The sequence below is a fragment of the Leiobunum rupestre genome, chromosome 2 (assembly GCF_980474605.1).
Source record: "Leiobunum rupestre chromosome 2, qqLeiRupe1.1.hap1, whole genome shotgun sequence".
NCBI lineage: Eukaryota > Metazoa > Arthropoda > Arachnida > Opiliones > Sclerosomatidae > Leiobunum > Leiobunum rupestre.
The window spans coordinates 23,244,450-23,316,538 of record NC_143385.1 but is presented as its reverse complement, the minus strand read 5'-3'; the positions used below and the strand labels follow the sequence as shown (position 1 = coordinate 23,316,538).

At 36.3% G+C, this 72,089-nt stretch overlaps 1 protein-coding gene across 2 annotated transcripts; it reads right to left on the bottom strand.

The window, feature by feature from the left end:
* Window positions 1–21,423: 21,423 nt before the first annotated feature.
* Window positions 21,424–43,935, bottom strand: LOC149956346 (glucose dehydrogenase [FAD, quinone]-like). Of its 2 annotated transcripts, XM_090165476.1 has the most exons (11): window positions 43,875–43,935; window positions 38,367–38,483; window positions 36,556–36,761; window positions 35,934–36,126; window positions 32,053–32,184; window positions 31,739–31,860; window positions 24,178–24,348; window positions 23,257–23,553; window positions 22,805–22,979; window positions 21,964–22,186; window positions 21,424–21,640 (listed from the first exon to the last, which is right to left on the bottom strand). In XM_090165476.1, exons 2-11 carry the CDS (start codon window positions 38,464–38,466, stop codon window positions 21,478–21,480), a joined length of 1,782 nt encoding a protein of 593 aa, XP_090021602.1. In that variant the 5' UTR covers window positions 38,467–38,483; window positions 43,875–43,935; the 3' UTR covers window positions 21,424–21,477. The 2 variants fall into 2 exon arrangements, with proteins under 2 accessions (XP_090021602.1, XP_090021603.1); XM_090165477.1 differs by lacking the exon at window positions 24,178–24,348.
* Between the last annotated feature and the right edge of the window lie 28,154 nt (window positions 43,936–72,089).

Genomic DNA, 72,089 nt, shown 5'->3' with positions numbered 1-72,089 from the left:
TCTTTTTAAACTTACGCAATAATTCGTGTTTTTATTTACAAATTTTATAAAAATTTATTTAATTTGATATTCTTACACTTTTCATTATTTTGGTAATCTATTATATTATCTTCCATTCGGTTAAAAATGGCAAGGTCCTTTATACAAAAACGTCACGTCCTATTTTACTCTAGGCCATAAAAGTCGTGAAATCAAATAACGGGCAAGATCTGTAACTATATTAACATAAACGTCATAAACTGGACTTATTTGTCGACAAGTAATGTGTTCTGAAGTAATATGCTGGACCTTGCGCGTCCTAAGTGTTTTACTGAAAATTGTGAGTTCAAATCCTTAGTACAACCATAAAACATTTCAAAGAGAATGGTTAATATTAGAATCGCATTGTATGAAATACACCGTTTAATAAATTGGTTTGAAAATTTTCAATGGTTCTTGGGATGTTTGCAAAGCATTCTGGGAAAGAAAGAAACACTATTGTCTGAAAATGCTATCTCTCGCTCATGCGCTAGAACGTATTTTCGAATCGATGGCTTAGCTGTAACGATTCTAATGATAAGTAAAATAATTTTTCAAGTTAATTAAAGAAAAAGGTCAATATAAGATAAAACGTTTTCTTAAGAATATATAAAGAGTGAACAAATCATAAAATTTACCACGTAGCGGACGAAAGGCAAACGTAAATATAAAGAATTAGTTCCAAAAAACGATGTAGATGGCAGCATAACCCAATCACGGGACCATTTCAACCTCCCTAATTTAAAGTAGAGATACGAATCGGTAATTTACCCTGGTAATTACCAGGCCCATGGTAACTTACCATCGTTCTCGCGTTTCACTTTCTCAATTTTCTTTGATCTTCGGGCTAAAATGTACCTAAAATACGTCGCACAAGATTACATACTCAAAACCTAACGTTATTCGCGTTTTATTGTATTTTTGCATCGTTTAATAATGTAATTTAACTCCAGCAAACACTAGGTCATAGGCGTAACGCACTAACTTGAAGAGCTAGGCACCGCTGCACCACCTTGGTTGCGTATTTCCAAGGAGTCGAAGGCCGTGTTAGAATAGTTTGATAAGTTTAATAGGAAGAATACTTATGTCTAGCCCTGTTTAAGAAAAATCACATTCATAATTCATCTGTGGTCTGCTAAAATGTTAGTTTTATTTTCACTTGGTTATTCCGAGCATCTGCGTTGGTTTAGCGTTACTTCGAAGTAGTTTAGCGAAAAAATATAGTTTTATTTCTATAATTTCCTATCATTTAAATAAGTAAATAAAGTTTTATTTGGTAAAAATGGGTAAAAAAAAAAGAAAGTAGACCTAGTTATTCAGAAACATTTTGAGCAACAAACGGTTTCTTCTTTTTATTCCTTGTTTTAATTGTAAAAAAAACTTTAAAAAAACAAAATAACGGTAATTTACCGCAACACGGTAAATTACCGCGTAATTTACTGATTTCCTAAATTACCGTAATTTAAGAACTTTATTTTAAAGTTGTCTTTCGTTCTCACAAAACCTGGCCCGGCTTGTTTATTTTATTTATAGGTGTATATATTGTTTAGATCGAAATATATTATCTACTCTGTTTAAATTTACTCTTTTACCTTAAAAACATAATTAAATAAAGCAGACAAGATGTTGACTGCAGTGACGTAATAACTGCAGTCAACCACTTGTCTGCTTTATTTAATTATGTTTTTAAGGTAAAAGAGTAAATTTAAACAAGGTAGATTAAATAAATGAAGTTTTTGTTTAAAGGACCTTGCCATTTTTAACCGAATGGTTTTTGGGTGGATATAACGCCTTTTTGTTTATAGAATTGAAACACACTGCCCACCCTGATACTGGCGAAACACTTCGAACTCACTGCACCTGTTTCACTTAATCTATTTCCCTAGTATCGGCCATTTTGACCTTGACCGCCCTATGACGGACAACCCCACTCTGACACTCGCAATACTTTTGTTTTCTAACTCAGCAATCTACCTATAAATATGTTGCATACATAGTTTCCAAGTATATCCGTCATAGCGGGCATTTTGAACTTTAACGCCCTCTGGCAGCTAACTCTCCAATCTGCGACTTACAAGACTATTATTCAAACCCAGCGCCACGTGTTTACCTTGAATCAACCCTCAAACGGAACGGTGGGGTGGCGGAGTGGTTAGCACTTTCGCCTCGCAGAAATAGGAGCCAGGTTCGAGCCCAGCTAGTGGCACTGGGTGGAAACTCGGAACAACTCCTTCTGCGTTGAGTTTGCAAGTTCTCTCCCCTTTGGTTTAAGGGGTTTCCCGCGAGTTATTCGGTTTCCCCTTCCATAAAAAAAACTTGTCAAGGTTAACGGTAATAGTTAGTGTAGGGAGCTGTTGGCTCGATCTCGTGGCATGCAGGGCTGGCCACCACCCTCCTACGCATTGTAACCCGGCCACCTGGATTAATAGCTTCAAAAGTCGCTTGATGACTTAGGCCTAAGGTGGGGCCTTGGGTATTAGCCTAGCTGATTATTGACCTTTTGCATTAATTTTTTAAAATCGCTGGTTGCTCCGGTTTAGTACTTCTTATGTGTTTATTACTCCATGGTTTCGTTACCGACTTGCTGAACGGTACATTTGTCGCCGTAGCTCAAGATCTATACAAGATAGAAAAGTCTTCTTTGTAAGGACGCAATGGGAGCTTAATCTGAAACTGTATACCAAATTGTATTTCAATCGGTTCAGTATTTTGTGCTGTAGAGCGGTCTGCGAGGAGAAGATGGAATAAAAAGAAAAATTAAGCCTTACTTTGCCCCATTACTACGAAACGTCGCCTCAACCCTGTTCGATGGAATTCGTATATGTTTGTCGCGTGCCTGTAATCTTTCCAACGATTTATCACTTGTTTTGATACGACCTATAGTTTTAGAGAAAATCGGCTTTATTCTGACTCGAGCAAGTGCTCGGGTAGGTGCTCTATACCCGGACCTTGCATAGGGATTACTGTCCCTTTTGGTAATATATTATATTATTTTTTATTGTTATATATTTAATTGGAACGATGAACCGCGGTTAAAATCTATTATATTTCATATTAATATATTATATGTTAAAATATATTATATTTCATATTAATATATTATATGTTAAAATCTATTATATTTCATATTAATATATTATATGTTAAAATCTATTATATTTCATATTAATATATTATATGTTAAAATCTATTATATTCGATATTAATATATTATATGTTAAAATATATTATATTTCATATTAATATATTATATGTTAAAATCTATTATATTTCATATTAATATATTATATGTTAAAATCTATTATATTTCATATTAATATATTATATGTTAAAATCTATTATATTCAATATTAATATATTATATGTTAAAATCTATTATATTCAATATTAATATATTATATGTTAAAATCGATTATATTTCATATTAATATATTATATGTTAAAATCTATTATATATCGTATTAATATATTTTATAAACTATTATATTTCATAATACTGTATTTCATAATATTATATTTCATAATACTGTATTTCATAATATTATATTTCATAATACTGTATTTCATAATATTATATTTCATAATACTGTATTTCATAATATTATATTTCATAATACTGTATTTCATAATATTATATTTCATAATACTATATTTCATAATATTATATTTCATAATACTGTATTTCATAATACTGTATTTCATAATATTATATTTCATAATACTGTATTTCATAATATTATATTTCATAATACTGTATTTCATAATATTATACTTCATTGTATTATAACTTGGTAAAATTAAAATTTTGAATAATATGTTACTTATGTTAAAATATAATATAACTAAATTTCGTTTAGTATTTAGATGCAAATTGAAGGTTTATATTTATTGTTACGATATTTTATTATAATTTTTTATTATTTATTGGAGCGTAGCTCTCTCACCAGCATTATGTGTGTAACTCGGATTTTCAGAAACTACTCCACCTATTGAAATGAAACTTCGCACACACAAAGATCTCAACAGCCTCTGTGTTTTAACGAAGCCCGAATTTAGAATTTATTAGTTTTTTTAGATTTATTCGTTTTTTTAGATTAGAACTGTGTAAAAAATACACTATCAATCACTTTCTCGAATTGACACCGTCCAAGACCACCTTGAAAACAGTTATCACACTCAAGTTTAAGGAACGGTGTACCATCCTAGTCTGTGTTATTTCAATATTGAAAGCAGTTAGAAGACAAAACGAAAAAGGAGTATTTTCTTTTTTTCGTATCTTTTAAAGTTGTAGTGAATTTATTTATGTGAAATACTATTTTTTTTTCAAGTGGCACTTGCAAAATAAAAAAATACATGTGCACCCAAAATATAAAAGAATTTATTTTAGGAAATTTTGTTTTTTTTGAAAAATTAAATTGTTAACTTTCTTATGACAAATAGAACAAATAGTGATAGATAAGATTTTGAATAATTGTATATCTTTAATAATTCTATAATTGACAGCATTTTTGAAAATAACTGTGACATTGTCCTCGATTACTTGGCAACGCGTCTACTCATGCTTGAAACCAGCTTAACAGATAAATTTAAATTTTAATTACATTCCAACATTCCAGGACGCCCCTTGAAATATCATCTTCACCGGGCAGAGGTTGGTTGATGACTCCTAGACTTCTCTTCACATATCCCCAAATATTTTCTATACGATTTTAATCTGTATCCTTTGGAACCCAAGGCATAAGACGAATTCCCATATCTTCGAAATTTTGCATAGATATAAATAAATGAAAGAGACTCTCAATACGTTAATTGTGTCTTACGTATGCACTGGAGGTAGATCTTGTTGGAACAAAACACGCCGTCTGGGTAAGCTTCGTCCAAGCAATGTGGTAGTAATTGGTGATTTATTATGTCTTTATACTAGTATTAGTTTCAACGTTCATCTATTCAAACTACGGTACCAAGTCCATATGCACTGACGCACCGCCAAACAGCAATACCACTCCTTCCGCATTTTCGATTCATTTGAAAGTTGACTTCGTCCTATCTAATGGATCAGTTTATTTGTTAAACGAAGTTTTAGACATTTTATTATTTTCCAAAAATTTCATATATTTGAAAACTTGAGTTACGCATTTGATATCTCCTTCTTTAACTAAATCAGTCGTTGATAATAAAAATTCAATTGTTAAATTTAAATTTAACTAGGACGATCTTATCTCCACACTCGTCTTCTTTGATCGTAACATGTTGAGAAGTATGAATCTTCGGAAAAAATTACCGTTAACCAATCTTCGAAGAATCACGCTGCGAATTCGTTTGCAAGTTTTAAACGCAATTCGGTAGTGTTGCGCAGTTATAAAAGGTTTTCGTGAAGCCACACGAGAATGATACCCGCCAAGATGAAGACGTCCTCAAATTGTTTTTAAAGAAAATTTCAAGTATAGGTCGCTTCAAAGCATTGAAAAGGGTTATCTTTAACCGCAGCCAAAGTTGCATAATCTTCGGCGTCTATTGTTGCTCTTAGAGTAGGGCTCAGTCTCTCTGGCTCTGTAAGTCGTCCTTGATCATTGAAAATATCAACCATGCATGTTACATTCGAAACTTAACATCCTAATCGATTTGAAATTTAATTAAGTGAAAAACCTTGTTGCCTTAAGTTAATTATATAACATCTATTTTCAATACTTGTTCTAGCCACCATTATTCACCTTTTGGTATAACGAGCCAAATTTCTTCATATTTATAACTAATTTTTTTTATCAGAGCGAACTAATACAAGTATAAAGACATAATAAATCATTACTGTGACGAAACTTACCCAGACGGCGTGTTTTTGTTCGAACAAAATCTATCTCCGGTGCATACGTTAGTTAGACCCACTTAGTTGCTATTGAGAGTCTCTTTAAAATATTTATTTAATCTCAACACAATATTTTCAGACCACGAGTGTCTTTGCCAAATTTTGAAGGTATGGGAATTCGTCTAATGCCTTGGGTTCCAAAGGGTGCAGATTAAAATCGTACTGAAAATATTTGGGGATATATAAAGAAAAGTCTGGGAGCCATCAACCAACCACTGCGCGGTTAAAATGATATTTGAAGGGGCGTCCTGGAATTTAGGAATGAAATTATTATCGATCCTCATTTATATTTATGTGTTCAGCTTGTTTCAAGCATGAGAAGATGCGTTGTCAAAGTAATCGAGGCTAATGGTTGACCAATTAAATATTAGTGTCACCTAGGAGCCACAAACACAAGGATAACGCAGCTAGCCTTTTAAACACGCTAACCAAGGGTTGTGTACGAATTTCATTGGACGAGCGTCACGAGCCTTTACGCTGAACGTTTTACGGGCGGCGGGAAGACAATTTCCGAATTTTCCCCTTCCGACGGCCGCAGGCGCTAAAGCGTCTAGCCAATGAAAAATGTACACAAGAAAATCCACGACTTTTGACGGGTTGCGTTATCGTTGTGTGGGGTGTTGTGTTTGTAGCTCCTAGGTGTCACAGTTATTTTCAAAAATGAAGTCAATTATAGAATTACAAAAGATATACAATTATTTAAAATCCTATCTATCACTTTTTGGTCTTATTGTCAAAAGAAATTTAACAATTTAATTTTTCAATAAAACAAATATTTCCGTAAAATAACGTTTTTATATTTTGAACGCGCATGCATTTTTGTTATTTTGTAACTACGATTTGGAAAAAAAATTAAATTTCACGTAAATAAATGAACTTTTATCTTGAAAAGCTATTTGTTAACCAAAGAGCATAGATGGCGTAGCCACTTCGTAGTTTTTGAAGTCTGCTTGGATGACTGTCCTTAATAACAGACTTTTTCAAATAGTCTAACTAAATAAGTTGTTAAGTGTGTCACTTAATGAGCTTAACATGGAAATTTTTTCAATGATTTAATTCGACATACCGATACTCTATACACGTTTCCAAAATTTATAAGCTTCTTTTCACTATCACATATAGAGTCAAGGTTGGTAAAATACTGCGTATAATAAGGTTAGCTCTTTCGACGGGGTCTGTAGAGAAGCGCTTCAGCGGGTATGTTGGGGGGCTTGGCAACTACCGGCCCCCCTTCAGTGACGTCACTGGTTGACAGGAAACCAGAAACAATCCGCGGGGAGGGTAGTAGAGCGCGAAGAGAGAGAGAGACTAGAGAAATCAGTCGAATTCCTAATAAAAGAAACCAGAAAAAATGAAGTATAGAAAATAAATACGTGCGGTCGTTTTCGCTTCAATTTTAAGTAAGTATTATATTCTCTAAATTATTTCAGTATTAGCTGACATTAAACCCAGAACTTTTATAAGCTTATTTAATAAGATCGATTCCATAAGCCTTAGCATAGGACCTAGGCCTAATATTATTATAAATTAATAGTTAAATTGTAAAAGTGTAAAAGTGATAGTTTTAAGGTAAAGTTGGAAAGGAAATTAAGATTTAAATTTTTATCTAATATAACCTAACTAATGAACTTATGCCATTATTTTCAAAATATCCAAGATATATTGTTTTTTTGTTATTTAAAAATGAGAACTAGAATTAAATATTGAAATTCAAAAACTGAGGCCCAAGACAAGAAAAAAGATAAGAAAACTAAAAAATTAAGTAGTTAGTTTTAAGAATAAGCTGCCTTTTTGTTCAGTTGACAGATTTAAACGGAACAAAATGTTCCTTTTTAATAAATATCAAAATGTGCCTTTTCAATATTAAAATGTTCCAATTTTTTATTTTAATAAAAGTTTTATTAAAAAATATAGTTCTTTCTTCTGACCACGTCCGACCTTAATTATTGAAAATCTCAAAAATAATTTCAACGTATTTATATTCTTTCACATTCTCCCAAGATTATGCAATTTCACCACATTTTTGCCAAGATTTTTTTACCCATGACAGACAAACTACACGGTACTTATAAGACACCCTACTCTCCCGTGTCTAGGGGAAAACCGTCAACCAGCTACGTCACTCGCGCGGTAGAAAGAGAGCTAGCGAGTTTTCTCAAAAGGAACGCCGGGCAAATACGCGAATGCGCTCCCCTTGATATAGAGTTGCCTTCGACAATAGCTAACTAGGGGGTGAATTTTGATTTACAATAGCGTCACCCCGAGGCTACTTCTCAGTGAAATATTTGAGAACAAGGAACACGTATGAAACATATTTGTAGATTTATGGTTTTACGTATTTCGTCGTCATTTGAAAGCAAGAGATTGTTGTATGTTTTTTTTTCAGTTTTACTTGTCAAACCGTTTTTTTACTACTAAAATTTTGTTATTGAAAGTCCCTTCCAATTTTACATTTTTAAAGTTATCTTATATCAAGAATTGACAAAATTGAAACGTTTGTTATTTTAGAATAAACAGAAAATCTTAAGTTTTTCCTCCTAAAAGAAGTATGAAATAATTGTCAAAAACTGTTCGGATTCTTGGGACCCCGACTGTACGTAACGAATGATTTGACTCATCTGTTCTTTGTGAGGGACGACTGGAGAACAATCGAACATCTTTGTTAAATATTTGGCATGTTTTATTTATTTTATAATATTGCTTCTTACTTGATTTCCCAATAAATCTATAGTTCATTTAAAATTTTAGGATATACGTAAAACATGCATTTGGTATCTATTTAATCCTTCAGTAATGGCTTATTAATTCCCGCACATTAAGAAATATCCCAATTTTAGGGTTTCCTATCGCATAACTTGATCTTCTTAAATTTTAATTAATCTATGCACCAAATAAAAAAATCAAGAATAATTTTAAATACCGATCGTCACTTTTCTAATTCAGATAAATATTGTGAATGAAGCTGGTCATAAATTGTCGATCCGCTTTGTAGACGAATTTTAAAGTTGCAAGCTATTCGAAGCAATCTTAATTTTATTAAAAAAAAGTTGCAGAAACGTTTAAAGTACCTGAATTTAAAGTATCATTGCTTTTACTATCGTAGTTAATTTGGAATAATTGAAATAAATAAATTTTGGGCTTGAATTTTGGCGGCTTTGGTGACGTCACTAAAACGAGCTCTCTCATTGCCCGTTATTTATCTCATTTAAAAAAATTGAAGCTTTCTCTTTTGGTTATTGCCTGAATATTCATAAATTGTAGCTTTCAGAGCTTTAAAATGGCTTTTTGTGAAGGTCAAAGATAAAGATTCCCTCAGTCTAAATAGTTTAAGCTTCAGAAATAATTTATATATTAACATGTTGGCAAGTCCAAATATACCTCTCCTCGGAAGAGTTTGCCCTTGGGCGTAATAACTACTGGACACGGCACTCAACGATATACCGCCATATCCAGAGCGTCCTCCTTCAATCATAATCCCGCTCTTATCCCGACCGATTATTTTTTATTAAAAATAAAATAAATATTAAAAATGTTCAATAATGATTTGTATTTTCATTTCTTCGACTTATCGGTTAAATATCTGGCAGAGAATTAAGCCCCACTACAGGATATCTCCGTTTTCCAACCCATTTATAATTAAAAAATTAATGAAAAGAAAATAATTTTTTAAAATTCGATTTTTTTGGACTCATGGGATTTTTGTTAAGGGGTCAATTTACGCGATTTATTTCGGTTCCCAAACACTCGCGTCAACGTTTTAAATATATGACATTTTTTATTTACCATTTCTTTGACCATTTCTTGATGTACGGACTTAACTATTTCTTTCCCAGAACCAATTTGTAAAATATAAGCTTTACCAAAATGTGATATGGGAAATAATGATTTGATTTAAAAATGTTATTCATTTATTGTCGATAGAACATCAAATATGGGAGTTGAGTAAATCATACAGAGAAAAGATTATATTTTGTAGAGTGCAAGTTAAATTCCGTCGTTCGATTTAATTATTAAATTCTTGGATAACATGGAATGGATTACCATAATTACCGAATTTGCGAAGTATATCTTCAATGACTTCGGTGTTATCAATCCCGAAATTTAATTCTTCGAAATCGTCATTTTCGGAATTAACATTCATTCTCTTGGAATGTTGTTTAAGAATTTCGGACCTGGCCTCGATACACGGTTTCTGTTTTTCAAATTCGATAAAAAGGTTATTAGCGGCGTGAATACAGGCCTTTAAAGAGACAATTTCTTGTTCACCCAGTTGGAATTCATCTTTATTACCGTATGGTTTAAAGGCTAGAACGTACGTTTTTCAAAAGACTTGCATATTTTTCCTTAACTTATTTTTTCGTGTGTGATTCGACGGGATTCCAGTTGTCGTGCAAACGTTTCCACGCTGCGGGTCGCATACCGAATGTGGAATGAAACGTAACGTCAATGTAGAAACAAATTTCGATGTCTTCCCCTTTGAGGCCGAAACCCAAACTAGAATTCACACCGAGTTTCCACTTGTAGTAAATTTTTCTATGGAAAGCGGTGGCTCCATCGATTTTTCGTTTACCTACGCCGTCAGACATGTTGCTGGTTGAAAATCTCAAATGGCAATGACGGAGAAGCGACTCTCTCATGTGGCGTTTAATTCGAACTGGCGAAAGGGGGAGAATATTCTTGACTGGACAAGTAAGAACAGGGGGCTCTAGCTTCATAGTACATCCTGGGGGGTTTATTGAAATGTGGATGGTACATTGCATCATAAAATAAAAGAGTTTAAATTACGCGTCAACAGTTACATGTGGCATCATCTACATAGTTAATGCGGGGTTACAAAAATAGGGGATAGAGTGTTTGATTTGGCTTTAGACCTGAAACGATAAGTTAGTTGGTAGAAATGTTATATACTTGCCTTCCCCGGGAATCCAACCATGGTCCGTTGGATCTGGAGTACGACACTTTTGACGCTCAGCCACCTGTTTGTAGGGAACTACTTCCGAGTCCGCATATAACGACAAAAAGTTTAGCCCAAACGGTTCAAAATTATAATGGTTTTTACTTTGATCTCCGGAACACGCTTGTTGCGAAACCAAACCGATAATAACACGTTGAGGAAGAGTTCCGAGCCACACGTTGTCCAAGCTCGTATTTGATACCCCGTTCAATAAAATGCGCGTTTTAACCTCTTTTCTAGTGAAATGTTACTTGGCGGTGGCTTTTTGTAGAGCCAGTTCGTGGGCAATTATTATTTTCGGGCTTATTTTGCATTTTCGAACTTCTAAAGCGGCGTCTGTTATGGCGATTCTGAAATTGTCGACATATTCAGTGGTGATTCCCCGATTTGTGCAAAAGATGGTTTAGTTCGGGAGAATCTCACTTTAATTTCAACGCCGCTTAAAAGATAATTGGGTAAATTGAAAAGGTCGGCGTAAATTGTTCCTGTTAACCTCATTTCCTTCGATTCTTTCATAAACGCTTGTCTTTCTCTATTTTCCTTTTTACTTTGTACTTCGTTAAACTTGCCAGCGGTGTCTTAAACGTATATACAACTAGTAAGATGCGATTCCTTCGCTATGTTTGAGTAGTTCGAAAGCAATTCCAGAGATGTTCTGTAACAATACCGACTGGCGGAAGGGGTGATCAGGTGAACGTTCAGAAAAATTTCGATTTGGTCGAATACGCTATGCATAAAGTTGTTACACATCGTTATTCGGGCATTGGGGTCTATATTCGCATCATTTTCTCTCTTTACATTACATTTGATATGCAACTGAGTCAATGCCAAATCGGTACACTCCTCCGATTTTGGAATAAAAAATTCGATTTTTGAATCATTTTTAAGAGTCGAGATTGGTCTATAAAACGTCGTAGTCGCGCTTTCGATCCCAGTTTGAATCGGTTTTGTCGCAAATAGATCCAATTCTGATTTTAGAGCTTCTACTTGATACATTTTTATATTTTATGTTACGAAAAAAATATCAGTTTAAGAGTCTTTTGAGCTAATGAGCCACGCTTCCGTTTAGAAATGCCTTTTCTAGTTTTTCGTCGAGTGGTTGTAGATTTTTTTCGTCTTGAAGTAGTAGTTTTCTTTTTTATTTTAATTCTTCTTTTACCCGAACTACTCTGACCGGTAATGCTTTGTATAGCCTTGCCGAAACGTCTTTTAGCGCAAATTGTGATGTTTTTCCCCGCGACGGCGTTGTTTAGAATTTTACTTCCTACGCCCAGCGCTTGTCTTCTGATATACTTAGCGCCTGAAACTAAGAGGGGTTATGCCCATCTAAACCACCCCGAAAACAAGCTACCAAGACCATGTCCTTATTGATATGGAGTTCCTTGAAAGAAATGAGATACGGCCCCTCCGGATTGAGCCTGATCCAGATAATAATTCTTGTAGGGACACGACACCCTTCCATCCAGAATATCGGGCTTAGGCATTTCTTCTTCTTCTAAAGTGTAGTTTAACAGTCAAAGAGCCGAAACCGAATGGCGCCGGTTTACCCCGCGACGTCATTATATGCACGCTAATTTTATCGAAATACCTCTCGTACATAATGCGGCATATCGAACATTTTACCAACATTGTTACCGAAAGAACCCTCTACGGGAACTATTCTGACGAGTGGGGCTAACGTATAACCAATTATGTGATCTTCAACCACGTCCGTGTACATGAACAACTGCTTGGGTTCATTTATCGTAATTCGGGAGGGCCTATTACCACGTTGCACAGGTCCCATATTTATGATCAAATTCCCCCTGTTTAAACCCAAGGATCGGTTCGAAACTCCTATGTATTTGAACCATGGTATTCGGAACTTTCGTGGGTTTCAGCGTGACGAATTTTGTAACCTCGTTGTATTGAAAAGACGTTTTCAATGCTTTTAACACGCTTTGGCATCTCCCATTAATCTTCTCCATTAAATGTCCCATGGAATTGTAGTGTCCGAAAGGTATCTTGAATATATGATACGACCCTGTCAATTTAGGGGTGCATTTATTAACTTCTGCTAATTTTATAGAATTGTCAATAGTAAGTTCTGTCTTCTCTGGTGGTTTCTTTTTACGTTGAATCAACCCCTGATTACCCTGTTTGTTTATAGTATCAGTATCAAAAGTCGGCTCGTCTTGGTATTCTACGAAATCAAGCTTTACACGTTTTTTTTCGATCTCGAGCGTTTCACTTGTTTGATCGTCTACGGACGCGTCACTGGTTGGTTCGTTCACGACTGATTTAGCGGGTGTGCCTGATTCCGCCCTATCAACCGCGAACGGTTTGTTATCTATTGCGGTGCTTATCGGAACAACAACAGACGCTGGTGCGTTGTCCTCTGGTTTATCGTTTACGAAAGGCTCGTTTGCTATCACATCGTCTATTAAAGGATCATCGACGAAAAAAATCATCTGCGATCGTTGAGTCGTCGTCATCTCGCGTATTGTCGCGGACTCGTTCATCGGATTGAGTTTCAATGTTTTTGTTATCTTATTACGTTTTAGAGGGGCATATTCTAAGCGCATCATCCAACGCAACCTCGTGTCTTAATCGATCGAGGGCTGAACAATCCGGAGGAAGTGTGACATCGTCCTGAATCAAAAACTCGATAGTGTTTTCGCCCCGGTGGAGGTTGAAGAAAGCGCTAGTTTAGTTTATTTCGGTCAACACACATTCCCAATCTCCGCCCAGTTCTATGGGTTTCGCTAACCTTAGATAAATAATTCTGACGAAGCCCTTTAGCCTTAACGATATCGTGGGTTTCACCAGTATCGAGGTTGAATACTTAACACGCGTAGATCTTAGGACCCAACTACAGTACTCGGTTATAAAGCAATTTGGGCCGTATTCTGGTAATTGATCGGCTCTTTGACCTAAGTAGGGTCCCTCCTCTATTAGATTATGACCCTCGGGGTGTGATACATTATTGAATCCGTATCCATATAAATGGCGTGCTCTCCGAGCGTATCAGGTGCTCGTACAGTTTCATCCTAGCGAAGGCTGTGATGAAAAAAGCCAAAACAACGTTGACGTGTTTGAGAGCCGGGTCATGTTCGTTCAAGTGTTCCCTTTTGGGTAAAATAGTGTCATCATCAATCGGCATGACACTTTTCCTCTCAATGTTGGGATCGTTGAAAAATTCTAAACAAGTTGTTACGTTGGCCCAGCTTACCCCAAAACGACGTAGCCATGAGTTTTCCTACGCTTCTCTTACCGGCATTGTATTCAATTTTGTCATAGTCTAGTTTGATACCTTCGACCTTTTCAAAATCTTCGACGTATTTACGCTCCTCTTCTTCGGGGGAAAACACTAGCTTCCGCTTTAATTTTATACATCGTTTTGATGTAGGCCGTGAATAGTCCCCCCTCGCCCGTCTTTACGTCGTAACAAGTCGTATTCTCAAAGTGCCACGCTTCGTATATCTCCAAAACTCTATACCCTTTTTTGACGGCCGGTTTTTATTTGTCCGAAACGAACGTACCGATAAAAGCTCGATCGTGGCGACAAGTCTCCTGATTCATTTCTACGCTACATCGATGGCAAAGCGAAAATAGCAGCTTACCATTCACGTGCATAGGGAGAACTGGGTGGAAAAGTTTTGCGGGAGGCAGAACTCGGCATTTAACCAAACCGTCTAAAGACTCTAGAGATTGTTAATCTTTTGGGTCGTTCAATACTTTCGGATGCCCAACTGGGACTTTAGCGTATAGATTCAACGATGGATACAGCGAAATAAAGTCTCCGAAATAAATACTATCAAGTCCGGAAATTTTGAGGTAAAGACGCGTAGCGTTAGTCCGACCCCCGTAAAACGCGTCCCGAGGACAAGGAGTGAAAAGGTTTTCTTCCTAACGTTTTTGAAAAAAGTCTTATTTTTATGATCCCTTATAATAGCTACAAACCGGCATTCCCACATTTCTATCACTGTTTTATTAATTTTACTTAAATTTTCGACGGTCTTTACCGTCTGTAGATAGCGGTGATAATACGTGACATTATATATCGGGCAATCACGAACTATTTTCATACATGTTGTACAACCGTGAAAATAGCAGCCTTGGAAAAAATAAATTTCATTGCCGTAAACACCGTCAACTTTAATCCCGCCGACTTTTAATTATTTACCCCTCGTAACGATTTGTATTCTTTACCCCCAGCTCTCCTCCCCCCACGCTTAGCATTGATACCCTTTAACAGACTGTCTGTCGATCCGTTAGTCTATAACCATTTGGCGGTAAAATGCCAATTGTATCTGGTTTTAGAATTTATTTCCTAAAATCATAATTACAGACCCCGGGTAGAGTATAGGCGATCCTAAAGCGGTCTGCGTTACAGATTTCCATAAAATCTTTCCGGAAAACGCTACAGCCGAGCCTAAGGATGTTGCAATCGCTATTACAATATTCAATAGAGTCCTTAACAAAGTCAAACCCACGCCCATTGGCGATACAGTCAGAATGCCATTGTATCAACTCTTTTCGCTCATTTAAGATGAGTTGATTGACACCGTACGCTTCTGAGGGCGGGTAGGGGTCACCCTTGGCGGTAGTATAGTTGATATGTTCGGGTTTCTCGGGGTTGAAATGGTTTTCGACACAGTTAAATAAGGGATGGGGGATTCGCCCTTTTTTCGTGGAGGCACCTAAACAAAAGGTTTTGCTAAATTTTGACCGCGCCAGTGGAAGAAACAAGAAGGAATCGAGGAAATTAAAATTAAAACACTTGAGATACATTATCTTTGTTCCGTTATTAATTGTAAAGGGTTAAACTTTATTTTATCGACATTAAGAATAGATCTAAAAACCAATTGCTGGTCGTTACATTGAGCTGCGTGTGCTAGTAAATATCTTTTTAATATCGGCGAGTGTCTGCAGGTGTTCTACAAACTGGTTCATTACGCCATCACCTAAAAAGATTCGCTGCCGGGAGCTATACTGAACGCACACAGCGCAAACGTAGCTCAAAGTCTTCTCATCTATAAATCCTCGGCACACCATTTGCGAAACCAATTGAAAAGGCTCGTGCTCGAATGCTGAAGTGTTGTTTTTACTGCGTTTATTTTGAATGCTCTCGATATCATAGTACGGACAATGGTGGTTTTTGAAATGTCCCCTGGTAAGAAATAGTTCTCTATATTGCCACGTCGGTATGAAAATGCTTTATAGGTTGTAAGTTTTGCCAATAACGCAGTACACTTTGGAGCATTGATGTAAAGTGCTCCTATACCTGTAATCCAAGTATTTGTGACATTCTTTGCGAAACATTACTTTGGCGCAAGAGAATCGCTAGTGGATGTGGATTGCAAGTGCGCGTCAAAGGACTCCTGACCGCGGAATGATCGCAAACATTGTGGGATAGGAATTAAGTTACCACGACAATTTATAGCGCAGCAACATAATTTACAATAAATGACACACTAATGGCGTGATTTCTTATCGTAACCCACTAGACATATAGGGCATTAGTAGTTAGTACTGAAAAACGGTGTTAAATTTAATATGTCGTAATAGTTATTTTCGTATATCAAATAGAGTTGTTTATCAGGGTTTCCGTCTACCCACTTAAAGATTACTGCGGGTTTTTCGTTACTTATTTCGAAGACAATAATTTGAAAATCAGAAAGAAAATTGAAACTGCAGTAGACTATTTTAGATTAGTCTTTTTTTAAGAACCCCTGCATCCTGGCATAATCATTCTTCCTCGGTCGTCGGATGAACCGAATCGGCCTTATATTTTTTAAATTCGTTATACAAGTTTTTGACGCCTGGGTTTTGCGTTACTTTAAGTTTAGCAACAGCAACCATGGTAGCGCTCGTGCTAGACATAATTTTTCTCTATTCTTAATCGAAATATGACAAGGGTTATCACTAATATATCGAATGTGCTGTTTTAAGCCACGATTTCTTAGATGGGCACCGCCATTGGGTAGTTGAACCACGTTCAAAGTGTAAAATACGGGGGCACCTTAGAAATTTTCTTTCTCGTCTTCGTAAATTTCGCCGTCTAGAAGGTCGTATACGCTACCAGGCTCGAGCTGCGACTTTTTCGTTTTAACGCTGTCGTACAAAACGGTGTATCTCGTTACCCGGACAAAAAAATGGCTACGGAAGAAAAATTTCTAAAGCATACCCGGTGTGGGAACGGTTTTCTCAATATTAAAAACGCCCTCATTGAAAAAACCCTACAAAACCAAACAGCTCGGTCTACCCGTGATCATTCCGCCATTTCATTAGGACTCTCTAAAAGCTAAAATGTACGCGAGATCTCCTTCTCCAATGCACGGAAAATCTCTAAAAACTTTTTATTCGAAGCCCACCCATGCCAGACCGTATGCCCCACCACCACCATCACGGCTATCACGGTCAGCCCCGTAGAAACCCGACCTATCACGCTGATAATCATCCATTCTGACATCAACTGTAAAAGTTTAATTTATTTTAATTTTGGTATTCGTATATTTAAACCTTTTTTCCTTAACTTTAAAAAGGCCTAAATTTTGTCCAAGACTGGTTATTCAACCCGGTTCCTGTGTACAGTGCATAATAGCGGAGTAATATACGTTTTTTCTTAAATTTCGGTAACAAACAACTAATGTGCTTGACCACCGAGCTTTACCATCAGGCTTGGGAGTTCATAAGACTACGACCCGAGCTTGAAGGTTGAACCTGCTTGATTGTGCAGGACTTCCTCGCAACTATCCATCGTTTTTCTTTTTCTTTAATTTAATTTAAAAAAATTAATTTCAACTTATTTAAATCTTTTTAATAATAAATATAATTTATTCCGAAATATCTGGTACTGTTTTCAAAGAAGATTTTTTCGTTTTTTTTTCTTACTATATAAAATTTGCTTGTCTTCTAAAAGGAGGGGTCTGTCCAATGTTTTTTAAGATTTTTTCTTTAACATATCATATGGCTGGTCGGGGGTATCCTAATTTAGGGTACGAGGCATTATACCATGTTTAACGCAGATGTTTCCTCGTATCCATCCCCACATGGGGCCCCATTAGTGGTGGTTGTAAAACACTCCTGAAATTTAGATCAGACTTTAATCAGCTCCGGCTAAAATAGACAGTGTCTGCTCTATTTCTTTAAAAAACTTATTTCCGAAAATAATGGATTATCTCTATCACCATAAGTGGATCATTCTCTCTAAGTAGACAAAACGGTATGCTACCTATGACTAGAATCTTTGTCGGGGTCGGTCTGGCAGCCCTTTCAAACTGCCCTATACTGTGTATCACCTCAACTTCACTCTGAATTTATACTGGCAAATCTAACGTTTCATACATCTCTTATGGTGCGTCTCACGTCTGAAACGTGTCTCGAGTGCCCGAGAGAGAGAAATTTTGGGGGTTGGCTCTTCGAATTTCTCCCCCCAAAAAAACCTGTACCATATTTGTTCAAGGTCAGTTTCAGATCCAAGTGTAGAGTTTTATTCAATGAACGCCCCTTTAGTTGCCGTCTTGACCACTCGGTGGCGCCTCCGCCAAAATATTTTCAACAAATGTATCTCTGGAGTTTGCTCTCTATACAAGCTCTGACGTCACGAAACCCAGACTAAGATACCCGACCGAGACCCGGAATTTGTATACTTAGAGAGAATGATCCACTTATGCTATCACAAATAGCTACTTCTATTTAAATTATATCATTAGGCTCCTGAAGCTTTCATTTTATTAAAATATTAGTTATATTGTCTTAACAATTATTGTAATACATTAGCTTTACGACTCTCCCGGAATGATGAACTCCGGGTGAATATTCTGGGTGCATGGGTAAAATTTTAATTCCGTTTGCCTATTTGTTTCTATATTTTAATTATTTTTTTTAAAATTCAATTTTCTTTATAGAACTACAATCTCCTTGGAAAATGGGGAAATATTTTGGCTCCCTGTGTAAATTCCCATTTGGTAATTTTTTAACTTTTATTTTTATAATAAACTTATTTTAATTTTTTATAAATACGTTATTCTACCATCTTAGGGCGAGTTGCCATATTGAAGAAGGTGGAGTATAACTGCGACCATCCAGAGGAGGTTTTCAGTATAGAAGAAGTACTAATATATACGCGTTACGATATAGATTATTTTTATTTTCAATAGCAATAAAACAATTAAAAAGACTTAGAAAAGTATTATTTAATCTAGTGTTTTATCGACAATAAATGAATAACTTTTTTAAAATCAAATCATTATTTCACATTTCACATTTTGGTAAAGCTTACATTGTACAAATTGGTTCTGGGAAAAAAGCGAAGGCCGTACATCAATATAAAAATGCCATTAGTCTAAACATTGGCGTGAGTGTTTGGGAAGCGAAATAAATCACATAAAAAATCAAGTAAATTGACGCCATGAAAAAAATCCCATAGGACGAAATGATTTTTAAAAATTTAAAAAAAAATTATTTTTAAGTATTTTTTTTTAAAGGGGGTGTCAGAAATGGGAAGATTCTATAGTGAGGCTTAATTATCTGGCGAAACACTAGACCACGTTGCCCTGTCTGTAGTAGATAATCAAGAACGATTCAATGGGCTTTTGGAAATGATTCTAAACGAAACGGTTACTCAAAATGTGCAGTTCTCTCGCCTTTTTCAGTCATTTGGACAATAAAATAAAATTATGGTGGCCATGAACATCTCTCCTGTTCCAGCTGAAACATAATAACCCTGAAATATAAGAACATTTAGCAGCAGTATGTCTACTCCTTTAATATAAATCTAATGAATATTACTAATAACCCTTTCTCTAGCTTTCAGATGTAAAACTTCTCATGACAATGAAATTATTTCTTTATTTTTGTCCGCTGGCCAAAGTTTTGGTTATTTCCCAACGGAGCTGTCTCCATCTTCATGCTTGTTTTTCTCTCTGTTTTTTTCTCTTTGGCGCTAGATTTGAATTTCATTAGGATATTTTACCAAGGTGGTTATCATCTTTCTGGATTTTTTACCCATTAAAGCAGTTTGGGGCTCAATAAACATTTCATTAAGTTTATTTTGTAGTTTAATATGTCCTCCTTTTTGTTTAAATGATAGCTACATTAATAAATAAATACTTATATTTTATGTATTGAAATAATATTTATTATAGTGGAGGAAATGTAAAAATCAAGGTGTAATATAAAAAAAAAATGACAGTTGAAGTTGTAAATGATTCGACAAGCACTCAACTTGACAGTTCTGTGTAGAAAATAATTCGCCGTATTTCTAAAACAAATACAGCATTTGATTTTGAAGCTCCACAATAAGATTAATTTATTAAACAATTGCTCCGAAAGTGACATTTTAACTACATCAAACCGAAAAGATCGTTCTTCTTTTCGTTTTATAACTAAATACAAATAATGGTAAAGGAATTCTTACCTGCGTAGCATATCTATGGGTGGCTTTCAATTCGGGCCTTGGACATTCCTATTTGAAGCTCAATACACGTAGTTTCAGGTAAATGTTTGATTGGTAGTGCCAAAAATCCTTTTATTATAATCAATTCATAGTATTGGGTCGCTCACGATACAAAATTTTCAGCGGGACATATGTTTCGATATTGTTACACCTCGATTTATCAGGTGAGCTCGAAGAAACTCCGCCATCATTTTTTTCGAAAAAGAATTTATTTTAGCCTCCGAACGCTCAGGAGCTCTCGTAAAAAATACTAGACATTTTGTTTCTTAAAAATGTGTCTGGAACGCGTTTTTGAAAAAGTCTAATTTTTCTACTAGACACACCCCCTTTTTCCAAAATTAACGATACTTTTTCGTCTCTGGAAAGGGGCCCTTACTTCGGAATCAAGACGCTTAGGTGATAGGCCCTTGTTTGTCAGGACTCCAAAACAATTATCTGCCATAATCGTATAATGGGAATAAATTACAGGTGGTTACGAAAGGTTATGCAAAATTTTACGGAGTTGTAGGGGGGTGAGTTGGGAGGTATGCTTGTTATTCTCGATTTTCCTACAATGAGTGAAAAGAGCGCCAGAGAGCCGCAAAGTGTGGCCTACTAGCCCCTGGAAGTAGGCTGCAACTAGCACAAAATTAAGCAGCAGGGATTTTAATACAGTTTCTGTTTACTTTTTTACGCTGTTTACCTCGATTTGTTTACAATGTCCTTTTTAACCTATCACACGAACCCAAACCTTAATGTACGCATTTCCATGCGGTTTGGTTTTGGTAATGGCGGTCGATTGGGGAGGCGCGTTAAAGTGTGTATTGAAACGAGAGCCAAACTTCACCAGATAATTTAAATTGCTTTTTAAGGAGTAGCACTAGAAATGATATTGCGTGCATTTGATGATATGATTGTCCGAGATCAAGCTTGCGTTGCAGCCAATGGGAGTATATTTGAACCCACTTTTTAAACAATTAATGAGCGTTTTTGAAATAATTTCAGTGAAACCTAAATAAACTTTAATTTAAAGGTTGGTCTGTTAATTTTTTTTAAATAAAAGTTTAATTCCGTATATTGTACTTTGACAGTATCCAACTTTAGCCCCTTCTTTAAACTAACAATCAGAAATAAACAAAATACAGCCAGTAAAATTGATTGTCGTTGCCATTTTAAGCCATATTTATTAATAAATAAATTAATTTATTTTTAATTTCATCATTATATTGAAAAAATATAATTTGTTTTATGCTTTTGTCGTTCTTTCTTGATGATGTCGGCCGCCTTTTCGGCAATCATGATTACAGGCGCATTGGTATTCCCAGAGACGATTCTGGGCATCACTGACGCGTCCACAACTCTCAGCCCTTTTACACCTTTCAACCTATTATATTGAGAAAAACCGGAATTGCATTAGGCGCGTTCTGCTTGGGCTATCTAAATAAATTTAATTTTCAACTAGGGGTAATGGGAGCATTAAACTTAATTCAAATCTACATTTGAGAATAAGTCTAATCTTCACTCTAGTATAGTATGTAAATAGTAAAATAAAAGTTTTTTCTCAAGTTTTCGGAAATTTTTGAATCTATCATCTACGAAACGGAATAGCGCAAAAAATTGTTGGAAATTTAAAACAAAAATTTGAATTTACCCAAAAATAGAACATTTTAAACTGCTATTATTAATTCTATCTATTAAAAAAAGTACCTGAGATTCGAATCAACCACCGTGGTGTTATCTTTGACTCTTCCCATTTTGCACGTACCGCATCCGTGGTAAATGGAATTGGTAAGTGTCCTGGCAACGCAATCCAAGTATTGATCGCTCTTATAGTCGGTGAAGTTATCACAACCAGAGATTGGCGCCACCAATTTTGCCCCAAACTTCGATAGTGCCTTCGTCTCGGCAAATTCCATTATTTTCCTGAATGCTACCAAGAAAAACGATGCTTAAATAGAATCAATTTAAAAACTTTTAGGGCAAGCGAGTTTACATCTCATACATGGATCTAGTTTTAATTATTAAGTAAAATTTTAAGTTCTGGAAAATATCCAATCATCTAGCTTGTTCAATATATTTTATAGCTACGAATAAAAATTATTATTTATTTAAAAAAAAATATTAAAAAAAAATCACCAAATACTTTACAGCAAATTAAGATATGTCAATAGATCAATTTCGGGAGAAATTAATCTTACGATCACTTTTAAATACACACTTTGCAAATGGTGTTAGCTCAATCGTCTTATCCTAAGTATGGGACAAGACGATGAAACAGACGAGATAAAGGCGAATGGGAAGTAAGTCTTTACAAGGAAACCAGTGTTTATCTAACTGAATTTAGCTTTCAATTTATTGTAAAATTATTATATATAAATGTTAATTTTGTTAGTAGAAAAACCCACGAATACGTGTAAGAGAACACTATTGTTACTCCACTGATAACCGAAAAATTTTAAAGTGCTGATTCTGGCAGTGTAAATGTAACCAAAAGGTATCATTTTTTAATTCGAAACAAAAAGAAAATGGCGAAAGAAATTGAGCTCACCATAAATCAGTACTTTTACGTCATGAGGATTTTTCAAGTAATTCATCCTGATAATAGGCTGATCAAGAGGATTTTTAGATTTCAGCTTAATTTCCCCGTATGATTTTGGGTGAAGAACGACCGGAACTATCAAGAAAGTTTGCTTGTCGAAATAAGGCGTATAAAATTTCTTGATCTAAAAAAGATTGGAAATATTGTTAATGTAAGATTTTGTCATGTACTTACCATATATTTTTATGTGATCAAATTTCGCCAAAGATTAACTTAAGAAAATATGTTTTTTTTTTAATTTACTAAAGAATCTCCGTAATTTTTAAATTCGGTGTCAAAAACCCTAAATAGGCGTTTAAAAAGTTTTGCCTTTCTTGAAATGTCTGTTATTAAAACTTTAAATCGTGCAAGATTGGAAACTCACAAGTGGTCGATAAAGATAACTATAAAATCAAGATTACCGTCTCGTTAAAAAACTTCTGAACGGCCAAGTTTGAAATGAAGAAGAATTGTACGTCGTTGTAGTCGCCGTCTATTTCTTCGAAGGGGGATTTGAGGTAGCCGAAAACCTCCAGAACGTTCGGCGTCGAAAGTACCCCTGTTAATGTGGGGGGAAATTCGTAGTGTGATTGTGAGGTGTAATTAATTATGTCATTGAAAGTTGGTACTCCGGATGCGTTGACTGTGAACACCATTCCATAGGACGACACGTGGTCTTGAAGGTTTAATCCAACCGGAAGGTCAGCAATCACGTCAATCTGTCGACATTTATTTAAAAAAAGACTATTAACAAAAGTAAATAAATATAGTTTAATTTATATTGTAAGTTTTAAATTAACTATGCTTATTTTATTTCCCTATTGTTCCCAAAATCGACCAAAGTACTTGCAAGAGCCACCAAGTTCCCCCATCAATACAGTTTGTGTTTCAATTTTAAAGTTATACGTGTATTGTGGTTTCACATAAGTGTGCCTGTTCTCTATCTACCGCTAGTTAACATGAAAACGATTAATTGAATGACCTCATGTATCTCGTCGATTTCACTTTGCCTCATAGTCAGACTGAGCACGTGCAGTAAGCCATGCTGAAACGGAGAATCGTCGTGTTGATATTGCCCTTTTATCGCTTGTGGCGCTGAGCTAATTTGTGTAGAACGTTATTTCTTCCACATTTTACGCTCAGTTATTAAGAAATGTTTTCGAGTAAATCACTAACTTATTAAAATCTTTATAGACTTATGTTAGAGTGACACACTCAACATAACCGTTCAACGAAAGGAATTGCGCCGTTAAATACAGATATATAATAAATCATTTAATTTAAATTCTTCGTGATTATTGTATATTGGCATTTCCTCGCAATGTTTTTAAAAGATCTGGTACCTTCATTTCTTCCAGATGTGCCTTTGGCCCAATTCCGGAAAGCATAAGTAACTGAGGAGATTTAAACACTCCAGCACTTAAGATCACTTCACGTTTCGCATAAACTCTAAATGTTTTCTCATTTTTCATGTAAGTCACTCCTTTGGCCTTTTTTGACTTCGTGATAAGAATCTGAATTAAGGAATTTTTAGAAAAGTTAGTAAAGATTTATAAGACTTAGTTTCACACCAAAAGTGACACAACTTCCATCGTTGCTTATTAGTAGATTTTCATTTCACTCAATTAAAGCCAGAAAATACATTATTCTTTTCAAGTATTTTGTAATTCGTCCGCTGTTCAGTCAATTATTTTGTAGCAAAGCTGTGTAATCAAATTGATAATATAATTCCTTCCGCGATCGGATCGGGTTTTATCAATTTGGGAGAGCGACCACAGCTTAAACCGCGTCAGCCGACTGAAAAACTAACGGGTTTGTTCCTATAGCGCGAATTATTGTGGAATTGCTATTACGAACCTTAAAAGCGAAACACAAAACTATTTATTAAACAAAACACAATTATGTTCCATACGGGGGAACAAAACTGACCTTTCGGCTCCAAGACAACTTCTCTAGCCTAACATGTAAATATATTTTTCGGTTAACATATCCCTTTTTATATTAATTTTCACGTGAGCGAGCGCGCCTTCTCCATCTACCTTTTTTTTTCTCATGTCACGCGTTACGCTCCGCTCACGGTACATTTTCAAATATATAATCTAAATGTGCCTGAAACTCGGCTTAAAATATATATACAACAAAATATGCATAATTTAGATGATACAAACATTGAAATACCCCAATTCAAACGCGGAATAATTAACACTCCCCCCAAAAATGATACAAAGTGTTATTTTTTTTTAAAGTGAAATTTTTCGCGTACGGTTACTTTTCCTAGTCATTATTTACTTCTATAGGATACAAGAGTGAGATTGGTCGTTTTATCAATTTTCCGTTTGGCATTCGTACCATGCACGAACGGATGTAACCATCGGTTCGGTTTACAAAGGTTTTCGTTATTATTCCAAGCTTCCACAAGCTTCGGGGTGTCTTATCGCCGTGGACCATAACCACGTCATTTTCTTTCATGGATAACTCTTGACCCACAAGCGGCGAGTGATAAGCCGATCTAAGTTCCTTCACGTACTCGTTTTTAAAGCGATTCCAAATACGTTCCATTAAATTTTCGCGATATTTAATCCTATTCTCAAAATCCGCTATAAACGTAGGTGATTGGGCGGGAATTGGTAATGGCTTCGGTTTCTGCAACCACGGTTTCTAACTCTTGATAAGTGAGACTGGTCCGTCCCAGGACCTTCCTAAGAGTTGTTTTGACGGTTCTGACCATCCTTTCCCACCAACCGCCAGCCCAGCTGGCACGGTCGGTAATGAACCTCCACTGAATGCCTCGATCTCCGTAGAACTCGCGAGCTTCTTGACTGTTTATATTCTGCCATATAAGTTTGATATCTTCATCACCTCTCTGGAACGTCTTAGCATTGTCCGAGAATATGATGCCTGGAATACCTCGTCGACTGATGAACCTTCGTAGCGCAAGTAAAAATTCATGCGTGGTCATAAAAGGAACTAGCTCGAGATGTACTGCTCTGGTTACGGCGCAAGTACATAATATAATGTAGCATTTTTCGGATTGATCTGCGATTTTAACGTACAAAGGACCACAAAAGTCGACCCCGGTGTTCTGAAATACACGGGTTCGGTCGACTCTTTCCTTCGGTAAAGGCGCCCGGCTTCGCCTGCTGTCTTCGGCATGTTCTACAGTTCTTGATGACCCTTTGGCTAGTTGCCGCCCGGAAATTATCCAGTATCGCCCTCGTGATTGCGTATAAGAACTTTGAATTCCCGAGTGGAATACTTCGGCGTGGCTACGGATCATAATCAGTTCGGACAATCTGGACTCCTTTTTAAGAATGGCGGGATGTTTTTCGTCTTCGTTCAGGTTTGTTTCATTCAATCGGCCTCCTACTACAATAATACCATCTGAATTTAGAAATGGGTTCAAAGTAGCGATACACGATCCCCTGTCGACGGTTTCGCCCTTCTGCATCGCCTTGATCTCCGCTCCAAAGTCATGGTATTGACTGCATCGTACCCAGGCAAATTCCGCGTCTCGAATTTCTTCGGCTGAAATTGGTCCGGTTAATAGTGGTTTGTTTCTAAGTTTAAAATCGACAAATCTCCTAACGTAGGCGGTAATTCGGAATATTTTCTTCACGGAGTTGTGTCCTTGAAGATTAATTAGTTTTGATAAGCCCCTCTCTTCGACGTCTTTACAATTGACCAATAGAACAGTTTTCCTTCTCTCCTTTTCTAATTCTCCTGGATTCATTTTCTGGTTCTGCGGATCTGTACTAGGCCAGTTAGATTTCGGCTCTCTCAGGAATGGAGCTCCTTTCCACCATAACTTGCTGCTGGCAAGATCGTTTGCTTTACATCCTCGAGTCGGTAGGTCGGCTGGGTTGATGTTTCCCGCGCAATGACCCCAACTGTTTGAACTGACTAGAGCTTGGATGTCTCTTACCCGGTTCTGGACAAACGGCGTCCATTCCCTTTCTTCTCCTCTCGCCCAGTGGAGCGCTATGGTAGAATCGGTCCATAAGTACATCGGAATGTCGGGGTCTTTTAGCGCTTTTTTTACGGTCGTTATCAGGTGGGCTCCGAGGTAACATCCCATGAGTTCTAAACGCGGTAAACTTAACTCCTTGGTTAGTGGTGCGACTCTTGCCTTTGACGTGACAAATGAGGAGTGGATTTTGTTGTCTGCGGTTACGTAACGGATGTAGATTACGGTAGCAAACGCTTTAAGACTGGCATCACAAAATGCGTGTAATTCTTTGTGAACAACCGCTTCTCTTCCACTAAAATAACATCTTTCTAGTTGTATTTTCCTGATGTCTGGCATTTCGGTTTTCCATTCATTGTACTGGTCAGTTACTAGTTTCGGAAGCTATTCATCCCATGTGGTGTTTTCTTTCCATAATAGTTGCAACATCAACTTGGCTCGGATAGTGTACGGTGTCAGCATACCTAGCGGATCGAAGATTTGCGCTACGGCTCCTAGTATTTGACGTTGCGTTCCCTTTGTCTAATTGACGGATTGAGCTATCTTGGTGAGATCGAATGAAAACTTGTCGTTCGTCGCCTCCCACAACAATCCAAGAATTTTCTCACTTCCGGTACTGGCTCCTCCCTCGAATCGTGCTTCCTTATTTTTCGAGTAGTTTCCCTCTCTCGTCCATCTTTCTCTCAATGCCGTCGAATTCGTCTTCCACTTGCGCAGTTTCATATTAGCGCTCCCTAAAATTTCCGAGACCTTTGTTGACTTTTTGTAAGCCATCTCATCGTCTGGGCCTCCACTCAAGAGGTCGTCTACGTACAGATCTTCGTTAATGCATTTTACGGCTTCCGGTTTTGTATCGGAGTATTTTTCGGCGTGTAGGCGAATTGTGGCTGAGAGTAAAAATGGTGAGGTGGTAATTCCGAAGGCGACTCGGGCCATCTTCAATACTCGGAACTGGTCCTCTTCGATTCGACCTTGGTTTTCTTTCACCCAAAGGAAACGCAAAAAATCTCGTTCTTCCTCCGCCAGAGAAACCTGAAGAAAGGCTTTCTCTATATCGGCCATAATAGCTACGCGGTGACTTCGGAATCGGATAAGAAGATGAAGAATGTTTGGATTGAGATTTGGCCCACTTGCTAGACACGAATTTAGTGAAGGCTTTCCCTTTGCGTGGGATGAAGCGTCGAACACTACTCTCAGTTTTGTGGTTGTGCTCGATTCTCTTTTGACTGGTTGATGAGGGATGTAATAGCCTTCGGTGACGTTGAGTTCGCTTTCGTCTACCTCTACGGCTATGCCTTTCTGCAACTGGTCCTCGACAATTGCCTTGTAGTCTAGGTATAGTACTGGATTTTTTTTGAAGGTTTTTACTAAACTTCTCATTCGGATCTCCGCTATCTGACGGTTATTCGGAAGTTCACTTTGATCTACTCTCCATGGAAGGTAGACGTGGTATCTTCCATCCTTGAAGAATGTTTCTCTACGGAACTGCTCCCAAACATCATTCCCACTGAGTTTCTTCTCCTGTTTATCTTGTATCCCCAGAGATTCTATTTCCCAGAAGGATCTTAGCGTTCGGTTCAATTCTTCGTTGTCGTCCGCTACTCCAACTTTCATGCAGATTACTCCAACGTGTTTGACGGATACGGCTCTTTTGTCTATAGGACCCTGTATTGCCCATCCTAGTTTGGTATCGATAGCTACCAACGGTCCATTAATTCTTTCAATACGGTCGTTAACTACGTCGAAATAATAATCCGCTCCTATTAGGATTCCAATGCTGGAGACGGTCGGTGTATCCACGGAAGGTTCGTCAGCTAAAATCAATCCCCTTTCTTTGACGAATTTTTCGACTTCGTAACAGTTGACCAAGGTAGCGGTTTTGCATAAATAAGGCACTTCTATAGCTATTATCTCTATCTTCTTTCTCGGGTCTCTCTTGTTTTCTATGGTTAAGCGAACTGTATTTCTCTGGACGGCTGTGGGCGATTCGTTGGAAAAGTTTTCTATCGACACAATTTGACTACCTACCACCGGCAATTTTAGCTTTCTGGCTACTTCCTCCTTTATAAACGTGGCTTGGCTACAGCTGTCTAGAATACAACGAACTACTTCTTCTCTTCTCGGATTATCGGTGCTTTTCACTATTGCCATAGCGGTACCCAGTAAAACTTCTTTTCGACAGCCAACTATCGCTGAGATGACGGACTTCGATTCGGTGTTAGCCTTGAAATCGTTATCGGTAGTGACTTCATCGGTTACGGCGGCTTTCTCGGGCTTGTGAGCGGGATTCTTTTCACAAAGCGCCGAGTTGTGTCGACCACTGCAAAGCTGGCATTTACGGAATTTCGACGTACACGCGGAAGCTTTATGTTGTGTACGGGTACAGATAAAACATCTCTCCATGGTTCGGATGAGTTTTCTTTTCTCTTCTAAGGTGTAGCTACGGCAGTTCACGGACGCGTGGGTGGCGGATTTACAGAAAATGCAGTAAATTCTCCCCGTGGTAACGGTGGTATTCAGCGCGGCAGCGGTAACAGACGGTGAATTTTGACGAGGATTAAATCTTGCGGTTCTACTTTGATCGCGTGCGTCACGTGGTTTATAAGTTTGCGATTTCGTTTCTTCACCTTTTAGAACAGCGCAAGTCTCACGGCCTTCTACCTCACGTTTTATAAAACTCACCAACTCTCTCAAATCGAATTGTTTACTTTTATTGCAATCCATACTATATCTTAAGCAAATATCATCTGGTAGACTTGCAATAATAACGGAACACAATGAAACGCTGTTTGCAGTGGTATCAACGCCTAAAGCCGTTAAACTCCTTAAGTTTGTCTCTATCGAGTTGTAAAGTTTTCTTAATGCAAAAATGTTCTTTGAGTCTTCTACTTTAGTAAATGCGCGTATCTTATTCATTAGTTGGTTAATAACTAAATGTGTTTGGCCATATCTTTCTTCTAGCAATGAAACGGCTACGTCGTAATTCTGATCTGATACCTTCAAAACCTTCTAACAACTCTAAAGCTTCTCCTTGCAAATAAGATAACAGATATCGGAATTTTTCTACATCGCTTAACCCTCTTCGGTCGCGTATCGTTGACTTGAACCGCGACCAGAATCCCGGCCATTTCGTATAATCTCCTCTGAACTTGTGAAGTTCAAGGGTTGGTAATTTCGACTCCACCCGAGTGGTTGATTCGGTTATCGATGAGCCTTGGGTGCTGCTCGATACACTAGTAGCTCCTAACTGGCGAAGTCTTCGTTCGGCTTTCCTTTCGGCTAAGTGAACTTGGTCATCGTAGGTCCTTTCCTTGTACTCCTTTTTGATTTCTTCTTCATTATCTGATAGGAGTTCGGTTATTTGGTCGTCCAACTCTCGCAATTGCAATCTCTTCATCAATAATAGGGAAAGCTGATCTGATATCTCTTCGGCATCCTCGAGTTTCAACAGTCCTTCTAATGTTGTTAAATTCGTCGTGGTATCACTCCTCACAACGGATCGGATGGCTCTTAACTTGGTTAAATCGGATTCGGCTGCCATGTTTCACTAACGGATTTCTTGTTAAGTCTCACAGTAATGTACATACGATTATTTCTCAAGTTCCAGAATTCCCGGGTTTCGGCACCAAAATGTGGATTCCTTCCGCGATCGGATCGGGTTTTATCAATTTGGGAGAGCGACCACAGCTTAAACCGCGTCAGCCGACTGAAAAACTAACGGTTTTGTCCCTATAGCGCGAATTATTGTGGAATTGCTATTACGAACCTTAAAAGCGAAACACAAAACTATTTATTAAACGAAACACAATTATGTTCCATACGGGGGAACAAAACGGACCTTTCGGCTCCAAGACATGTCACGCGTTACGCTCCGCTCACGGTACATTTTCAAATATATAATCTAAATGTGCCTGAAACTCGGCTTAAAATATATATACAACAAAATATGCATAATTATGATGATACAAACATTGAAATACCCCAATTCAAACGCGGAATAATTAACATTTGACTTCGTGATAAGAATCTGAATTAAGGAATTTTTAGAAAAGTTAGTAAAGATTTATAAGACTTAGTTTCACACCAAAAGTGACACAACTTCCATCGTTGCTTATTAGTAGATTTTCATTTCACTCAATTAAAACCAGAAAATACATTATTCTTTTCAAGTATTTTGGAATTCGTCCGCTGTTCAGTCAATTATTTTATAGCAAAGCTGTGTAATCAAATTGATAATATAATATTAAATTTGTAAAAATTATGTACACCGACAATAAATGAGTCAGTTATTTCATGAAATGAAATCTTTTGTTTAAAAACTAAAATAAGCAATTAAAAGCGAATCGAATTTTTTTAAAAAGCCAGATCAGTGAAATACTATGGTTTACTCTCTTTTTAACCCAACTAGGTTCAAGAAATATTAACGCACACAATCTCCCTCAATAATTAAAAGGACGATAGTACTTACAAACGACGAACTGATCTGATTATTTCGCTCATTATTGCCAGAAATCTGAAGTTAGTCCCATGTAATACACATTTAATATTGCCATCACCCACATATCTGTGCCTAAATTATCTCACTATCGACTTCTCAAGTAACCGATCTTAACTGACTTGAGGGGTGTTTAATAACCTGATAAGGAAAACTAATCCAAATAAACGTTAATATTGCTTGCCTCCTGATAAATCTTATTAAAATGTAAACCAGCTCACATTTTGTCTCTAGGAACAAAGAATTCAGATTTGTATCGGGTTTTAATTCTGAACACATAACAACTTATCATATAATATTTTATCGTTAATTCAGATTGTTTGAAGTCTGATTTGTAAATATTATTAGACAGGCCATTTAAGCCAAATGATATCTGAGAATCGGTTAAACGCCCACGTCTATAAAAAGGACTATTGCAATTAAATATTTCGTTTCGAAACATTACTTTGGTCACATAAGCTCCGGTAATAATTTTCAAGTTCTTCCTTTTGTAAGCTGGTTTAAGGTACGCTTTTTCAGTGCCACAACGATATCCATTTCTGACTGTTAACTGCGCAGCGCTGAAACCTTAAATAAGAGGAAATTTCCATTAATCATGACCGCAGCGTACACCTTCGGGTGAGAGAAGGGACTACGCGTAGCTGCGGTTATCTGAAATATTTGTAGGTCCAGTGTCTTAAGAGTTTTGGTTAATTTGGTTTCACAGTTAATGGAAAAATTATAAATTTTAAGAAATGATTTTGAAAAATTAAAACAAACCTTCCTGTTTTTTACCGTTGTAATCTGAAATGGAGAAATTCAATTCTTTGGCGGCGTCCAAGTAAGCGTCTTTTAACACTGTTGTGTAGGAAGGTATTGACACCGTCAGTGGTCCGTTATTGCCGTGAAATTCTGAAGTAAATCAAATTTTGAATGTAAATGTATCGCAAGAATTATTTTAAGTCTTTAAAAATAACCGATGTCCGGTTATCGGATTTCGTGATTTATTAAAAATCTAAGGATTTCATAAATATAAAAATCACGAGTTTCGTACTATATTGTAATTAGTGGATTGTGGAGCAACGCTTTCCCTGACGTTCACGCTATCTTCCGAGACAACACTCTCCCCCACCTGCCACAGGCCGTCTATAAATACAGAGACGCCAGCCAACGATGGGCAGACCAGCCACAGTCCCAGACCAGCTCACATAGCTCCAAGAGCCACGCTTGGCCTATAAATACAGAGACGCCAGCCGACGATGGGCAGACCAGCCCCATTCCCAGACCAGCTCACATAGCTCCGAGAGCCGCGCTCTGCCTATAAATACAGAGACGCCAGCCGACGATGGGCAGACCAGCCGCCGTCCCAGACAAGCTCACATAGCTCCGAGAGCCACGCTTGGCCTATAAATACAGAGACGCCAGCCGACGATGGGCAGACCAGCCTTATTCCCAGACTAGCTCACATAGCTCCGAGAGCCGCGCTCTGCCTATAAATACAGAGACGCCAGCTGACGATGGGCAGACCAGCCGCATTCCCAGACCAGCTCACATAGCTCCGAGAGCCGCGCTCTGCCTATAAATACAGAGACGCCAGCTGACGATGGGCAGACCAGCCGCAGTCCCAGACCAGCTCACATAGCTCCGAGAGCCACGCTTGGCCTATAAATACAGAGACGCCAGCCGACGATGGGCAGACCAGCCGCATTCCCAGACCAGCTCACATAGCTCCGAGAGCCGCGCTCTGCCTATAAATACAGAGACGCCAGCCGACGATGGGCAGACCAGCCGCAGTCCCAGACCAGCTCACATAGCTCCGAGAGCCACGATGGCCTATAAATACAGAGACGCCAGCCGATGATGGGCAGACCAGCCGCATTCCCAGACTAGCTCACATAGCTCCGAGAGCCGCGCTCTGCCTATAAATACAGAGACGACAGCCGACGATGGGCAGACCAGCCTTATTCCCAGACTAGCTCACATAGCTCCGAGAGCCGCGCTCTGCCTATAAATACAGAGACGCCAGCCGACGATGGGCAGACCAGCCGCATTCCCAGACTAGCTCACATAGCTCGGAGAGCCGCGCTCTGCCTATAAATACCGAGACGCCAGCTGACGATGGGCAGACCAGCCGAAGTACCAGGCCAGCTCACATAGCTCCAAGAGCCACGCTCTGCCTATAAATACAGAGACGCCAGCCGACGATGGGCAGACCAGCCGCATTCCCAGACCAGCTCACATAGCTCCGAGAGCCACGCTTGGCCTATAAATACAGAGACGCCAGCCGACGATGGGCAGACCAGCCTTATTCCAAGACTAGCTCACATAGCTCCGAGAGCCGCGCTCTGCCTATAAATACAGAGACGCCAGCTGACGATGGGCAGACCAGCCGCATTCCCAGACTAGCTCACATAGCTCCGAGAGCCGCGCTCTGCCTATAAATACAGAGACGACAGCCGACGATGGGCAGACCAGCCTTATTCCCAGACTAGCTCCCATAGCTCCGAGAGCCGCGCTCTGCCTATAAATACAGAGACGCCAGCCGACGATGGGCAGACCAGCCGCATTCCCAGACTAGCTCACATAGCTCGGAGAGCCGCGCTCTGCCTATAAATACCGAGACGCCAGCTGACGATGGGCAGACCAGCCGAAGTACCAGGCCAGCTCACATAGCTCCGAGAGCCACGCTCTGCCTATAAATACAGAGACGCCAGCCGACGATGGGCAGACCAGCCGCATTCCCAGACCAGCTCACATAGCTCCGAGAGCCGCGCTCTGCCTATAAATACAGAGACGCCAGCCAACGATGGGCAGACCAGCCGCAGTCCCAGGCCAGCTCACATAGCTCCGAGAGCCACGCTCTGCCTATAAATACAGAGACGCCAGCCGACGATGGGCAGACCAGCCGCATTCCCAGACCAGCTCACATAGCTCCGAGAGCCGCGCTCTGCCTATAAATACAGAGACGCCAGCCGACGATGGGCAGACCAGCCGCAGTCCCAGACCAGCTCACATAGCTCCGAGAGCCACGCTTGGCCTATAAATACAGAGACGCCAGCCGACGATGGGCAGACCAGCCTTATTCCCAGACTAGCTCACATAGCTCCGAGAGCCGCGCTCTGCCTATAAATACAGAGACGCCAGCTGACGATGGGCAGACCAGCCGCATTCCCAGACCAGCTCACATAGCTCCGAGAGCCGCGCTCTGCCTATAAATACAGAGACGCCAGCTGACGATGGGCAGACCAGTCGCAGTCCCAGACCAGCTCACATAGCTCCGAGAGCCACGCTTGGCCTATAAATACAGAGACGCCAGCCGACGATGGGCAGACCAGCCGCATTCCCAGACCAGCTCACATAGCTCCGAGAGCCGCGCTCTGCCTATAAATACAGAGACGCCAGCCGACGATGGGCTGACCAGCCGCAGTCCCAGACCAGCTCACATAGCTCCGAGAGCCACGATGGCCTATAAATACAGAGACGCCAGCCGATGATGGGCAGACCAGCCGCATTTCCAGACTAGCTCACATAGCTCCGAGAGCCGCGCTCTGCCTATAAATACAGAGACGACAGCCGACGATGGGCAGACCAGCCTTATTCCCAGACTAGCTCACATAGCTCCGAGAGCCGCGCTCTGCCTATAAATACAGAGACGCCAGCCGACGATGGGCAGACCAGCCGCATTCCCAGACCAGCTCACATAGCTCCGAGAGCCGCGCTCTGCCTATAAATACAGAGACGCCAGCCGACGATGGGCAGACCAGCCGCAGTCCCAGACCAGCTCACATAGCTCCGAGAGCCACGCTTGGCCTATAAATACAGAGACGCCAGCCGACGATGGGCAGACCAGCCTTATTCCCAGACTAGCTCACATAGCTCCGAGAGCCGCGCTCTGCCTATAAATACAGAGACGCCAGCTGACGATGGGCAGACCAGCCGCATTCCCAGACCAGCTCACATAGCTCCGAGAGCCGCGCTCTGCCTATAAATACAGAGACGCCAGCTGACGATGGGCAGACCAGCCGCAGTCCCAGACCAGCTCACATAGCTCCGAGAGCCACGCTTGGCCTATAAATACAGAGACGCCAGCCGACGATGGGCTGACCAGCCGCAGTCCCAGACCAGCTCACATAGCTCCGAGAGCCACGATGGCCTATAAATACAGAGACGCCAGCCGATGATGGGCAGACCAGCCGCATTCCCAGGCCAGCTCACATAGCTCCGAGAGCCACGGTCTGCCTATAAATACAGAGACGCCAGCCGACGATGGGCAGACCAGCTCACATAGCTCCGAGAGCCGCGCTCTGCCTATAAATACAGAGACGCCAGCCGACGATGGGCAGACCAGCCGCATTCCCAGACTAGCTCACATAGCTCCGAGAGCCGCGCTCTGCCTATAAATACCGAGACGCCAGCTGACGATGGGCAGACCAGCCGCATTCCCAGACCAGCTCACATAGCTCCGAGAGCTGCGCTCTGCCTATAAATACCGAGACGCCAGCCGACGATGGGCAGACCTTTCTGTATTAAAAAACTTAACTGCATGGAAGTTAATGTAAGGATCAAGTTCAAAATCCATAAAATCACGAAAACTGTTTAAATTCCAAATACTATTTTCTAGGAAAATCGACAAGAGAAGGTAGAATTAAGCGTTTCATTACCTTTATCTATGATGTCGGTTTGAATGACGTTCTTCTCTGCCTTTTTAAAATATGGAAGAACATCTTTGTAGGCCCAACCTTGCGCTCCGTTTTTCTGCCACAAATCATAATCCTTTCTGTTGCCTCGAGCGTACAACATGTAATTGATCTTGCTTGCTCCTCCCAAAGTTTTTGCGGCGTAATACGGACATACCTGGAATTTTAATATAATTTATACATTAAAAAATTTTATTCTTTAAATGTTAAATATAATTAGATTTGAAGAGCGCAAATAATAAATTATTGCATTAAACTATATATACTTATGTATTATAGAATTTTCAATATTTATCTCGATAATCCTCGGGTATGTTATACTTAGAGTTAAAATTTCATGAAATTTTTTAATTTAAAGTGATTTCTGATAATACTTTGTTAAGGGATCCATCAGGCTAAAAGTGAAGGTTGAAATGGCACTACCTTTGATGGCGTAATGCAAACCATTGTGGTTGTGGAAAAAGCGTTGAAATGTTTGGTTTATCACTCCCACCTTAATGATATTGTTTTTTATTCAACTTTACAAAACACGTTGTTGAAAAATTCAAATAAAAATATATAAGAATATATTTTCAAATAGCCTAACCTCTCCAATCGAACCCCAACAAGAGTTGTTTTGTTTTTCGATTTTGTAATTCCAGTTAATAAAGGTGTTTTCAGTGAAATTGCCCAGTAACAGTGGGATATCTGTTTCCCTCGGCGCTGGTTCTCCGGCTTCCAGCAAAAGGACGTAGATGTCTTTGTCCTCGCTCAATCTATTGGCCAAGGTAGCTCCGGCTGATCCAGCACCAACTGCGGAACCCAATTCATAAAAAGTAAAACGTTTGAAATGTTTCATATATTTTTAAAGTATAGCCTTTTAGCCGGTCTAGATCACCAATCTCTAGGTCAATATATCCACACCCCTGAACTTGGGCGATCAATGTAAATGTTAGCCTACTTAGAATTTATAAAGGGCCCCAAATTTTAAGAAATGAGTCGACGTTTCTTTGAACAATTTACATTTGTTCCTCAGGACAAATTTTAGAAATAGAAACACAAAATGAAGTTTAAATTACGTTTTGTGGTAAAACCAATAGAGGCTTCTTTAAAATATTAGTCTGAAATGAGCTAACAGCGCTTCAATTGTTAAAGCCATTTACAAACTTTCTAGTTGGATATCATTATTTTCCGGAGAGGTTTTAACGGACCTAAGTAAAGGAGGCTGCAATTCCATTCCTCTAGTATCAGTACTAATCACTTTTTCTTCGTGTTTTCCAAAGTTCTTTAAACGATTTGGTTTTTCAACTTTGATAAAACTCTGTTTGATCCTTTGCTGGCTTAAAACTAAAGCTTTAGAGCAGAAATTTCAAAATCTTAGACTACAAAATTTCGTAATGGAAATGTTTAAATCTGAATAAAAAGGCAGTTTTAAGCTTTTTAGATAGGTTTATATTTATAAAACTTTCATAGAAACAGTTATTTAAATGTTTTTCTTTGAACATTTCAGTAGAACCTCACATGCGGAACAAGTACCCTTTCGACGTTACGTCATTTGTGAGGTGCACCAAACACATAACGCTATAAAAAAATTATAATTTAATTTTGCTCTGTATTTAATTAATAATATTATATAAAAACTAGTCCCCAGATTTAGGAATTCTATCATGTTGAGCTCATAAGTTAATATGAATTTTTCGAGTTGAGTTTAAATTTTACTATTTCTAGTTAGAAATATCAAAAGCATGTCACGTAATTAAATAAATTTCTTTAGTTGAACTGCCCCCAATCCAGAAAAATAAGCGTATTTAGCGAGAAAACCATTCTTAAACTAAAAAAGAACGTGCTGCTCCTACGTACAGACTCTATGAACAACGTTCCATATACTATTAACGTTTCTTATCACAATTCCTAACTCTTCTCCAAGCTTTCAATATAGGTACACTCGCAACTGTATTCTTGTTTAATTTACTCTATGTAATGAAAAAAATAAAACTACACTTAATTTTATAGATAATTTTGGGTTACGGAATTTGTGAAAGAAACAGAACTAAAAATTCAAATGTAACAGAAAACTTTAGGACTATTCACGAGCTCGTGGCAGCTGGGGTCGTGACGAGTGAGTCGAGTTCGAGTCGAGCTGACTCAAAGGCGGCTCCATTATACCGGCGAGCTTTTTTTTTGACCTAGCCGAGCCTAGCCGAACGAATTGGTAACAAGCCATATTGGCCCACGAGCCAGCTCGCGCGCTTATCGGCTATAAGCGGGTATTACCTTACTCACATCTCCTCGCGAATAAAAAGGTCAGTCTGTAAACCAGCGCCTCTGTCGGGTGTGGGAGAAAGCTTATACCTTTAACTCCTTTAAATAAATGTGTATTTTCTGCTACTTAAAAATTTCAATTATACACAAACATACCTATTACGTAATGATATTTATTTGTACAATAAATATATATTAAATTGGTCCCAGTAATGGTCAACACAATAATGATTTCGACATATTTCCACATTGTCATAATTCATACAACAAAACCTGCAACAAATAAAAACAATTGTCTAAAAATTTGATTGATTATATTTTATTCAACGGTGCTTTGAATTTAAATAAAAACCCATAGTTAAGGTATAAAAGCTCGTTTTAGGTAGAGCTGTTTCTGGGAACCATTTCCATGATAATTTTAATTCAAAGTAATCAATTGTTTAATAGTTAAGTCTTGGACAATATCATTTAACAGTATTTAATAAATCAAATCAAATTGAAATAAATTTGGAAGTACTGATTGCAAAAGACGATATTCAAATTGCGGTTAGCAATTTAAAACATAAAATGCTTTTGAATATGCAGAATAATAATCTATAGACTCTCATCTAAACATATTTTCAGGTCTGTAGCCAGCGAAGGGGCCCGAAGGGACCCTGCTTCCTCAAAAATAATTTGTGCCTTCCTCTAAAAAATTTTAGTGCTCCCTCAAGAAGTATCAGTGCCCCCCAGAAAAATATAAAAGTAAACAAAATCAATAAAATATATCCTATTCACATTTTATATTTAGTTAAGTCCAACTCTCTAGACTATATTAGTTTCTTTTGTGTACCTGGCTTTACTATATTAGTATCACTTCCGCCCTTTGAAGTTGAAAGTTTTAGCGGTAGCAGAAATGTAATATGGCACGTAATCGAGTACAAATATTGATTGAACTATACTAACTATTTCCCATAGTACTGTATGCTATTGTAGGCTGTGGTCGTGTATTCATTTTTACCCAAGTGTACTAACTGCGGCTTATTTCCCTCTATTCCCTCCGTATAGTGACGTTCTATGGTTCAGAATAATGGAAGGTTCTCAATAGGTGTTTCCATCAAATAGTGACGTTCTATGGTTCAGAATAATGGAAGGTTATCAATAGGTGTTTCCATCAAATAGTGACGTTCTATGGTTCAGAATAATGGAAGGTTATCAATAGGTGTTTCCATCAAATAGTGACGTTCTATGGTTCAGAATAATGGAAGGTTCTCAATAGGTGTTTCCATCAAATAGTGACGTTCTATGGTTCAGAATAATGGAAGGTTATCAATAGGTGTTTCCATCAAATAGTGACGTTCTATGGTTCAGAATAATGGAAGGTTATCAATAGGTGTTTCCATCAAATAGTGACGTTCTATGGTTCAGAATAATGGAAGGTTCTCAATAGGTGTTTCCATCAAATAAAACAATAAAAAAATGAAGTATAAAATGTTTTTATCCGCGTCACTATTTAAAGCTTTTTATTATTTTATTGGCCAGCGCGTTTCGCACGTATACTTCAAATTGCAAATACTTTATCGACTCGAGCAAGCCATCTCTACTTTCCATAACTATAGCTAGTGACGTAGAAAATACATGACCTCCCGAATTTTATAAAAACACCTATTGGCGTTATTCCCATTTTCCTCAATCGGCAGTTTTCGGAAACTTTCGTGTGGAACATGGTAAAGCAGACGCTATTTTTCGTTCTAAATTATTTATTTCACAACGAAAATGTACCGCAACCCGGTTAATAAGTTGCTGGTAAAGAACAATTTAGAACGATTAATGCATGGCAACCCTGTTAAAATAGCGTCTGCTTCACCGTGTCTCAAACGAAAACTTCCGAAAACCGCCGCTTGAGGGAAATATAAATAACGACTAATACACCATTTTAGTTTCGCTATCGACTCGCATGAGATTAATCAAGTCATTTTTATCCAAAGTATGGATAAATTTCTGGTAGCATCACAAAAGAAATAAAGACCGAACTAAGGTGATTGGAAATCAATTTCAATTAACGTTTTATTTAAATTTAATTTATATTCATTTAAACCACCTGTCCCAAAGCCGTGGGGAAGTAGTCTTAACCTCATTGGTCTTTGGAAATAAATTGATTTTTTAAGGGTGCCCCAACTGAAAAATCCTGGCTACATGCCTGAATATTTCATCAAAGCATAAGTGAAAATAAAATCTTCGACGACGTATTATAGAACCAACTACAAATCCCGAGAAACTGAGGAAATTGAAAACGAATGTTTTACCGCCATTAATGTATCGGATTTAAGGGCCAGTACTCAGCCATGCGTTCCGATCTGTTTTCAACTTGTCACGGAAGCATTGGGTGTTATGTTAATTTTAATACATATAAAAGGATACATAAACTAAAAACCACTTTCTGTACAATAAACAGATGTATTTAAAATCTACTTAACTAGGTTCGCGTACCATTCGAGAGCTTCCTCAGGTCTGACCTGAAGAAGTATTGTATTTAATTTAATCTTAACTTTATCATTTGGTAAATCCATGTTTCTTGGCGTTTCTAGTGCGACTCCTGTCTGCCTATTGCGGAGACCCGGAAAGCCGACGCAGTTTTTATTTTCGTTGATCTAGGTTAGTTGAACTTTCTTAAAAATGAATTAATTACCTATCCATCCCAATCAAACTCTAAATTTAGCTATTTCATATTTAAATTTAAGTCCTTTATTATCTTGAGTCATTTTAAGTGTATATTTCATTAGAGTATTTTTGAAGTTTTGAATTAAAATTTTAATTCTATTAGATGTTATGCCCATATCCCCTAATGAGTGTCAATATTGAGTGGTTCTATAAATAATTCTATTAGTAATCATATTCATTTTTAAGCAACCTCTTCTTTTTTCGATTGTTTACAAACAAAACTCAACCCTTGAGCGGAAAAAAACTATCCTTAACCTCCTTATTCTCTTAATTTCAGTCTTGGGGGCAATTTGTGATACGCGCGAAAACAAATTTAAAGGTGTTTAAAACTGGATAATCGCTAGCTCTCTCATAAGATACGTGTACTCTGCTAGTAATTTCAGAGCAGCTCATCATAAGATTTGTGTATTCCACTGGAAATCCCAGACCAGCTCATCATAAGATTCGTGAACTCCACTGGCCATCTCAGACCAGCTAGTCATAAGACTCGTTTACTTCACTGTCCAAATCAGACCAGCTAGTCATAAGACTCGTTTACTTCACTGTCCAAATCAGACCAGCTCGTCATAAGACTCGTTTACTCCACTGGCCAAATCTGACCAACTCGTCATAAGACTCGTTTACTCCACTGTCCAAATCAGACCAGCTCGTCAAAAGACTCTTTAACTCCACTGGCAATATCAGAGCAGCTCGGCAGACAATTCGTGTACTCCACTGGCCATCTCAGAGCAACTCGTCATAAGGCTCAAGTACTTCACTGGCCAAATCAGACCAGCTCATCATAAGACTCGTTTACTCCACTGGTCAAATCAGACCAGCTCGTCATAAGACTCGTTTACTCCACTGGCCATCTCAGAGCAACTCGTCATAAGGCTCGTGTACTCCACTGGCCATCTCAGAGCAGCGCGTCATAAGATTCGTGTACTCCACTGGCCATCTCAGAAAAGCTCGTCATAAGATTTGTGTACACCCCTGGCAATATCATAACAGCTCGTCATAAGATTTGTGTATTCCATTCACGATTCGCTCCGGTAGTTAGTAATTCATCCACGTCATCATGGTTCCGTTAAATACTGACATATACAAAAAGGTCCACCTTGAGTAATCAAAAGAAAAATCAGGCACAGGCCCCTCAGCCGTCAGCACCTTACCCATCCTAGGGGAGGAATGTATGTTATATTTACCTTCCAGATGAATGGCCCCTTATAAATAAGGGTGGATAACAATAAATTGTATTTCTATGACAGTAAAGAAATAAATATACCAAATGGGAATGGTATACACAAATACAAACCATATACAGAAACTATTTAACATATATTAGTATAAATCGATGTTTGCCTGTAAACATTTAACTGCTAGGTATTTTGAAGTCTAGCGAGTGTCGGATTTTCCCTTAATTAATAATTTCACGAGTTGTTTTAAAATATCCAATCACCCAGGTGATGTGAAAAAAAAATTAAATATTTTGTTAACAGTTCCAAAAAAGTCACCATATCTACAGTGACATTAGCTGCATGAACACCAATTAAATGGTAAAAATCGAGCTAATGAATTTTGTTGTAAAATACGCGCCTGCACTCCGCGATAATTTCCTGCCGTGTTAATCCAAGATATTTAGATCGTCTAACTTTATTTTATTTACAATTTATTTTGCAAGACCCTCACCTGTCTTTTCATTAATGCATATACAGTTAAAAAAATTTACAACGGATATTTTATCTTCTTTATGTACATAACGAATGATTTGACTCATTTGTTCTTTGTGAGAGACGTCTGGAGAGGAATCGAATATTATTGTAAAATATTTGCAAGTGTTATTTATTTTATAATATTGACTTGATTTCCTAATTAAATTATGGTTCATTTTGAATTTAAGGATATACATAAAACAACATTTGGCCGTTATTAAATCCATCGGAAATGGTTTATTAATTCCAGCACATTAAGAAATATCCCACACTTAGGGTTTTCTATTGCAGTACTTGATCTTCTTAAGGTTAGATTATTCTGCGCACAAAATAAAATTGCATCAAGAATATTTTCAAGAACCGATCGCCACTTTTCTTTTTCAGATAAATATTGAGAATGAAGTTAGTCATTAATTGTCGCTCCGCTTTGTAAACGATTTTTGAAGTTGCAAGTTATTCGAGGAAAACTTAATTTTATTTAAAAAATACTCGAATATCAAGTTTCATTGCATTTACGAACGTAGTTAATTTGGAATATTTAAAATAAATACATTTTGGGCTTGAATTTTGGCGGCTTTGGTAACGTCACTAAAACGAGCTCTCTCATTGCGTGTTAACTATTTTATTTAATAAAATTTAAGCTTTCTCTTTTGGTTTTAGCCTGATTAATCAGAAATTATAGCTTTTAGAGCTTTAAAATGGCTTTTTGTGAAGGCCAAAGATAAAGTTTCCCTCAGTCTAAATAGTTTTAGCTTCAGAAAGAATTTATATATTAACATGTTGGCAAGCCAAAATATACCTCTCCTCGGAAGAGTTTGCCCTTGTGCGTATTAACTACTGGCCACGGCACTCAACGATATACCGCCATATCCAGAGCGACCTCCTCAAAACGCAAACCCAGTCTTATCCCGACCGGTATAATATATTTTATTTTAAATAAAATAAATATAAACAACTTGAAAACGTGAAAGTCCATGGCTTAGCGGTAAAATATCCAGCTGCTAAGAATATGATAGTAATATATAGTTAGTGTAGGGAGCTGTTGGCTCACGTGTCATGCAGGGCTCTCCACCACCCACGCATTATAACCCAACCACCTGAATTAAAGGCTTCAAAAGTCGCTTAATGACTTAGGTGGTGCCTTGGGTATAAGCCTAGCTGATTATTATTATTATTATTATTATAATTCGTGTTCTATACCTGGCCACGATGGTAAAATCAATTAATTATAATTTAATAAATAAATAATAAAGAAAAACGAAAAACACCTTACCGTTAACAATTCCCGGCTTATAACGGACACAAAAAACTTCAACTGAATAATGAAGGCTAAACGACCGGGCGAATCTCAATATAAATAAAACCAACGTAACCACTTTAATAAAAATGCATCATACATTTAAAGCCGATAAGAAAACACGTAAAATAAATTACGAAGATACCAGTAAAAACAAGTTGGCTAGCCATAATATACCTCTCCTCGGAAGAATGGTCCCTAGTGGTAATAATTTCTCGAGACGACCCTTAAATATATATATCCGTAATTCAGAATTATTTACTAAACACGTAATACCGGTTTAATCCCGCCCGGTATAAAATTTTAATTTTAATAATTGAGACGAAACAACCGAGTTTAACTTATTCAGAATAATATAAATTAAGTAGTTACAAAATAGAGTTAAACGTACAAAAACAATACACAATTGAATTTTACCCTATTTACAGAACATGTTTATCAGTTAAATATAATACGAAGCAAATTTTAATGAAAGAAATATCTACAGAGGGTATTTGTATTTTTCTCGCTTACGAAATACTTGCCGCATCTTTAACGCTCATTTTATTTCAACACTCGCCCTTGATGAAGATAACGTAGAATAGCTGGTAGTGGACGACTCGTAGACTTCCTGTGGACGTTGTGACACATATCGCATGAAAAAGACCAATACCGTCCAATTTCCAATATCTCGCACACCCAGGAAATCAATGACTGCATTAGGAATCGTAGATGTCCAAATATCCACACCAATAAAAAATGTATTATCAAGAAGCGAAAAACTTACCATTCACAAAGCACAGAAAGTCACTTGACTAAACGACAGCTCGTATATCAATAAATGACTGTAGACGGAATAGTTAGGGCTCTTTATAAATAAAAAAAACGAACCCAATCGATGAACTGCATTAAACATCTTAATCAGTCGAGAAAACTATTAAAATAAATTACGAAGTAATGACGACCCAGTTAAAAACCAGACCAACATCAGTGTAAGTGCACGATGTATACAACTCGATATTTTCTTCATAAATGAACCATTACGCTTGAATACTAAATACGCTAAAAACACAATAGAAAAAATATACGACTGAAAAAACGAAATAAATTACAAAAAACTAACTATAGGAGAACCACCCACGGGTTCTACCCTTTAACCATCTTACCTGCTGACTGCGCTAAAATAAGATTTGACCATTAAATTTTCATACGTTAAAAATTGAGACTTTAAAAACTATTAATATACTCTTCCGCTTAAGCTGAGCTTATAATTTTCTTTGAATCGTAACATGTATCGTTGGTTCTGCGGTAGAACACTCGCCTGTCATGCATGAGGGCTCGGGTTGGAATCCCGTCCGATGCGATCGCAAATTGATACTATGACGAATACCTTAAACAATTGGTGGAAACCCTGCCTTTTGGTCGTTGAGACGTTTATCGTAACCCTCAGCACTCGGTCCGTCTGAAAACTCAATAAGAAGTTGGAGAGAAAACACCCATACATAAAAAACGCATGCACAACAAACTCATCACCTTCAACTGCCATAACACCAATGGAACACATAAACGTTACAAAAAAACTTTCCAATAAATCTAAAGAATCCGTTAACAGTAACCGTCACGCGTTAGTTTTGCCTCCCTTTAAACTGCAAATACGGTTTTTACCTCTCCGAGGGGACAAAATCCCCTAGGAGGGGTTATACTATCACCGTGTCTGTCTGTCTGTGGGTGGGTGGGTCTGCTTGTCTGTCAGGCCTGCGAACGCGTTCGCATTTTCGGAGCAAAGGTTAATCATTGCGTAAGCAATTTCTCGAAATTTCTGCGTTCGCAGTTTCTCGAAGGGTTGGCTAAACCACCGTGTCACGGTGAGCGTTATCGGAATCATTGGCGGTTGGGTTTGGTTGGTGTTTTTTCGTCAAAGCTCACTGTCGCGACAGTTTTAATTCAGTTTGATTCGATATTTCGTTATTGTAATGTTTATGTGTAGGTTGTGGATGTTGAGTTCGTGTTATGACGGTTGTGGGTTTTGAGCTTGTTGCATTTGTGTTATGATGGTTGTGGATGTTGAGTCTGTTGTGTTTGTATGGGCGTTCTTTCTACAACTTCTTCTTAATGACTTTGGGACGGACCGAGTGCTTAGTGTTATGCAACCTCTCAACGTCCATTGGCCGGGTTTCCCCCAATTGTTCACGGTATTCGTCTTAGTACAAATTTGCGATTTTTAGGTGTCGGCCGGGAATCGAACCCGGGTCTGCATCGTGCAAGAGATGTACTCTAACCACTCAGCCACCAACGCTTGTTAATTAACGGTGTTTTTCTAACAAACAGCTTTGGCGAATGTCCTTTACAAAGTTATAACGTTAGGTACTATAATTTATTCTACATCATTTTAAATATTTATAAATTAAATTAATGTTATATTTAAAAAAATATTTATAAATTATATTAATCTTATATATAATTAAACATTTAAGTATTTTAATGTAAAATTTGTTCGTGATCAGGAATTGAACTCGGGTCGCATTGTTACCATACTGATAGTTCACCGCCGAGCCATTGACTTCCTTAGGGAAAATTTTATAAATATGTTATTTATAAATTATATTAATCTTATATTTAATTAAATATTTATAAATTATTTTAATCTTATATTTTATTAAATATTTATAAATTATATTAATCTTATATTTAATTAAATATTTCTAAGTTATATTAATTAAATATTTATAAATTATATTAATCTTATATTTAATTAGACATTTAAGTATTTTAATGTAAAATTTGTTCGTGATCAGGAATTGAACTCGGGTCGCATTGTTACCATGCTGATAGTTCACCGCCGAGCCATTGACTTCCTCAGGCAAAATGTTATAAATATGTTATTTATAAATTATATTAATCTTATATTTAATTAAATATTTATAAATTATTTTAATCTTATATTTAATTTAATATTTATAAATTATTTTAATCTTATATTTTATTAAATATTTATAAATTATATTAATCTTATATTTAATTAAATATTTCTAAGTTATATTAATTAAATATTTATAAATTATATTAATCTTATATTTAATTAAACATTTAAGTATTTTAATGTAAAATTTGATAGTGATCAGGAATTGAACTCGGGTCGCATTGTTACCATGCTGATAGTTCACCGCCGAGCCATTGACTTCCTTAGGGAAAATGTTATAAATATGTTATTTATAAATTATATTAATCTTATATTTCATTAAATATTTATAAATTATATTAATCTTATATTTCATTAAATATTTATAAATTATATTAATCTTATATTTCATTAAATATTTATAAATTATATTAATCTTATATTTAATTAAATATTTATAAATTATATTAATCTTATATTTAATTAAATATTTATAAGTTATATTAATTAAATATTTATAAATTATATTAATTAAATATTTATAAGTTATATTAATTAAATATTTATAAATTATATTAATCTTATATTTAATTAAATATTTATAAATTATATTAATCTTATATTTAATTAAATATTTATAAATTATATTAATCTTATATTTAATTAAATATTTATAAATTATATTAATCTTATATTTAATTAAATATTTATAAATTATATTAATCTTATATTTAATTAAATATTTATAATTTATATTAATTAAATATTTATAAATCATATTAATCTTATATGTAATTAAACATTTAAGTATTTTAATGTAAAATTTGATCGTGATCAGGAATTGAACTCGGGTCGCATTGTTACCATGCTGATAGTTCACCGCCGAGCCATTGACTTTCTTAGGGAAAATGTTAAAGTAAAGGAACTATTATGATAAGGCGGGTTTTTTTACTAAACGGATTAATACAATATCTGTGGATATTTTTTATGGAACTTTGTTTTTTTATTTTTGTATACTTGTTTTTATTTCGTCGCGAATTGAACCGGGAGCGCGGTTTTTGTACTTTGATTTGTTGCCGGATACGCTTTTTTGTTGTGTTTTTTAACTGATCGAGATTACGTTCTTATTGTCTAATCTTTGGTATTGTTGGTTTTTTCTGTCTTATATTTGTATCTACTATTTTTTAAGTTTATTTCCTTTTTCCCGCAAAATCGTCCAGTCTTAGAGGAACCTTTAAGAGCGTAAGTCATGCCTAAAAGTTTATCCGGTTTCATTATAATAACGTGAAAAATCGTATTTGTGAATGGTAAGGTGTTGCGCTTCTTGATATTATATTTTCTTTTGCTTGATTTCTAAGTATTTGAACTTATTTATTGCTTGACTGCGTTATAACATTTTTCTATCAATTATTTTGATTCTGAAGTCTGATTGCTTGACTGCGTTATAATATTTTTCTATGAGTTTTGTTTCTGAAGTCTGATTGATTGGGTTGTTATTGTGTATTCTTCTATTCGTTATTTTTATTTTTTGATACTCTAATATTTTAAACTGGATATAGTATAACGTTACTTCTGCGTATTTCGAATGTGCGTGACGTGGAGGGTATTTTCACGTTTTATTAGGATCAGTTTTTTTAATGTAAAATATCTTTCGCTTTATTTGTATTTTATTTCGTTTTTTCAGTCGTATATTTTTATCGAGTTGTATACATCGTGCGCTTACACTTATGTTGGTCTGGTTTTTAACTGGGTCGTCATTACTTCGTAATTTATTTTAAACGTTTTCTCGACTGATTAAGATGTTTAATTTGAAATGAAATGAACGTTAAAGATGTGGCAAGTATTTCGTAAGCGAGAAAAATACAAATACCCTCTGTAGATATTTCTTTCATTAAAATTGGCTTCGTATTATATTTAACTGATAAACTTGTACCGTAAATAGGGTTAAATTCAATTGTGCATTGTTTTAGTACGTCGAACTCGCTGTTGTAACTACTTAATTTATAATATTCTGAATAAATTATACTCGGTTGTTTCGTCTCAAATATTTTATTTATAATTAAAATTTTATACCGGGCGGGATTGAACCGGGATTACGTTTTTAGTAAATAACTCGGAATTGCGGAGATATATCTTTAAGAGTCATCTCGAAAAATTCTTCCGAGGAGAGGTAAATTTTGGCTTGCCAACTTGTTGACTTTGCCCCGGTAACGCGTTCTGGACTTTGCCCCGGTAACGCTTTCGCAGCACATAGACACACAGACAGACAGACACGGTGATTTTAAAACCCCTCTTAGGGTACATAGTCCCCTCGGAGAGGTAAAAACAAAGGAATAAGAGCGCGTTGTATACAACTTGATTTTGTTTTTAAAAATTAACCATTACACTTAAAAAGTAAATAACGATTACCTCAAGGCCTTTCGGCGGAGAATGGACATAAAACTAACTATGTAGATTACATAGAGGTTCTACCCTTTATCCCTCTTAACTCTTCCGACCGCGCTTAAACAAGATTTGACCTTTATATTTTCATACATAAAACAATTCAAGGATTTATTAACTATTAATTAATAAACTTAAGCTGAGTTTCAAATTTTGAGTGAAGCGTAATATGTATCGATGATTCTGTGGTAGAACGCTCAACTGTCATGCAGGAGGGCTCAGGTTCGAATCCCGCTCAATACTATCGCAAAGTGACAATAAGACGTAGACCATAAACATTTGGTGGAAACCCTGCAATTTAGACGTTGATAAGTTTACCGTAACCTTCAGCACTTGGTCCATCCCAAAATTCAGTAACCAGTAGAGGTTGGAGAGTAGTTACTCAGTAAAATACAACAATAAAATACACAATAGTTAAAATTTTTTAAAAAGACTGCCAAACACAAATCATACTCGAACATGATACGAGAAACAACCAAACCCAATACACACAAATGGATATCGTACGCAATAAAAAAAGCGTTTCCAAATTTACAAAACCACGTAGCCGCATAGCTATATACCAAACCAGAATTTGTCTAGCACGTTATTGTTACTCGCGCCGCATTGGTAGACTCAGGATTTTGTCGACTGTTCTGTAATATATATTCTGGTAGCCGCTATTACTCAATCCTAGGAAATAGGAATTTCTTTCTTCGTCAAACGTGTTCTATCAACAATTGCGAAATATTTTTGGTTGTAAAGTTATCGACTTATTTTAATTACTCTTATTGATGAAGGTAATTTCAATTATTTCTTATGATTAAATTACTATAAACAATTTTTATATTAGTGCTTTATGTTTAGTGTTGTCTTATTTAATCAAAATATAAGGCCTTGCACATTGTCCCAAAAAAGGATCATGCATAGTTCCAGGTTTTGAAAGTTCACACATTACCTAAGAACTTAGAAAAGGGGAAATATTAAGATACCTGTCAAAATAGTTATTTTGCGAGACAACTGGATTAAGTGCCACCTGATTAATATTGCCATACACATCAATTTTCAGTGCCAGCCAAAAAGATGGTTTTACCATATAAATAATTTAAGTAATTTTAAAAACAAAATTGTTTTTTTATTTCAAAATTCATAAGAATACATCAATTTTCATAAACAAAGCACTCATCGCTAGAGCAGGTCGTCCGCGTTTTCGTTTCGGGCCTAATGGGATCTTCTTTGCTATTTCCGGTAAGTCCATTAACTTGAGTCGAACTGCAAAGTGCAATCCCAATCGAATGTGTGCACACGTATATATTTTGGAAAGGTGGGCAAGTGCACAAAGCGTCTTCCCATTGTTCAGAATCCAAGGTAATTTTCCAAAGGCCACTTTGTGATTTTTTTAAGTTAACGAAAGACGTCCCGACTAATCGACGCAATACCGATTCGTAGTTATTGATTTTTTGTTCTGTCACGTCTGATTGATTTGCAGCGGCCACATAATAGTTTTTTCTCGTCTGTATTAATTTATCAGCTTTTCTAGAAAGTACTTTGCAATTTCTTGTTCCCCACTGATATGCTGACGTTAGAGTAGATATAGCGTGATTAGGTTTTTCAGTAAATAAAATTGAATTATAGATAAGGGATTCCTAGTCTCTGACAAGTTTTTAACGATTTCAATTGAAGTTTTCATGAATTGACCAATGGGAAGTCGTTCACGAAACGTACCTTCAACTTTGATGATATTTTTTGTAGCCTCTAGAAAATCCGCGTGTTATTTGATCAGCGCATGCTATCGGCAATCAAACAAGTCGGGTGAAAATCTTCCGCTATTTCCTTTTCAATGCCCGACTTAATTGCTTGGAAAATAAAGGCAAAGTCTTCGGTTGCTCCGGAAAACCTTGCCAGGCGATTTTGTAAGTAGTGTCGGCGTTAATGAGTTTACTTTTTTTGGCAAGCTGCAGTAGTCTTCGGGTAGTGCAAAATTCAGGAAGGTAGCAGATGTTAAAATTTGGATCGATGTGTACTTGGTTTGTGTAATAAAAGGCTGATCTATGCTCTGTGGTAAGGAAGCGTGTCTTACACAAAATTCCATGAAATCTCCATAGCTAAAGGTACTTTTTCCATATTTGGTTTTTCTTAGTTGCGGTACTTAATGTATTTATTTATATTTTGTTCATGTATTTATTTATATTTTCTTCATGTATTTATTTATATTTTCTTCATGTATTTATTTATATTTTCTTCATGTATTTATTTATATTTTCTTCATGTATTTATTTATATTTTCTTCATGTATTTATTTATATTTTCTTCATGTATTTATTTATATTTTCTTCATGTATTTATTTATATTTTCTTCATGTATTTATTTATATTTTCTTCATGTATTTATTTATATTTTCTTCATGTATTTATTTATATTTTCTTCATGTATTTATTTATTTATTTATATATTTTATTATTTATATTTTTTATTTTTTTATATATTTATTTATTTATATTTTCTTTATTTATTTTAAACATTTATTTGTTTATTTATATTTTCTTTATTTCTTTAACATATTTATTTATTTATATTTTCTTTATTTCTTAAACATATTTATTTATTTATTTATATTTTCTTCATGTATTTATTTATATTTTCTTCATGTATTTATTTATATTTTCTTCATGTATTTATTTATATTTTCTTCATGTATTTATTTATATTTTCTTCATGTATTTATTTATATTTTCTTCATGTATTTATTTATATTTTCTTCATGTATTTATTTATATTTTCTTCATGTATTTATTTATTTATTTATATATTTTATTATTTATATTTTTTTATTTTTTTATATATTTATTTATTTATATTTTCTTTATTTATTTTAAACATTTATTTGTTTATTTATATTTTCTTTATTTCTTTAACATATTTATTTATTTATATTTTCTTTATTTCTTAAACATATTTATTTATTTATTTATATTTTCTTTATTTCTTAAACATATTTATTTATTTATTTATTTATTTATATTTTCTTTATTTATTTTATTTATTTATTATTGATTGTAATATGCCAGGTTAATATCATTACCAACAATGAAAACCAAATGGTTAATAACTCGTGCCAAACTTTGCCTCGTCAATCATCATTCTTTTCGCTCCTAAAAACAGCCACTTTTCATTCCACGAAATATATGCGGTCAGAATCCAAGCTAGAAGAAAGATGGAAAACGGAGTCGGTGCATATTTTTTCCCTAAATACAAAGCTGGGGAGCCCTCAGCTAAACTAATTATGGTTGGATAAACCTATGGTAGGCGTAGAATATATGTTTTTTTTAAATATATTTAAGAATATGAACAACAGCGATTATCACTGTTTTCTTAAGTAAAACCGAAGAAGGGCATAGTTGAATTACTAAACTCGATACTAAATGCGAAATCCGAAGAAAGTGGTTAATTAAACGAATTTCATCAACTGAAGACGTTTTTCAAAATTCTGATTTTTTTCCTGAACCCAGCAAACACAAGAACGTCCTTTGGACATCCGATAGACGTCACACTCGGATCTTGCCTTCGTCCGTAGGACATCCCAAAATCCGGGTTTGACGTCGGTTGGACGTTAAAGGACGTCCAAATGTCCGGTTTGTCTATAGCCGTAGTACGTCCCGGGGACGAGTTTTCGGATGTCCAACGGCGATTACGGCGGTCGTCCCCTGGATGTCTTTCTATAAAAGATAGAGATGTCTTTAGGCCTTTAATTTGGTTGAAGCATGGCTCAATAGGGATGAAACTAGGACGTTCATGGGATATCGTATTCTGAACAAATAATTTAAAAAGCCAAACTTGATATTAAAATTTTATTCAAAATATTAAAATACAAGATAATGGAAAAAATCCAGCAACAAGTGTACAATTTGATTGTAATAACACGAACTCTGCATAAAAATTAAGAATTTAAATTTATTATATAAGGTTATTAAATTTTTACGATAGGTTTTCGAAAGTTGGAAACTCAAGTATTAGCAGTTAACATATAAATTACAAAACTTATATAGTTATTTAATTTTTATATAACAAAATAAATTTCGAACTAAACTATTAAAAAATTAAATAACCTTTCTTATACAAATGTAAAAAAAACAATAAAATTAATTTTCAAATCAGAAGCAAAAGAAAACTAAGCCATTTAATACTATTCTTTAAAAAAAATTAAGACTATGGGATGAAAAATGTACTCTAGAAATTGCTGTTTCTCGAAGCTTAATTTTAATATCTATCCAAATCTTACTTTGGAATTACAATTTAACTATATAAAATATCACAGTATGAAATAAAGCTTTAGGCGAACCGTTCAGTGAGAGTTATGAATAATAAACTTAAAAAGTTAAATTGAAACATGTACAAGTCCAAATTAACTTTAAAAACAGCGAACCTTCCTTAACTTTCGGAGAATACACTGCAAATCTTACTTTTGGAATTCCAAATTCAATATATAAAATATAACAGTATGAAATAAAGCTTAAGGCGAACCGTTCAGTGAGAGTAGAGAATAATAAACTTAAAAAGTTAAATTGAAACATGTACAGGTCCAAAATGAACTTTAAAAACAGCGAACCTTCCCTAACTTTCGGAGAATTCAACACAAATCTTACTTTTGGAATTCCAAATTCAATATATAAAATATAACAGTATGAAATAAAGCTTTAGGCGAACCGTTCAGTGAGAGCAGAGAATAATTAACTTAAAAAGTTAAATTGAAACATGTACAGGTCCTAAATGAACTTTAAAAACAGTGAACCTTAACTAACTTTCGGAGAATTCAACGCAAATCTTACTTTTGGAATTCCAAATTCAATATATAAAATATAACAGTATGAAATAAAGCTTTAGGCGAACCGTTCAGTGAGAGTAATGAATAATAAACTTAAAAAGTTAAATTGAAACATGTACAGGTCCAAAATGAACTTTAAAAACAGCGAACCTTCCTTAACTTTCGGAGAATACACTGCAAATTTTACTTTTGGAAATACAAATTCACTAAACTATTCACGGAACACATTTGAGCTATAAGTCCACCATTCAGTGAGAGTGAAGATGAATACTCCATAAAGGCATGGGCCAAATAATGATTATTTGGCCCATGATAAAGGTAACGAGTCAAAATAGACTTTGATCAAACATATTTTCTTCCTACCTCTGTAAAAGACACATTAAAAAAATCAAACAGTTTTTTAATAAAATACTTACTCTTATGATATATTATCAGCGATACTAGAGATTACTATGTTATAATCTTTAACGTTTGTGTAGAACGCATGATGGACTTTAAGGTGACCGATTCCAAACTATCGTGTAATGGCGTCGTACAAAATAAACTACAAACTGGGCTACCAGATATTTTAAAAGGACTTTAGCGCGGCCAACTTAGATCAGCTTTTTCGCAGTAATTGGCTGTGATTGTAGAAATAATTCATCAAATAAAAATAATGGAAATAAAAATTAAGAAAATAATAATATAAAAAAATATCAAAATTAAGAACAGATTAAATTAATTAAATAATTAAGTAGTTTTGATTTAACACGTAATTTCATTAATTCACGTTAAATAAACTCGTAAATTTTAATAATAATATTCATAATAAAATTAATATATTGTGGTTCATTAATCATTATCAGCTCAAATACAAATACAGGTGAAACAAATTAAAATTAATTGCTGATAAACGCTCCTCTAGATAGCATTGATGGACGAAACATTTCGGACGAATAGTGGAGATCCATGCGACGTCGATTGGGCTGAATATCGGATGTCGCGAAATTGGTACTACGAGGACTAAAATGGGACGTCAGTTATTCGTCCCGTAGGACGAATTTTGGACGGGACCAAGCTGGGCTCTATGGACCATGCTGGGACGTCCCAGGGACGATTTGTGTTTGCTGGGAATACGAGGAAAGTGAAGAACACAAATACTCAGAAAGTAAAAATCCGTTCGAAAACTTTTTCAAAAAATGAAGACGGCGATCGAGGAAACCAACAAACGGTACCCAACCTGACCAAAGACCTTTTAAAACTAACCAAATTACTTCCGCTTTGGACTGGAATTATGTGATCCATTTTCAAAAGAGGTGGCAAAGTAGGAAGCAGTGCTAAAGTCGAAAGCAATTTTAAACAGTTGAAGACTCGGACTTTGGCGCATCGTTCTATACCAATTCGTCTGGACGACTTTCTGAAAATTCATAGCAAGGCTCTAGATGGTGCTATGAAAATGGCTAGTGTAGACCAGCACAAAGCTGGCAATTTCGGTAAGATTAACACCTCCATATCTTTTCATTACCTTACATTGTTACTTCAAATTACTTATAATATCATGTATCAATAACTACGAAACCATCAATTCGCAATTAGAGGGGAACCTAAGCTTTGAAGATGATCAAAACGTGTAAGTGCTAGACACAAATGGCTCGAACAAATCAGAGTTCGCAGATGATTCTATATCGTAGTATCACCTCGTAGCTTTGGCCATGGCCGCCATTTTAGGCGCGTTGCGTGATGGAGCACTGACACTACTCTATTCAAAGAAGTGGAACAGAAGATGAAGAATGCATTTTTTAAACGCAATGTTTTAGTAATAAATAATACACGATATTAATTTAGTTTCAAAACGTTTGTGTAGATTTGTCTTTGTAGGAACATTTCCATACTGATTGGTTAAGATAATACATATACTACACCTTAATGTATTGAACGGAAAAAATATCATAAATAGTAGTAATAAGAGTAAATAATAATAATCAGCAAGGCACTAGCTTAGTTCTTTATAGAAATGGTAACATTCTAGCGTATTAAAGATGATAGTTTTTGGATATAGAGTAGTGTTTAATTTCTTATCATTCTCCCTAGACCAAATATTTGAAACAAGTTCGATTGCTGTTTTCTATACCAGACCAAATTTTACATATTCGATGTCAAGGAAAGGTTCGTTAATATAAAATGTTATATATAAACTTTAAAGACATTGTATACGTCAACGAATTATGTACATAAAGACAATGTAACCATTAACAAATTATGTACATAACGACAATGTATACTTAATTTAATTTTATACATAAAGACAATGTATACTTAAATTTATTTTATACATAAATACAATGAATACGAAACTGTTAGTTTTTGATAAACTTTACAATGTATACGGTATATGTTCATGTACACGAATAGTGGTTGTAGAATATAGACTTAATGATAATACCCTAAAAAATCGTTAAAAGTTCATGTAGCGGTCAACTTACGCGCCGGCAGGACTAAATATTTGAAATACGTTCGATGTCAAGTAACTGTTTTTATAAGGTTTATATCAGGTAATAAGAACATGTGGTATATAAAAATATTAGCATTCGCGAATGTAACTCTTGAAATATCCATAGATACCGGAGTTTATAAGGAACCTAGTGGCGAAAAAAGGCAGCATTTATAAATGATTAAAAAGAAATCAAAATAACAATGTTAATCGCACCCGGAGCAACGCTGATAAACCTTTTATAATCATTAAAGGGAATATCCGAGGTAATACCACCTGCAAAGCAATCTTTATGGAAGACCCCTTCAATTTTTCAAATATCCCTGTACATTAGCGCCAAACATTTACAATAGCCAGAGCAGCCAGAGCTGCAAACGTTAGTGCTCCACACCAAATACATGAGATTATCTTCCCTTTCGAACCAAATAGAGACAGTTGTTTGAAACAGCTACCTAATACCTCAAGGTTAAAACAGTTACAGCAAACGTAAATTTTAAGCTAGATTAATCAGATGGCACGAGTCATGTGAGGTGGATTCGAACACTACCTTTTAAAAATCATTTAATAACAAACCATATTCACGTTCATTTAGGGACAACTTGTTTCAAAAGGGCCACCTTAAAACCGTTCCCTTCAATCATCAGGTCATTTATCAATTTTACAATACACCCCGAAACTAACGGTTATTGAAATTTGCCCAAAATGTCCGTTACAAAGATGCCCACTGAAATACTTGACAGGTTATTAAATCTAATGAAAATGCACCCTTTCAAAACGCATGAAAAGTTTAAGCATGGACTCGCTAGTTAAATCAACTTTACCCCGAACAAATATGAACTGTTTAAAAAAAATCTTAAAAACGTAGGTCATAGATCTATTAACGTACTTACCGTAAATATAAACCACACCCTGAAATAATATTTCCCTCGCTTCCTAATGGTTATTAAAGATGGCGGTGAAAAACACGTACGCACTGCTAATTAAATATAATTAAAATATATTTTCTTTAGAGTTCATTATTGCTTAAAATTGTGGCAGGGTATTCTATGCGTTGAAATAAGAGGAGGATAATTAATATGAATTTGCACAGATCCCATTAACAAATTATTTTTGTCCCGGACACTCGCATAACGGTCACTATCGGGGTTAGCGAGATATATACTGATAATTGGCTCATTAATGTTTAGGGATGTGTTTCGGCTTAAATTCTAAGCTAATGAACTATTTACCCATTGAGAATTGCCACATGTGGATAAGTTTAATATTGATTTCAAGAATATAACTGTAATTTTATACAACACAAGAAATGGCGCAAAGACCTTAATAAAATTATCAAACACTAAATTAAAAGTGAGACCGGACGTCTATTTGAAATATAAACCAGAAGTTTAATGCCAGAAGCGTATTGAAAAGGTAAGTGATCCTTTTCTTAGAAAGATGACCAGAAGGGCCAATAACTTTATTTACATGACAATGTTCTACGCCCGAAGGCCATTGAAAGTTGACCAGAAGGGTCGATTACTTTATTTATATTAACAATGTTCTACGCTCGAAGGCCATTGAAAGTTTCTGGTACCTTAGTACCAGTTGAATAAAATTCTTCACGCACTCTTCACCATATTTGGTGGTTAGTGTAGAAGTAGCGACGAATCGTCTTTAAATGTTAAGATATTAAAATGATACCTAAGTGATTAAGCAAAGTCCAACGAACTTGCCATCCTGGGGTGATGTTCGTGGGATCACGTTATCGCGAACCGCACATACTGAGTATTGGTAAAGAGGAACCGTAAACGAAAGAACCGGAGATTTCTTCCGAGGGGTAAGTCACTCTCGGTTGACCTGTACACCGAGTTCGCATACTGTTAAAGGTACGGATTTTAAAGAGTTCACGAACTCTTATAAGCACAGTCAGAGGTACCACATTGTACACCGAGTTCGCGGAGTGACCAACCTCTCGACTTCTTCTTTCCTTTGACCACCCGAGCTGAAAGCTCAGTCTCACAAGGGCTGAGACCTCTGAGAGAAGATAGCCCAAAAACCACTGTCTTCTGGTTTTAACCTATTTCATCCGGGTCGGATAATAGAGTCACTTGGATCCAATAACCTTTGGGCGTCCATATTTAAATCGCCCAATAGACCGAGGTTGGATGTACTTAGTTTTAAGACCAAGGGGGCACTGAGTCTTGATGACCCCCAGGGTCAGAGGTCAGGACACTTTCACTGGAAGTTGTTAAGTCCCGCACCCCACGCGGCAAGATCCAAGGTCAGAGCCCATAAATAACATCTTTAACTTTGACACATTCAATTTTTAAAAGCAATAATAAGCTGAGGCAATGTCTTCTTATTTGGAATATGAACATGATTGTCCCAGTCTGTTTAGGGTTTTAATAATGCCAACGTTACCAGTCAGTGTTTTCACTACCCAAAGTTATAAAACATGTTTTGGTGTAATCACCTTGCCCATTGTAAACTATATCTTGCGCGATTGACCATGCAAGCCGTTTACTCGTTCAGAGAGGTTCGCGTTTGTACCGCAGAGCAAATCGTTTAAAAATGAGGTTAAATTTTGGGGCAATGACAAGTAGTGTGAATCGAGTTCCTGAGGTTGGGGTGGCCAATGTTGCTCCGGTAAATAATCTTTCATATTGGTGCGCAAATATTAAGCTCTCTCTTGAAAATTTGACTTGTAAATTTCGGCCTTCTCAGTGAATTTACTTTTCCTCGTGTATTGTTTATAGAAGGATTAATGTTAAGGCACTTCCGCAGCTACTTTATTTCTGGATATGATGGCTATTATTCGTGCAATACATCTTTCAACGGCAATTTCGCGTACAGTTTTTCTGATCTCAACTCTACAGATTGCAGTAGTGTTTTTCCCATTTAAATATGTGTAGAGTTTTTGACAAAATATGCATTTTTTTCCAAAACTGTAGCGTCTGAGCCAACTTGCCATGACGAACGTCTTAGATTTGAATTATCACGATATTTTGTCGTGTGATGTAATTAAAGTATTACTTTGATTTGCAGTTTGTTAACAAATTATGCACATCGGATGCACCGTCTCACGTTGTTCGCTATGTTTTTGCATGCTTAATATATTGTTTGGGAAACTAATAACGTACACTCACCCGTGAATAGTCTCGTAGAATAGAATAATTTGATTCGTACATTTTTGTTAAAAAGAGTGGAAAACTGCTATTAAACCCCTTTTCAATGAAAAATGAACTAACCCTTAAACCAACAAACCTGTGATACTTAAGGTGGTTTTTTTTTGAGATACACACACAACGGTGTCGACCCGAGGGCTTAGACACCAGCACACACACAATAACTGATTAATCAGGGCGAGATATGTGTAACGGCCACGCCAACGGGGGGATACGTGGGGACAGGGGTGGGGACACCCTCGGCGGAAGTATTCCGACCACCCGTTAGGGGATTGGTGGTCGTGCTCACACGCCCATCCACAAACTCTGCCTCCCGGACGCCTGGGATTACAGGAGTGAGCCACTACTCCCGGCCATACTTAAGGTGGTGATAATAGCTTCAGATAGGGTCAAGTAAGAGTCGCCACAAATGTATAAACACGTCGGCTAGACTTTGACACTTGACCTTCGTCATTGGACTGTGAAATTGGGCGGTGTTTTTTATTTCGATAAAAGAGAACTAGCACTATGGATAGGAAAGAAGATTGTAAAACAAACATCGGCGATAACGCCAAGAGTCTATATTTTTTAAAAAAAATAGAGCTAATACCCATAAAGTAAAAGAAATCCAAAATTTTTAATAAATATTCCCTCGCCCCCTTTCACAATTATTCTTAAAACCAGAGATGGACATTTTGTGAACTTTTCGTTCATTTTCATTCCTGACTTGAGCAAAAACCACTATAACCAAAATAGTTCGTTTCTCTTCATAAGTGAAGTTATACAACCGTGAGCAATTTCGTCCGTGATCAAGATTTGTTTGAGTTAAGCAGTGTTTACATAAGAATTTTTTACGTCAATTTTGATATGTTCACGCAAAGATCTAAAAAAATGCATCTTAGAGTGACTCCTTCTATCGTAATCTATTTAAATTCAAAACCTTGATGTATCTAATTCATCGATATCTTTTCAAGTAAAACGAAAAATGTTTCTTCACATAGGGTAGTTAAAAATCTCAGCGAGAAAAAACTGTCGCTCAAATGAAAACAGTTTGTGGAACAGATAACATTCGCGGGTCATTTCTGGTCACGGGGGGTTTAGTTTCTTAGTTTGAAGTGAGTATTGTTTTATCTGGTTTTGCGGATATAAGATAACTGATCACCGAAACTTTCTCCTTTCTTGAAGAACTTTTTGATATCGCGATAAAAAACTTAAATGCATCCACGTTCAATTTTGTTAGAAAATGTTATCGAATATATTTTAAACTTAAAACTGAGAAAAAAATGCTATCGTCATGAACAACCTTGAAATATAATTACGTTGGGTACCTTTCCTGGCAGAAACGTTGAGCAGTCAAAAGCATTGCCATCCGCTAGTCAATACATGAAATGAATATTTGCCAGTTCTTCCGAAGTGAACTCCATGGTTGCAGTTTGAAAGTGATGAGAAATCGCGGTCCATCACGACTGAAAATACTGTCTAAGTTTACTTCTTTACGTTGGTTACCTCGATTTGATTTAGAAGTCCTTATTTACCTATCACACGAACTAAATCTTAATGTTCGCATTTCCCTGCTGCTTCGTCTTGTGCTTGTAGGCCACACTTTGAAGCTTTCTGGCTCTCACTTAACTCATCGTAGGAAAATTGAAAAAAAAAAAAACGGGCACACCTTTCAACTCAGCTAGGCTAATACCCAAGGCACCATCTTAGGCCCAAATCATTTAGCCTTTTAATTAAGGTGGCCGGGTTACAATGCGTAGGAGGGTGGTGGCAAGCCCTTCATTCCACGCGAGCCAACAGCTCCCTACACTTACTGATACCGTTAACCTCAACAAGTTTTTATGGAAGGGGAAACCGAAGAGCTCGGGGGAATCCCCTTTCACCAGTGTAGATGGAACTTGCAAACTCAACGCAGAAGGAGTTTTTCCGAGTTTTCACCTAGTGCCACAAGCAGGGATCGAACCCAGCTCCTCTTTCTGCGAGGCGAAAGTGTTAACCACTCCGCCACCTCACTTAGAAGGGCCAGTGATATCTTAATCGAATGAAATATCAGGCCCTCAGAGAGTGGGGGCCCAAAAAATGGTTTTTTGAGTGCTTTTTCGCGATATTCGACTTTAAATTTAAATCTTAGACCGACTTGGTTTAAAATTATATTTCTAGTTAGTACAGATCATTTCTGAACTACGTTTGCATTTAGAAATTTTAATATAAAGTGCTATTTCAGGACAATTCGCTGTTCCTGATAACCCGCCTACTACGCACTTAAGATTAAACCGTCTCGTGATCAAAACTGCAAGTAAAGGTTGATTCCCATTGGTTGGCGACTACCAGAGCCGTCTTAAGGCATGGGCATGAGGGGCTCGTGCCCAGGGCCTCACACCCAAAGGGGGCCTCGCAGAGGCCTCCAAAAGATTTTCTAATTAACAAATTTTTAGTTTTTCACTCAGTGATAATTCTTAACTTTGTCTAAATGTATTTATTTTAAAGGAATTGTTCATTTCCTGTGTCTGCCGACAAAGGGTTAATCGTTTATGTAGATGAAACCATCTACTGCGGTCTATTAGATTTAACAAAGGGTATCAAATTAACAGAAGCGGAACTGCGAGAGCTATGGACAAAGAAAGATGCCATTGAAGCTTATTTCAATAACGAAGCTGAAACTTCGTGGGTTTTCGCAGGTTCTGAAACCAAACGGTTTTCGGTTCATAGATTTGCCGAACAAAAGGTTTTAGATGTTAGACAAATGTACCATGGTTATGGAGTAAACTATGGAAAACTGTTACCGACTAAAGAGGGGGTAGCTATCGCTCAATCTTCTTGGTTGAATTTCCTCGACCAGTACGAGTCTATTCAGAAGTGTTTAAAGAAAATCAAGGAAATAAAGGAGGCGATGACTAACGTTGTAATTAAACAATTACACGAAGCTCTTAAGAAAGCGTTCAATGGCTGTCAAATTGATCATCCATCTCAACTCCAGCATGATTGTATCATGACGGATTATTCTAAGCGTGTAGATTTGCATTTTTATGAAATACATATGTCGGTAGATTGTGAAAATATCATTGAAATGTTTACTATTCGCTGTGAATTGTCGAAAGAAATTTTAAATAATATAATGTCACTAATAATATACAATGCTAAAAACTTGTTAAAAAACTAATAAAATTGATTGCACTAATGTTCCGATTCTCATTTACCATTATGGATTTAAGCTTACAACATCCAATGAATGGGCTTGTAGCCGGGTCCACCCAATGCGGAAAGTCATTCCTGGTGGGACGGTTGATTCAATATAAGAAGACCTGCATATCCCCTCCTCCGGAGAGGATAATATGGTGTTATACCGAGTATCAACTGAAACTATTTCAATCAATATTAGAACACACACCTTCAGTCGAGTTTCACGAAGGGTTACTCGATGTTAATATATTAAACCCGCAAATTAGGAATTTAGTTATTTTAGACGATTTATTATGCGAGATATCTAATAATAAAGATGTAACTAATTTATTTATTCGTGGATCTCATCACAGAAACACCTCCGTACTAATTTTAATGCAAAACCTTTATTACCCCGGAAAAGAAATAAGAACTTTAAATTTAAATGCTCATTATCTATTTATTTTTAAATCACCACGAGATAAATCAACAATTTATCATCTCGCGAAACATATATCTCCAACCAATAGCAAATACGTTATTGATGCGTTTCAACAAGCTACGTCACGGAAGTTTGGGTATTTATTAGTTGACTTGAAACCTCACACTCCATATCAGTATTTACTACGAACAGGTTTAATACCGGTTGAAGAATCGGCTGTCTTTATTCCAAAATGAAGTGTATTATAGAAGGGAATTTTTTTAGGGTTAATCGAGAGTGGATTATTAAAGAATTAGCTTACGTAGTATTAGAAACTGAAGAATCGGATGTGTTTACTTTCAAATCTCCATGCCCTTTCAATGAGCTTTCAAACGAAGATAAAAGACAATGCAGATGGATATCTCATAACATTTGTCATCTTCGATGGAATGACGGCGAACGTCCTTACAGAACGAGACGTGACATTTGCAATCAGATAGCGGAAAAAGAGACTTCGTTTTTCACCAAAGGTTTAGAAAAAGCTGCAGTATTATCAACACTCCTCGGTGTTCCAGTAACTAACATCGAAGATACCGGTTGTCCTAAATTATCAGAACTAGAAGACGTTGAATTAGACTGTCCTTTGCATTCCGAAACTGTTCATTGCGCTTTAAGAAAGGCTAAGAAAATCTCTAAATGGATGTCTCAAAACGAGTTAAGAAAAACATAGACTTTCTACGTTTCCTAACATCCTGTAATCTAAATCAAAGAAAGACAGCTATTAAATACGCTAGCCAGGAAGCTATATTGGCTCTCGTTGAATGTTGTATAAATGTATTGCACGGAACAATTGAACTGTCAGAACGTCATCGTAAGCAGTTAAAGAAACATAGCGCGGTTATACGAAACGTGTCGAAGAAGAACCCTTTATCAAAACGACGAAAGATTCTGGTACAAAAGGGTGGTTTTCTTCCATTTTTAATAGCGCCACTGCTATCTATCGTTAGCTCAGTCGCCGGAAGTGCAATAAGCCGAGCTATAAACCGATGATGGCTCGAAAAATGCTTCTAGTACCTGAAGATGTAATGGAGAGATTAAAAAACACTACACCTTCCAAAACAGAAGAAACACCTGAACTTCAAAAAGAGAAGACACTCGATGATGAAATGAAATCTATTCTAGATAATCCAGATTTAAACGAATCAGATAAATTAGCATTATACAATCAAACTCTCCAACGACGGTTAACTTACGTACGTAAAGAGAAAATATCTCCCGTTATTGAAAACTCTGAACGACCTAAAACTTGGTTCGCGCAAATATCTTATTCTCTACCTGCAACTTATGTTAGTGATGCAATTTCATTATACCGAGCGACTACGGAAGATCCGAGATATATTAGATGGGCTAACTCAGGAGAGCTTTCTATTCGACGACAAGTGATTGGAGGATCTAATATAATCGATCTTTTGTATGACGCTGTGAGGAAAACGCCTGGAACAGCGATTGATCCTATAGGAGTTACTGAGTTTTACGAGGACATTCATAAGTCAAATATTTCAAAACGTTTAATTAAAAATCCTGTAAGATTGACACTGTTAAAAACATTCGCTGTATTTCATACACCACCAAGTAGTTCAATGTTATCATCATCTTCACCTTGTCCTCTAAGACCTTGGATACATACTAAATAAAATATATTAACCTGATAATGTTGTTATCATTTCATAGTATAAGCCTACAATGGAAGGTTGTACAGAAACGGTCTCTTTAGGACTTTTAGCCTATCATAATCATTTTCAAAATCACCGAAAATTATCACAGCTGTATTAATTATCATAGTTATTATACTATTAGAATTATTTAATTTCCTTTTTTGGCGTTACATGCCATAACATCAAAATATTACCCGATATGGAGAAAGAACTTGAGAAAATCTATACTAATCCCGCAGACCCAGGGTCATTCGCTGGAGTTCGAACGCTCTATAATTCAGCTCGACATAAAGGTTTAAAGGTTTCATTGGTAAAAATAAAACAATTTCTAAAAAAGCAGGATACATATACGCTGCATAAACCTGCTAGAAGACGATTCAAACGAAATCGAACTATTGTTTATGGAATTGATGAACAGTGGCAAGAGGACTTGGCAGATTTTCAGAAGCTGTCTAAATATAATTCAGGATCTCGCTACGTATTATGTATTATTGACATATTTAGCAAATACGCTATGGCTGTAGCGGTTAAAAATAAGAAAGGTGTTACAATTTTAGAAGCGTTACGTAACGTTTTTGAAAAAGGTCGTCAACCGAAAAGAATTCAAAGTGATCATGGAACGAATTTGTCTGTCAAGAAGTGCAGAGTGAATTACAGCGAAGGGATATTAACTTTTTCGCTACTCGATCAGAAATGAAAGCGTCCATTATTGAAAGATTCATTAGAAGTTTTAAATCTCGTTTATATCGCTATTTCACGCAGAATAACACCCTTAAATATGTCGAAGTTTTAGATGATATTATAAACGCTTATAACAATAGTTATCACAGATCAATTAAATGTAAATCAGCGGAATTTACTCTAGATAACTCTGCTAAAATATGGAAAAATCTTTACGGTTCGGTAAATTTTTCTCCTCCGTTAACATACGCGTTTGAAATTGGAGATATTTGTAGAATAAGTAGAAATTTATCAATTTTCGATAAGAAATATAACCCGAATTTTACTACAGAATTGTTTAAAATAGCTGAGAGACTACCACATGACCCACCTGTATATAAGCTGATGGATTTAAATTCTAACCCCATTTTAGGAGTATTCTATCGAGAGGAGGTTCAGATTGTTGGTCGAGATTTAAAAGACTGTTACTTCATAATCGAAAAAGTAATAAAAAAGAGGAAAAAATCGGACGCTCGCGTAGAACTGTATGTCAAGTGGCAAGATTACGACCCTACATTTAATTCTTGGATACAAGAAGTGGATTTAAAATGAGTTTTTACGTAACGCTACCTTCAGATTCCTCGTCATTAGATTACCAAGATAATAGCGTTGGTAAATTTCGAACGTATTTATCTGAATAACACCCTTAAATATGTCGAAGTTTTAGATGATATTATAAACGCTTATAACAATAGTTATCACAGATCAATTAAATGTAAATCCGCGGAATTTACTCTAGATAACTCTGCTAAAATATGGAAAAATCTTTACGGTTCGGTAAATTTTTCTCCTCCGTTAACATACGCGTTTGAAATTGGAGATATTTGTAGAATAAGTAGAAATTTATCAATTTTCGATAAGAAATATAACCCGAATTTTACTACAGAATTGTTTAAAATAGCTGAGAGACTACCACATGACCCACCTGTATATAAGCTGATGGATTTAAATTCTAACCCCATTTTAGGAGTATTCTATCGAGAGGAGGTTCAGATTGTTGGTCGAGATTTAAAAGACTGTTACTTCATAATCGAAAAAGTAATAAAAAAGAGGAAAAAATCGGACGCTCGCGTAGAACTGTATGTCAAGTGGCAAGATTACGACCCTACATTTAATTCTTGGATACAAGAAGTGGATTTAAAATGAGTTTTTACGTAACGCTACCTTCAGATTCCTCGTCATTAGATTACCAAGATAATAGCGTTGGTAAATTTCGAACGTATTTATCTGAACCGTTAAGATTTGAGGAACAGTACGAAGTTGGGTTAGCGGAAATAATTTACCCTCGGACATGGCATAACGTTCGAAAACCTAATCTATTGGTTATTAAAGACCCTCTCGAATATGATAAAATGACTGATAACCCTCTAGTTAAAGACCCTCTCGAATATGATAAAATGACTGATAACCGTCTAGTTAAAGACCCTCTCGAATATGATAAAATAATTGAAGTTCCCGCGGGTTTTTATACAACTCCGGAAGAACTATTACATGTTATGAACGTCCACAACCAAGACGAACAAGTTACATTCGCTTATTTAAATTATTCTAATCGAATTAAAGTTAAATTGCAACCGAAAATCAGAGCTGTAATTGGCCCCAATCTATTGATTTTACTAGGTTTTAAGGATAGAAGAGATAATGATTTCACCATTTTAAATTCAATGATAACCCCCTACCCAGTTGATATGAACGCTGGGTTACATTCATTATTCGTTTATTCTGATCTGGTTGAAAATAGCGTTGTTGGGGATAGTTTAGCAACTCTATTAAGAATCATAAGCGTCGAAGAGAAAGCCGAGTCTAATGGGAAAACAACTACAAAAATATTTTCACAACCTCATTACCTACCAGTCGTGTGTAATAATATTAAGACTATAGAGATTAATATAACAGATGATTTAGTTGAGCCAATACAGTTTCATACTGGAAAAGCTCACGTTGTATTACATTTTAAACCCCATAAAATGTGGACTTCACTATAAACCTTTAATCATTCAGGACACACCCTCATTCTAGCTTAAGAGAGCGAACAGTTAACATCATGAGGTCTGAATATTCACCTTCAAGAATTGATTATGAAAGTTACTATTTAAACCAGGTTGGTTTCGGTGGAATACCTGTATATAGAGGTTTAGCTGTGCAAAGAGGACATGGACTAGGAAATATATTATCTTCAGCGTTTAGATTCGCGGTACCTTTACTGAAGAAAGGCGCTTCTTACTTGGGAAAAAACTGTACCGGAGCGAAAGTAGCGACCGATGTTGTTAGCGGAGTCCCAATTAAAACAGCGCTTAAATCGCATTCTATTAACGCTGGAAGGGAAACTTTAGCTTCAGCAGCTGATGAAGCCATGAGACTAACATCTTCAGCTACGGATCATATTAAAAGAATGACGGGTTCCGGAAATAAAAGGAAACGAACTCAGTCGAAAAGCGCCATTTCAACAGCAGGCAGGATAGTGAAAGGACGGTTCCCTAAACGTTCCGATATATTCTCATAATGTCCCTTTTACACCCGCACTCAGTTGAGTGTATAAATTCCGAGCTAGATTTGTTTCAAGTACCTATGACACAATCTTCGATTATTGGTGGAGAATGGGTTGAGAATAATCCAATATCAAATATAGTTGATAACGCATCAATTACATTTTCTATCAACGGTAACTCTGAAACGTATATAGGCTTTTCACAAACTTTGTTGCACGTTCGAGTTAAGGTAACTAAAGATAATGATCAACTACCGCAACCCGCGGTTCCAGGTGTTGCGGGTGGGGCCGCCGGAACTCCAGCCGACAATATCGCCCCCGAGAATTTGTTTCTTCATTCGCTCTTTAGCGACGTCCACGTATTTCTTTATGAAAGATCAGTAACACCTTCCAGTCAAAATTACGCTTATAAAAGTGTGATACAAACTTTATTAACGTTCGGAGATTCTGCGAAAAAAAGTTATTTAACGAGTTCACTTTTCTATCGGGATACGCCTGGAAAGTTCGATTCATTTTTCGATAACGATGGTTTCTCTAAACGAGCGAGTTTAGCGCAAAAAGGGGCGATTGACTTGTTAGGCGTAGTCCATACTGATTTATGTCAACAACCACGCTTTTTATTAAATATGGTTGGTTTGAAATTTAAATTCGATAAAAATAGAGCAGCTTTTTGCGTTCACTCCGACGTAAAATGTAAAGTGGAGATTTTATCAGCTTCCCTTTATCTGAGGAAAGTTAAAGTGATACCGGAACTATCGCTCGCTCAAGCCAAGGCGCTACAATATGGAACCGCTACATATCCTGTAACTCGTTCGGAGTGCACCTCATTTTCTATACCCGCTGGTCTTATGGCTAGTGTGCAAGATCATTTATTTACCGGACAAGCACCCAAGAAAGTTGTTATCGGGTTTGTGGAACAAAAAGCGTTTCTAGGAGATTTGAATAAATTACCGTACAACTTTCAACATTTCGATTTATCAAGCATTGGATTGTACATTGACGGTAGCAGCGTCCCTTATAAGGCGTTATCTCTAAACTTTGAGGAAAATCAATATATTCAAGCGTATTGCAATCTTTTCATTCAAACTAATCAGTGGAACGTAGATGAAGGGAATCAGATAAGTCGGGAAGATTACCCTAACGGAAATTGTTTATTCGCGTACAATTTAACCTCGAATCTTAATAACAACGCTAATCACTTGCATCTTGTAAAAAAAAGTAACCTGAGATTAGAATTAAAATTTGCAAAACCGTTACCGGAGACGATTTCCATTCTAATTTACGCTGAGTTTCAAAATTTGATTGAAATTGATAAAAATCGAACCGTGATTTTCGATTACAGTAATTAATGGATTCGCTACAGATAACTAAAATTCTTGAAAAAGATTTAAGTACTAAAAGTATATTTCAAGGCGTGTTCGCGGCTGACAAGCTACCTAAATATGTAAAAATATTCCCTTCTCTATTTATTGTAAATACCGATACGAGTGGTGGACCTGGAGAACACTGGGTTCTAATTATATTTTTCTAAACATAAAAATTGTGAATTCATGGATTCCTTTGGAAACCCGCCAGATTATTTTAAATTTAATGACTTTATTGAACGAAACAGTAAAACTGTTACTTTTAATTCTAATCAATTACAGAATAATTCTAGTAATACGTGTAGAGCATTCTGTATCTATTTTGCTATAAACAGGTGTAAAGGAATAGAAATGTATAACATTGCGTCTAGGTTTAAGAAAGATAAAAATGTAAACGATAAAATGATTAAAGAGTTTATGTGCAAAATGTATTCAATAAAATAATTTTTACAATTTATAGCAATAGCAGTTTTTTATATAAAAATAAATACAAGCATTCATTATCATTTTTCAATATCTTTATGACCGTGCGCTAAGGTGCGAACCCCGCAGGGTAGAATATATCTCTTATCATCATTTGGTGATAAACAAAGTTTTCTAGTATTTAAAGTAAATAGCTCATGCTTGAAACTAGCTATACGCATCATCTCGGCTGACGTGGTTTCTTGATTAAAAAGACAACGTTCATAGTCTTCGTGGTGGATGACGTTTCTAATAACGTTCATGGCAACGCCCTTACAAACCTTTTTATGGTTTAAAATTGACTCTAAAGATTTCCCCAATCGCAACTCCTTTTCTATCTCTTCAGCGGTCTTAGACTCCCCATACAATTTAATAGAATAAAGCTTTGGACGAAGTCCTACAAAGCTTTGAATTAACTGCGAATTTGTCTCGTCTTTAAAATAACCGAGAGCTTTTTTATTCTGATTAGAATGAAGGAAATGCGAAGGTGGATAATCAGAGAAGTCAAAGCGGTTTTTATGAACTTCAAAGTCTTTATAAACATCATCCGTCTTAATGTTGTACGTTAAACTGTCTGTAAATATTTTATATATTAGTACTATTTAAAGTAAGGGAAAAAACAGCAATAAATTATTTAAATTGATTTACCCGAAAACAGAGTTAACCATAAGTTTCCAGAAATTCTTTTCAAATGAACTCTTGGATAATTTCCTCTGTTCAGTGTTGAATTTAACATATTTTTTCAACCATTTTCCTTCAGTGAAGGTTAGAGCTCGATGAACCTTGGTTATTTTCAAACCTAATTCTAAATATTATTTTAAATTGCGGTAATGTACTATGTATTTCCCTTTATTATTTAAATTGGGAAGAAGTTTTGGTAGACTTTGATTCTCCTTAATATTTAATTATTTATTATTAATATCTTTGGAGTATTGAGATAGCATATTAGGTGTGATAACTTTAGATTCCGCCGCTACTGGGAGATCGTTATGTAAGTCATGCAACTCTGGAGGATATTCAAGATCCACCTGCAAAGGAAACAATTCTTTAAAAATATAATCCAATAATTATAACACTTGTCATTTACCTCTAAAATGTATCCGTTTTCAACATTATTGGGAATACTCAGAATATTTTCACCAAGTGTTTGCAAATCATTATCATGAACCCACTGGAAGTCGCCTAGCGGTAGTGGTTCACACATAACAGCACCGTACAAATTATTCGCATCTTCAATTAAATTAAATTAAGTTAATTAAAATAATTAAAATTAAAATAATTAAAATTAAAATAATTAAAATTAAAATAATTAAAAAAAAATGTTTTTCATTTATTTATTTTTAAATGTAAATTAACTAAATAGCATATATAACTGCTCTCTTTTGACGAATCATATGTATCGGGCATATATTTGTTATTCGCTTCAGAATAACGAGTTGAGATCATTGAAACACCGCCTCGAATACCTAAAAATTCAATGTAAATACAATAATATTTAAAATATCACAAAAGCGTTACCCTTTTCAATAAATAAGTGTTGATCTATATCAAGTATGAGATCGAGGCGAACATCGGTCATCTTCAAAGCTGCTTGCCAGGCTAAACCTAGTGCGGTGTAAGCGTGAGCGGGATCTAGTTTATAATGAGTTATAGATAATGTTCTAAAATTTTCAAAAACGTCAGCTAAGAGCAACGCATCGCTTTTCACATAGAGGTCGGTGTATTCCCCTGTTTTTTTGGACGCCGTGAGTGGCGCATTCTTCGATATGCGCATCCCGTCGCTGTTCCGCGTTGTTTCCACTGAATCGGTGAAGACACATTCTAATACAGAAAATAATTAGTAGATTGCAAACTAATATATTGGAAACTAAATTACCTGCAGTAATAACTTGTACTTCTGTGTTTTGTTAGATGCTGTAACTGTTTTCCTAGGTCTCGTATAAGACAGTAATGTCTATTCCCATCGTCAATATCTTTAGTTTCATCGGTGATGTATAGCAAATCAACCTCCCTTTCCTTACCACACTTGTTAGCGCTTACGTAAAGAGGGAATATATCTCCCGAGTAGCCAAACACAGATATTGATAAATTATTCATTAATTCAAATTTTTTAAGCCCTGTTGA

Excerpts from the sequence above, each read along its gene's own strand:
- LOC149956346 (XM_090165476.1), bottom strand. The coding sequence starts at position 38,466 with ATGACAATGTGGAAATATGTCGAAATCATTATTGTGTTGACCATTACT. Across the intron at positions 36,762-38,366 it reads TAAATATCATTACGTAATAG|TTGGTGCTGGATCAGCCGGA; the intron begins GTATGTTTGTGT and ends TGGGTTCCGCAG. Across the intron at positions 32,185-35,933 it reads AACCGACATCATAGATAAAG|AATTTCACGGCAATAACGGA; the intron begins GTAATGAAACGC and ends GATTTACTTCAG.